A 65240-nucleotide genomic window follows, 5' to 3' on the forward strand; every position below is an offset into this window, starting at 1 on the left:
TTAATCCATGTCACCTCTAGTTTTAGCACCTTGTTTCTGCAGGGCCATACTACCTGCAGGTATGAACAGATTTAGATACATTGAGATCTAATTTGCCAAAGCCTGACCCTAGCTTTCATACTCCCCAAGAAGCAATCTCCCTTTATAAGAGCAAATGTACTCATTAGAAATATTTCTTTGCCTCAACATGTTTGGTTTTACTGTTTCTTTTGTTTATTGCAAGCTCTCTCATTCAAATACAGATACCTAAGCCTGTGCTGCATATTTTCAATCACTCTTGGAGTCTCAGTCTCTCTGCTGACATGACCAATGTAAGGTGCTGTGGGAACAAGTTTTTCTCCAAAGTGTCTGGTTTTCAGCTACAACTTCTGGTGGGCTGTGTGAGACCGCCTCCTTTTTTCCAGTGCCAAGAAAAATTGAATAATATCTGGGTTTGTTCAACAGCCTCACCTCTGAAACCGCTGCTTGAGCCTTTCCTCCATTGCCTTTCAGGTTACTGGCAGTAGCCAGCCACCTGTGGTTTAAATTAGCTTGTTTTCTGCTGCACTGAAGCAGAACAAAGAGAAGCTCACAGGCCTGGTTTAACCAAAGGGCACTAACAGTCGAGCTCCAGGTGGAGGCACGGCAATTTCTGTGTACATGGAGGTGTAACCTCAGGTTTTTCACTTATTCAGGGGGAGGGAGAAGGAATTTAAGAAAAAGGACCATTTACTGGTCATCAGATAAGGGCTTACACTATGACTCAGACATAAGCTGTGTTTGTATGTTTGTGTATGTGTAGTTATGGAAGCAGTACATGAGAAATAGCCTTGTATGAGAAATAAAGCAAATTTTTTCTTTGGTCTCATCATTTATTAACCAGAAGATTGTAACTGTACTTACATAGTAGTTAGGAATGTTTACTGCCAAACTTACAAAGCATCTTTTTCTCTTCTGTTGTTGTTTTAGAGTTACTCAGACGTAAGAATTTTTAGAAAAACAGCTTCTCAGGCAGAAAGGCCTGACAGCTAGCAAATACTGCCCTGCTCTTTGTGGCATTGTTCGTTTATTCATTTTCTAATCCAGAGCGTGATGCTAACTAACCCGTGTGGTCTTTAAATGGCGCTTCAGTACGTCTTTCTCTGCTGCTACTAGCTCAGTTCAGAGCCAGGAAATGTACGCTCATTAAACTGAGGCTGGATAAAGCTCAACAGTGTTCTTATATCAACACGTGCTCAACAGCACTCCTGTGACAGTGACAACGTTTGTCGTATTTGAGCAACTTCCTCCTTCAACTGCTTTCCATATACAGTCAGCTTCTCTCTACTGATAGATTCTCAGTGGCATTTGGCTACAGTATTTGGCCACCTAAAAAAATACACATTAAAGCTATTTCTATGTGAAAAACTCTTCCTAAAACCAAAACACTCAAAGCAACTTCCAGGGACATAGTCACTGTTCCAAGTACAGAAAATAGTTTCAGGTGGAAAATAAGCCTTGGATAAAAAAGCAATTTGTTTCTTTTTCCACATACTTCATGTTTTTCTTACTTCACATCACTGTTGCCATAAAGAAAAAACATCCTTAAAAGCATACACTGCTATGTGTCATTAGGAAAATGATTTGAGTCATTTTAAAAATATGTTTCAAATGGCCAGTATTCTCCAGCCAGTGAAAGTTTTCATGTCTTGTTGCTTTGTTTTGGTTTTATTGCAACCAGCTTGCCTCCTCTGGAAACACTGGAATGCTATACATTTCCAGATGCCTAAATTGAAACTTCTGATAACTGGTTACTACCAGTTAACATGTAACTACTGGACTGAAATTTCAGATTTTAAAATTGTGACTCTTCTAAATGTTCTTATGGCTATTTTTGACATGGAATGTTTAAGCAATTGCAAACACATCGTTGAACTGTATCCTTTCACATTACTCTGATATATTTTCAGCAAAAAGGTATTGGTGTTTGGTGACACTGAAAATGGCATGCTGAAATAAAGTTTAATAAGAGTTGTTCTGTAATTTCTCAATACATTTTGTCAAAAAATAGCTCTTCCTAGTCAGTGGGAATTAAATCACATCCACGTAAATTTTCTGTCTATGAAATCATATATGAAACTACTAAATCTGAGCACAGCACTTTCTACAAAGTAGATATGGGAACTACACAAAAAGATCATTCTTTTAAGACAAATTCGGATGACAGAGAATCTTGGAAACAAAACTTCATCTCAGTATATGAAAACTAGGTTTATTGTAATAAATCAAAATTAATAATAGTAACAGAGAAACATCATAAAGGGGGCTGACGAAAGACAGAGGAATTAGGATACCGGATTATCCTGCTCTTGTTGTCCTTCTAACCCTACAGCAGAACTGCATATGAGTAAATAATTTTCAATGATATGTACTGCTTTTTTTTTCATGAAGAACCAACAAATGACAAGAATCTGTAGTAGCAATGTCTCATCAGACCAGCTTCTGTAAGCATGCTGGCTTGTGACAGTAAGCCTCAGCAAATTCCCTGAGACAGTGAAATGGAGGAACGGAGGCACAGAGAAGAATCTTGTTTCACTGCAGTAAATTCTATGTATGGAGAACAAAATAATATTCCTCACAAATAATTATTATAATCCTAGAAATATATTTACCAAAATTCCTTCCTCTGCTTGTCAATGACACACTTTGCTTATGAAGTACTCTGCCACCTATCTGGATGAATGGCAGGACATAATGAATATTATTGTTCCTCCAAGAAATGTCAGATCATAAGAGCATATCATATCCAGGCTATGCCTGAAAACCATTTTCTGAATCACTGAAAAGTATCAGACTGGAAAAATTTCATTTTGTTTAACTGGCTAGCAGTGACTTAATTCATACTCACCAGGAGTCCAATTTGTCTTGACGCAACATCTATTTCCAGTAAAGAGACCATCAGAATTGCTTTTGCCAAAAAATGAAGATAAATTTGCACTGTGTTGCACAGATTGTTCTTCAGTTTACATTGTACTAACTCATTAAGTATATGCTGAATTTTATTTACAGTAGTTATATCTAATTTAAAACTACACAAATAAATATGTAATAATAAAAATAATAATAATAAATTAATAAAGAAATTAAAATATGCAATTTAAAAGCTATATGTAAATAAAATTTACATTTTAAAATATAAAAATTCTAATTTACATTTCTATGGGCCAAATTCACTATTTCAAGCCCATTCTTCAACCAACATCGGTAAAGCAAACCTGCCTTAAAGCCACTCAATTTAACTAATGAGTTAAGACATCTTTGTGAGTGTTTTCCACATGTGAGTGTTTTCCATAGAATCATAAAAAGTAGTAAAAGCATATGAGCATCAGCATCAGAATTTGCCTACATTCAGGGTCAGTTCCAAAGGCAAGACAATCCTGTGTCTGTGCATTACAAGTTCATATGAAAAGCACACAAAAAGGTAGAAAAAGGGAGCTCATTGGGAGCTCATTCTAATATAAAATTTACTAGATTTTTTTTTTTTTTTTTTCCTGTGAAATTATTACCATTCTGAAGCCCCTGGGAAAAATAATCATTAAAACAGGATGGTACTTTGGCTTATATGTTTTCACATTGGTCAGTAGATGCCTGATTTGGAATGACATTACTTATAATACAAACATATCTTTCTTTCAAACAGAAGACAAGAAAAAGTCAAGTTTACTATGGTGGAATATTAAGAGCATTTGAATCTTTTTCCCCACTTTCAACAGGCCTGTAGCACTATGCAGTAAGATTGGAACGGCTCTTTTCTAAATAATTCTGTGACATATGCTCATAGAAAGTGACAAGGGATCTCCAGATTGTGCAGAAGAGAACTTTGTGAGACACAGAGAATATTTTACTCACTGGATGAAAGCTTTTCCTTTAAAAAAGTTTCTGTTAATCTTAGTAGCAATAGCAAATACTACAGATTATAGCACTGGATAAGATTCAAAATGAAACTTATTCTAACATTTTGATTGAATCTACAAGTTAAGTGGAAGTAAAAGTGAAGTCTGGATTTTATAAAGAAAGTTTTGAGATCAAATGGGTCTTAGAAATTTCAAGAGAAGCCAGAATAGTCATCTGTTTGTGACATCTTTTTCTTGTACAAATATGGAAAGGAAATTCATTGCATTTCCTTACTGGTAAAATTCACTGTGAAGAAAAAGCACTTATCATTTGAAGGATTTGCAAGGAATGTTTTTAATATTTGCAGATAGTGTGAGGAGTCCCTTACATGGAAGATTCTGATGTATTTTGAGACTCATAACTTCTTGTTTCAACTGTTCAGTTTAGGTTTTAATTCTGCTCAACTTCACATTCTCCTGCTTCATCTGTTGAAAAGTGGTAAAAATTATTAAGAAAACCTAAATCTGCATTGTATAAATTATCTTGAGCAGATGTTTTTTCAACACTTCTGATCAGGCAATGACTCTAACAAATGTTTTTCAAACTGTTATTGAACTATTCATAATCATGTTCAGGTTTTCCACTCTTTGTATCTCAACATGTGAGACACTGTTCGTATTGCCTGGAATGTTCTCCACAGATGTGACTTCAGTATTGCACCTAACTTTCAGCCCAAGACTTTTGTCATTCACAGAAAATGCATCCTAATATTTGAATTCTGAAAGCAATGGGGAACTAAAAATGTATCCAAAGTATTGCTCTGTGAAGCAGAAGAAAACATACAGTATTGTTGAACTGCATGAAGAGTGTGAACAAAGACATTAATTTAAAACAAAGGGTATCTCTCATTCTCTCTATAGCACAGGTAAGATGCAATATGCATTATATAGGGATATAATATCTTTGGCAGTCTATGTGAGCTACAAGGAGCTAGCTCAGCCCCTCTGGGTGTTTTCTGACATGCTTTGTAGAAACGAACATGTGGCAACAGCATGAAAGAGAGTGTGAATTCCAGAGATGCTGTAAAACCACTGATGCACTTGGGTAGTTTGGAAGCCAGACAATACAGATGGGCTCCAAAGCAACAAATTTTCATTTAATTAATTAGAGCTTTTCCCCTGAAACTAGTTATTAAAGTCTATTTTCTTTATAGGTAGTGAATTGATGACATTAATGAGATGGAGTATCTCATCAATATAACCAACAAAATGGAAAAAATAACCTGAGCTAGTATAATATTGAAACCAGTAAGATTTTTATCTGAGCATGCAACAAAGGGAAAATTATATTGGAAATCAAAGAATTAATTTTACAACTAAGTGAGTCATCCTGTATATATACATTGGGTTGAGAAAAGTTATTTGTAATCCCAAAGATGCAAGTAAATAGTCTTTGGAATTCTAACTCACTTCTGTAAAAATACTGCATAGTGTTCAATTAGCAGTGGCTACCAAAGTCTCTCCTACCCACCTAATTTCAAACAGAATTTACTGCTGATTTTTTTTTTCATCTGAACAGTTCCATGTTGCTCTGTCATATAGAAGATGAAAGAGAAGGGGCAGTGCTGAGTGAACATCAAATAAATATGAAGATATAGCTGCAATTGCATGCATTTAATCATCATCTCTAACCAAAGATATAACCAATATATCATCTTAATAGGTCTGTGCCTGTGAAAGCACTAAGTACAACTTCTTTTCTATTTCCCACTCTAATCCACCAACACATCTCCCCCTGTGCTGAGTTAAACCTGGCTGGTTGCCACGGCTGCCACCACGCTGCTCTCTCACTCCCCCTCAATTAAAAATGGAGGAGAAAATAGGTTTATGGAGTAAGACAAGGACAGGAAGATCACTCACCAATTACCATCACAGGCAAACCAGTCTCTGTGTTGGGAGATTAATGAAATGTAGTGCCAACGAGGAACAGACTAGAGTAGTGAGAACTAAAATCAAACTAAAAACAGCTTCTCCCCATCCACCCTCTCTCTTATTCATGTTTCCTGTTGGTATTCTCCCTCTACTATGCACTTTTAAAAAGATTAATTCTAAATACTGGTTGAGCCTTAAAAGTTCTCTGCTTTTGTGTTTCTGTCTCTCAGTGCTGAAACCTCATGGAAAATTTGTTTGTCAGGTAATTTACATTAATCACAAATTATATTATTACATTTATTAAACAGGAACAAACTACTCTGCAATAATAGAGTAGTAAAAGAATAATGTTGTTGCCAAGAGAATTTTGCTTTGGGGATTGAATGCTAAATAAATTATCCTATGGGACAGCTTATAACCACATCGAAGTATCCAAAAAGATGGAAACTACCCACAGTTCAAAGTAATAAATTAAACAATTATTTCTGATCTTTTTAGTCATTGGAAGGGTAGGTTGAAATGGTTTAAGGTATGCAAACTGCCATTCTGCTTGATCTATCTCTATTTGCTTTCAGTGCTAGCAATCCTTTGAATCAACAGAATTTTTGTTTATATTTACGTAATATGAAAAACACTTTTTACTCTTATATAATTAGCTAACGTATTCCAGATTTCTCAATACGGTTGAATGGAAACAAACATAGTAACATGAACAAAAATGCAGAATATTTAGTAGAACATAAGATGAGATTGGGAGTCCAATAGGACTATGGTGCATTCATTGCATCTGCTACCTCTGCTTGCTTTCTTGGTAATGTTAGAAGTAAATAGAAGGCTTTGATGATTGCGGAAGTTTTTGGTGTATTTTTTACTTGTAATTGGCTCAGCTCATGGCTGTTGTAATGATTTAAATTTCAGCTTAACCGTGCGTTAATTATGTGGAAAACTGTAGAAGTTATTTAAAATCTTCCAATCTGTAGCATGCATCAAAAATAATAATCCTATAGAAAAGTAGCATATTCTCTACGTGTTGGCTTTCTGATATACTGATCGGTGATTTGGGGATTTATTCTTATTTTTATTTCATTTTCATGTTAATCTGTTGTGTTTTGGGTTTTGTCTTCTGCTTTGTTTTGTTTATGATGAAGCATTTCAAGTCTAGCAGAGAGTTGTAAGTACAAAACCAGTCCTTGTTTTGGTTTTGAATTGTCAGCCCATGGGAAGTAATGAAAGAGAAGAATAGTAATTACAGCAGCAAAAATATAAAACAATTTAATCTTCCTGGGGGTTGCTGACTTATTTGAATTCAAAAGTTAAATTATCATTTATTTTTAACTTTCCACACTTTCCATAAATGTTGGAGTCTTTTTGAGTACTTCAGCCTTTTAAATAAAAAGTCTTTTAGGTTTATTGACAAAGAACAAAAACTGAAGACATTTCAGAAATAATGGGCTGGACATTTGTGTCGAACTCTACCCAGGATCAAATTCAAAATCCTTGATGTTTAGAAAAGTATCTGGCTTATGGTGCCTAACCTCAATAAATTATGTTTTGCTATGTTATTCTAGTAAAGTGGAGTTTCAATACATTCTTTTCTGAGGAATATATGACAAGTAGACCTGTGTATCCTAGTCCTCAAACATAAGCTTGAAAAAGCTTACAGTACAAAGTTTTAAGGAATAATCAAATATCAAAGGGGAAAAAAATATTTCCATATTATAACTGGCAGTCATTCTGGAAAAACTCTTTTTCAAGCATCAAGCATATACAAATGGCTGTCACTAAAAGCTGTCAAAAAGGAGCTCTTATGTATTTAAAGGCAGGAACTGGTTCAAGGCATACTTGCAAATGTGACCTACAATATATGAAAACAGATTCTTGAAAGAATTATAGGCAGATCTCCTTTTTTGTTTTGCTTTTAAAAAGAAAAAATATTTCCACCTACAAACTTGAAGTTAATCAGCTGTCTCCCTGCTGAGCATCATAAATGAAAGTGTTTTCATAATGGGAAAACAGATCAAAACATGTTTCACATCTGGCGAGTGCAAATACAAAGAAAGCAGTCATTACAGCTAACAGTAATCTTCTGAGTAGGAAATTTCTTGATGAGTGTGTGTAAGCTTGAAATGCTTTCAGAACTGAAGTGGGTAAAAGAAGTGAGAAGAGAATGGAACACTGCAATATCCTCTTCTGAGGTTGCTGAGCACATGGTACTGACTCCTGTCTAGGGGTGATCTAGCAGCTGTTACAGCACAAACAGCAGTCCTTTGCCTTTCTTCACCTAACTTGAAGTTGTTCAGCAGCCAAACCAACCCACTCACAACGTAGAGGCAACCTGGAGGATGTTCTGGCTTAGGAACAAGAAAACATATGCAACACACCTCGTTTCCATTCTTCTTTTTCTCACTGGCATTTCTCCTCCCCACCTCACATCACTGGTATCAACATGTTTCATGTACAGGAAAAAATTTAAGGGCAGCTCTGCAATGTGAGGATCTGTTATTTTTAGAGAATCTTTCTGTACTCACAAAAAGTTACTAGCATACTGCTTTGCAGTCTCACAAACTGGACACACACAGGTATCTCTGTTGAACTCTGGAGTATCCATGCTCATGGATAGTTTTGTTGTTTCTCCCTGGCAATGTCAACTGAACTCTAGGATTTTCTAGTTTCTCACCCAAGAAATCAGAATAAATGCTGGGTTTATCTCTTATTATAATATCTTCATATTTCCATAAGTACTTAGGCTAATTTTCATCTGTCAGTGGGTTGAGCCTGGATACTTTCAGCTGCTGGCTAAAGATCGACAGTGCATGCTTATTTTCTTCTCAGCCCTGCTCTCTGCTCAGGTTAATTTCAAGCTGATTGAAAGAAAGTCACTGTCCTGCCAGTGGTAATTTAAATTTGAGGTTGTTCAGAATTTAAATTCATACCTATATCCAAATTTCATGAATAGTTTCCATCTTTTTAATTTGTTAAATCATAACCTTGGATCCAAAAACCCACAACAGTTTTGGATTATACCAAAGCAGACTTATTTTAACAGTAGTAAAAATAGCTCTTGGTATATTTTTGGCAAAGAGAATAAAGAGCAAGTTCAACAAGTGAATAATTTGTTGTGGGATAGAGAAAGCAGGATGCTGGCAGAGAGTTTCTTCAGAAATCCTTAATCTAAAATAATATTTCTATTGCAACAGGTGTGTGGGGGTGGAAAATTGGGTCAGACAAATTTTTCTACTGAATGCAATCCTTGCTGACAGGCATACATCTCCCAGCAGACCAAGGGAGCCAGATATTTCTCAGTTATAGATCTGAGTCTCAGGACTGCTACAAATTAAGCTATTGCCTGGACACTTCTAGGTCACAGTTCATTTTCAGATGTTGTTTAGATGATGGAAAATAATGATAACAAGATAAGGACCTATAAGAAAAGAAGGTAGCAGGTATATATTGGGTTATCAGCTCTACTATTGCGCTTGTACCAAACATCTGTATTCTCTATTTCTGTTGCAATTCTACCTCTGTGTTTATTATTATTTTATAAGCTAAAAAATTCCTATAAATACTAGGAAAAATAACAGAGAAACAGGGCACAAATAAAGCAGTTGATAAGTGATGCTATGATGAGTGATTACTTGGCCTTCTAGAAACCTTTTTCTCTTAGCTGTAAGGAAATACTTCATTTTCTAAGCCTGAGCTAAATGGTTCTACATAGACAGTGGGGAGATAGAGCTATTCAAGGTGAAGAGTAGTTTGAGTAAGCATCAGAACAGTCCTCCGCTGCTGGGATTTCAAACAGAAAATCCTTCTTTTCAGGTTAGGTGCCTGACAGCATGAGGGGAAAGGGGGATAGGAAGATGCTTCTTGACTCTGCAGCTAGCTCAGTGCACCTTCAATATACTGTGGATGGTGCTACATAAGGAGTAACTGACCTGCCTACCAGAAGATCTGAAGTCCATGTACCTTGACAAACTTGAAGCCAAGCAAACTGAAACTTCATAAAGTTCAAAAATAAGGAGCATCACGTTCTGCACCTTAGGCAGAAAAATCCCACGCATCAATCAGTTCAGCTGGGGAGCAGCCCTACTGGGGCATACTTTTAATGAATGTAAATTGGAACTGGTCCAAAAGCGTACTTTTGAGACCAATAAGACAAACTGCACAGCATTAGAATATCATGGTCAGACCATGAGAATTTATACTTATCCTTTACAGTGCTTGGCATATATTCAATTTTGTGTCACTCCCACCACGTAGCAATCCTCTGCTTCCCCTCTGCCCCCCTCGTACTTTAAGAGAGTTGTGAAGAAAGTGGATAGGATCTGGCAAAGAGCTATCAAGATGAAGTTATGGCTGACAATCCATTGTTGCCAACTGCCTTGCTCTGCATGGAAGATTGTACCTCATGGCCACCACTGGTCTCTTCCACCCAAAATTTTTTGGGTGACTATTTGCCCATCATACCAATGTCCTAGGCCTTTGCTGACCTCAGAGTACTTGAGCACGATGCTGTTGTTTTATATTGGACTGGGTTGGAGGTTTTTTTTTTGTTGTTGTTGTTTGCTTGCTTTAGTTTTGTCTATTTGTTTGTTTTTGTTTTCAAGGAAGTACTGTTAACTACTCTCCAAAAATCCCATTTGGTCTTGGTCACCATGTAACTCCATTCAAGGAACAGAGATCCAGAAGAAGAATAGAAAATATAAAGAGAGTGATGAAAAGGCACCAAAGATGAACCCAGTGCTGTGTTTAACTTTCTACAATCACAAGATAAAATGCAAATAGAGAACCTGGAACAGGAATCTAAGCCAGCTGATGCCCTGTCTCATTGTAGTTTGGACTGTGCTTTAAAGTGAGCAATATTACTCAACTCCTGACACTTTAATGACTAAACTCCATTACAACCAAAATTTAAGGAGTATGAAAATATCTCCAAGTTACTTCTAAGTGGGAGAAAAGCTACAGATGTAGGTTAGGAGATGACCTGATAGAAAGCAGCTCTGTGCAGAAGGCCTGGGTGTCCTGGTGGACAACAGGTTGGCCATGAGCCAACACTGTGCCCTTGTGGCCAAGAATGCCAATAGTATCCTGGACTGCATTAGAAAGGGTGTGGCCAGCAGGTTGAGGAAGGAAATCCTCTCTCTCTACTCTGCCCTGGAAGTACTGTGTCCAGTTCTGGGCTTCCCAGTTCAAGAAAGACAGGAAACTACTAGAGAGAGTCCAGTGAAGGACCACAAAGATGATGAGCGGTTTGGAGGATCTCCCTTATGAAGAAAGGCTGAGAGATTTGGGACTGTTCAGCCTGGAAAAGAGAAGACCAAGAGGGGATCTTAGCAATTCCTACAAATATGTAAGGGGCAGATGTGGACGGGCAACATGAGAAAGAATTTCTTTACTTTTAGGGTGACAGAGCATTGGAAAAGTCTGCTTGGAGAGGTTCTGGAGTCTCCTTCTCTGGAGACAGTCAAAACTACTGGATGAATTCTTGTGTAACCTATGAGGGGAACATGCCTAGCAGGGGGGCACTGGACTCAATGATGTTCAGAGGTTCCTTCCAACTCTAGGATTCTGTGATTCTGAGACATTCTGTGTAAAAGGGAGTGAAAAACCTTAACGGCTGGTGATAGACATATAATCAGTGGACAGGATGGAATTCTGTAGTTAGAGGGCAAGATGCAATTTTTACCTTTTTATTTGTAAAAACAGTGGAAATTATAAAGTGGTGGGACTTGGAGTTTGCTTTTTTTTTTTTTTTTTTTTGCTTTTTTTTTTTTGTTACAGAGGAAAAAAATTAATGATCAGAGAAAGCTGGACAGAAAAAGGCAAGAACAGATTGCTAAAACTGAATAAACATTAAGAAGGGGAAAAAAACATAAACAAGCAAACAAAAACAAACAAACAACAACAACAAAAAACAACCCCAGCAATTTAGTGTGATTAACAAGGAAAGTAGATGCATTGGTTTCAAGAGACAGTATTAGCACAAGTATGTTTTGACTGTTGCTGAGTGATGGGAGTAGGCCTGGGGCCAGGCTGGGTTGCTCAGCTGTTAACTGGTGTTACTCATCACCAGTATGGCATTGCAGCAGGGGGCAGGGCAGAGCCAGGACAGACACCTGAATTAGACAAGGGGCTATCCCATGCCATGTGATATCGTGTGGAAGGCCATAACGCTGTGGACAGTGGGCCAGGGCTGTGGGCTGCTGCTCAGGGATTGATTGTCTGGGAGTTGGTTGGTGGGTGATGAAACACTGTGTTGCAGTTGGGGCACTATCTGGAAAGCAGTTGTACTGTTAGCAGGACATTGATCTGTGGGTGGGAAGTAATTGCATTGTGGATATATATATATATAGTCATCATCTCATTTTTATTTCCGATTTCCTTTTCTGTCTTAGTAAATAGTTTTTATCTCAATCCATGAGTTCTATTTTCTTTCCAGTTCCTCATCCAGCTGAGGGAGGGAGGGAAGGAACATCTGTATGGTGCTGAGCAGTCTGACAGATTAAACCACAACAGTAGCAAGAAAAGTGGAGAGGTTCCTTTGGATCTGAATAGATTCTTTGAAAGAGTACTGTATGTTATTTGCAGAAACAGAAAAGATATATCCAGAGTACTTTCTATAAGGGAGTCTAAAACAATGAAGTGTAAATGTCCCTAGATGTCTTTCTGCCAAGGAACAATGCTTGACCAAAGAATGGTACAATAAAGAGAACGGTTAGATTTCTCTAATTCTACAGTGATCATGAGATTTTTTCTAAAGGTGTGCAGCAACACAAGAATAGAAGCAGAGAGAGAAACTGTTTGAAGAAGAGCCAGCAATGAAGATTAGTGAAACAGACAGTGTAAGGGCAGAGATGGACAGGAAGACCTAAAGTCATGCCAAAGTAGAGCAAAAAAAAAAAAAAAAAATCCCTGAAACATCTTGACAGTGAAATTAGTGAAGGAAAGAACAAGGAGCAGAAGACAGAGGATTTAAATCCTGGAGAGTACTCAGAAGCTGCCTGAGCATTATTCCAGGCCAGTGACCTGAAGGTGGGTTCATTTCCTTGCTCAGTCTTCCACTGTTTTCACTAAATCTACCAGGACAGAGATCTGCTTTAACTGAGGTACTGGGATAGAAATGAAGACGTACACAAATAGAAGGTAGTCTTCTGAAACTACTTCTCCATGATAGAAATCACTGAAAACAGTCTGTATATGAAAGGATGATTTAAAATCTGTCTGAAAATCAAACATGACAGCAACCAGAGTGTACTGCAAGCTTTCCACAGATATTTATTGATTATCCAACTCTGTAATTGCAAGTTTAGCTCCAGTCTTTTTAAAAAACTATTAAACTTGGATCTAATAGTTAAGCAAAGTCACTACATAAGAATAAAGCTTAGTATCATAGTAGTTTGCTTATGCTGCCAACTCATTAGAGAAATTTCAATTGTGCCTCTGCTATATAAATATTGTTATGTGATAACGAGCAGCTGTAGAGGAAACATATTCAGTGCTATGCAATTTATCCAATGATGCATGCTGTAAAATCATGAATTTAAAATTAATAAAAGAAGAAAGGAGTCACAGCAATGTTAAAGGATCTTCTTTATTTTCCCATTATATTAATTTTAATTTAATCAGTGTGCATAAAAGCAAAGCTTTTGAACCTAACAAAAAAAAAAATGTTTCTCAAAGTGCAGAGCCAACTTTCCAGAGCCAACACATTGCGCATATTCATCTCACCACATTCCACCCAAAAGTGGACCCGTCACTTTACCAAAAATCTTAATTTCAAGTGAAATATATGTCTAATTTTAAATATTAAGTTTTAACTGTTCACAACCACAAATACCCAGATGGTGCACAGTTGGGAATAGAAAAGGGAAAACTTGCAAGGCATGGAAAATATGCTCTCTGGCAGAGCTAAAAAAAAAAAAAAAAAGCCTAGGAACTGGCTTGTCTTTTCTATGCTTCTTCCAAGATGTAAAAGAAGCCAATGAATGGCTACTTGCCATTGGTCATAATCAATTTCAAATACATCTCATTACTTTAATTTTCATCTACCTTCTTTATTTATCTATTTATTCTTATCTCCAGTAAAAAAAAATAAATATATTTCTTCTAAAGAACTGTTATCCCAGAAATATTTTCCAGAGTTTAATATGTCATTAAAATACTATGAGCTTGGACCTAGTTCAGGGTTCTGTCACATTAGTGCAGCTCATGCTGACACAAAAACGGCAGGGTTTAGCCCTTTGATTCAAAGGACGTAAGCACCCTGAACTGTGTTATAGATACTGTCAGTGTCAGATCATTAAGAATCAGCTCTCTAGCATTAGTCTTCAAAATTAGATTCAATTTTTTGTAATCCAAAATTCTGAGATAGCAGACTTAGAAAAGTTTTGCTAAATGTTCTATTTTTATTTTTCTTAGAAATGATCTATCCACATGCCTTCAACGGGAAGTCTAGAGCCATTCCAGATATTATAAAGGATCTCTCCCATCCTCCAGAAGTATTTCCACAAAAGGCACAAGCCTCTTCTGGCTCCAATATTATATCTGCCAGGCCCTTTTAGTATCTCTGGTATCCTAAGGAATCACAGCTGACAAATACATTTCTGTTTAGGTAACTGAACTGAGCCCTGATAACAGATCTCCACTGAGTTTTGAAATCTAGTCATTTAATCAGACACTGGTGTTTTACCATCCATTTACAAAGTCACCATAACTACCTATAAAAAAACAAGTTATAATAAAATCTTACCTCCAACTCCCATGTTTTGAATATATAATATAATTTTGCAGGAACGTAGTGGTTGGCTGGTTGAGATTTTTATAAGTCTAATCTGTATCCTTTTTTTTCTCCATATTCCTCCAGGAAAGATCAATTTCTGAGCTCCTGAAAAGTAAAATTCTCTTGTTATAATGGTAGTCAAACTAGTTAAACTTATGTTAACCTTGCATAAATAACATCTGGATTGATGTGCTAGAATCTACAGTTTAGATCTCCAAAGATGGTCTGTGCAAGAGACTTCACAAAATGATGTACAGGAAGTTTTTAATAAGTACAATATTACATGGAAACATTTAAACTCCATTCCAGTCCCTCTAAGAAACTGATTGAATTCTGCATATACCACTGAACAAACAGGATAAAGCTTCCTTTTCTCACCCGATAGGGCAAAGGATATTGGATCTCAAGGCCATATTATCTCTGTGCATAGAAAACTTATTACTAGGCCTGGGCCTGGGCCTAACATATATATTTTAGGGAAATCATTCATTTGTAGAGAAAAGAAGGAAAGATATCCCTCTCAGACTGAGGTTGTAGGTTCTGTTGTGTTGGTTGTTTTTTTTTTTTTTTTCTTTTAATGAATAGCAGCTGCTCAAAAGTGCTCGAGAAGGTGTAATAAGCTCCAGTGCATGGGAGTATTGGGTAAGGATTTGAGTACAATGTCAAAGGGGAATTATAAACAAATATTTAGATAACATCACTGAATCAGTATCAATAAAGGATGCTTCTCAAGATTTTTAAATATCAGTAAAGCTTTATTTAGGTATCTAGATATGAATTAGGGCTCAAATTAAGCTGTATAGCTGTGGAAAAGGTATTAGAGCTGTGTTAATCCGATATCTCGCCTGTACTGTTGACTCCTGATGATAATAATTTTGACTGCATGACACTTCCTATAGATACAGCTTTCATTTTAGAAAGGAAAAATGCTGTTGTACAAATATTAGTGGTATTGTGATCATGTGTTTCCAAGGCTCCCTTGTTTTCTGAAAATCCATCTAAAAAATATTGGTGTATCCAAATGCAACCAACATCCAGTGTCAATGCTGCTACTCTAAACTACATGTCACAACCTCCCTGAAAATTAGAATTCATTTTGTTCATCAAGATCTTTTCTGTATAAGAGAATAGAATGCACACTGGCTAAAGATATTAATTCTTATTACATTAACAACAGTATTTCCTCAATAGTTTTAACCCAAACTTCTACCATGAAACAAAAGTGACCCAAGGGAGGTTCAGGTAGAATATTAGGAAAAATTTCTTCTCAGAGAGAGTGGCTAGGTATTGGAACAAGCTGCTCAGGGAGGTGTGGGAGTCACCGTCCCTGGGGGTGTGAAGAAAAAGGTGGATGCTGCTCTTTGTGACATGGTTTAGTGGGCATTGTGGTGATTTGAACTGTTGGTTGGACTAAATGATATGTTTTCCAATCTCTTAGTGGTCTGCTCCAACCTTAATGATTTAGTGATTCTATGAATCTCATGTAGCCATCTTTGTAGCTATTTGCTGACTTCTGCATACATGCACTAGTACCCTCTACTGGTCAGAAATGTACTCAAGTGCTCAAATAGTCTCAAATTGTTTGCTGAGACATTAATAGGCATCCAAATTATGAATGCTTTTTTTTTTTTTTTTTTTTTTTTTTTTTTCCTTTTACCTTTTTTTCTGTTTTGGTCAAAAGCTTTTCATCTCTATTCCAGTTATACTCATGAACCGCTTGGTAATGTGAGGTGGTTTCTGTCTACTGCAGCTCATTAAAAGCGAACATAAAAGCATGGATAGTGGAATCAACAGTAGCCAGAACTGCTGGAAAATACATACAATACTGAACAGCTAATCATAGGGAAAATTATTTTGGCATATATAACAGCTTTTTTTGTCTTTACAGTCTTTCTGTCACCTGTTGTGCTATTTTCAGGAATGTCAGATGTGAATTGATTGACAGCATCTTTCACTGAGGGAAGCAAAGCTGTATTTAAAACCTACGATTCTTAAAATTCTATACCAACATTAATGGTGCCTCAGCAACAGTAATTTCAATTTCAGCAGAATTTCAGTTGAAGTATAAGGTAATAGAAGCAAAATCAATTCAGAAAGAAAATAAGGCTGAAGGGAGCACAGTGGACAAGGTGGCAAAGAACGGTTGACCATACAACGAATTTAATTTGCTATTTAGAAAAGTTTGTCAAAGTCATAGCAAATTGTATAAGCACTGGATGCCAACAAACAAACAAACAAACAAAACAAAAGAAACAAAAAACTAAAACCAATGCTCTCAATACACAGAATGATATTTTTGATCTTAAATATTCCTTATTTGAAAGAGAACATAGTTGTTGTGATTTCTTAAGATTACCAGGTCACTTTACTAATATTTAATACAGTATGAAGCCAAACACAATCTACTGCTCCACATGACTGAGAACCTACCTCTATAATGCATTCCATTTTAGCAATGGAACAGAGAGATGAACTTTTGAACCAAGAGGTTGATACATCTCTTCAATGTGAAGAGGATTCTTAGAGTTCATACACAGGTTGTGCCACCAGAACTGATGCCATCAGGTTCATCTGAGCCTAGTGAAGCTTGAGCAATAAGAACTTCTTTAAGTTGGAGGGAGAGCTAGGCTGGCCTGTTGTTTTATTTGTGGGTTGTTGTGTTGTTTTGGGTTTTTTTTTATTTTTTTTTTAACTTATTTGTTTGGTAACACTATGTGTTACTTTGCATGAAAAAAAATGCATTCAGATACTTTTCTGGTTTGGATTATTTTTATTGACAAAATTGTGATAATAAACCAAAGCCCTTGGAGAGTTTTTCTCTGTTATGCCTAAGCTTGATTAAATACCCATGAACTTTCTCTCCCTTTGTATTCATATTTGGCCTTGTTACAAAGGATCACAAATTTTACACACGAAGGAAACCTTTGAACTGAAACAGTAAATTAAGAGACCAGAAAACATACTCTGAATGTTTTATTTTCCAATTGCAAAATGGGACAGATGATCTTCCCCTAAGTAGAGAAAATTCTTGAAAAAGGATAAATTATTTCTAGCTTTTTTTTATTATCCAACTCCAAATTTAAATGACTGTAACTGGCTTCTTGAACCTAATTTTCTAAGAAAGTAAGACTTAAATAATCCCCATCTGCATGTCCATGATTGTACCTTTTCTTTCCCCCTCTACCCTTATCCCATAACCTATGAAATCCTTAAGCAGTTTCCTAGAGAGGGGTGCAAAACCCAAAATATGCTATATACTTATATGTTACATGAGAATAAACTGGTGGGAAGTTTAGAGATCACTATCCATGGGCCCTGTTAGGTAAAAGAAGAGATCTTGCCTTTGGCCTACTATGAAATGATGTTTGCTGACAGGCCAGTCACAACATGTTTTTCTGAAGTACTGACTTAGCATGCTGCCTCTTCCTCAACTAGAGAGATGGAAGAAGTTGTTTAGGAGTTACAGTATGAACTGAAAGTATTGCTGGGATGGCTGCTGGGATCAAGTGAAGCAGCTGTGCATTGTGTTTCAAGCTCTAGAAGCAGGGGAGAGTGCTAGTGAGAGGCGACGATAGTCCCAAAGAGAACCAGATATCCTTAATTCTGCTACTTACATAGGCATTGGAGGATATTTTAGTTTTATTTCTTTAATGAGCTTGACTTGATCATGTTTATTTCCAAGAATTAATAACAGATTATAAATAATCCTTCTTATCTTTAATTTCCACTTTTTTCTGATTGGACTCCCCCTTAGCTTAGTGGGTAGGGTATGCTATAAGGGCCAACCATTTCATGTAAGAGGAACATCATTTTCTTTCTTTCTGTACGGAGATAACCAGATTCAGAAATGAATAAGCTACTCTTTTTCAATATAATTAGTGGTCATAAATGTTGGTTTATTCAAACAATTTCACTTTAGCTTGGCAAAGCAACACGGACATTGTGCATAAGAATCTAATGCATAGGTATGGCTTCTGAGATGATAGCACCCAGCTCTTCCAGCTTTTCTTAGATGAAACAGAAGGAATAGTCTTTCAGAAGAAAGGAAAGGATTTTGGGAAGGCATTTCATTCAATCTACATTCCAAATCTAAGTCTAACACACTTAAATTATTGTTTAAAAAATAGATTTGATGAAGATGTCTCAAAATCTTTTGATGATAGGTATCTCATTCCATGTCCTGAAGCAATTTATCCTGCTATATATTTTATTTTATTCAGAGGGTAGGAACTGTATCTTCTTCGTTGTCTTCTCATTTAGGATATTTAATTCTTCAATTCTTCTACTAGACAAAAAATAAAAACAGAACCAAGATAGTCAGACAGATGACAGATATTTTACTTCAGTTAAAAGCACAATATAGCAGATAAAAGGGCAGAAGGAGGTAAAGAAGTAATTTCAGGAACATATCTGTAAAGTGCTTCAAATTCTGAGAAGTGTTATCACTGTGGGAATTTTCACGCCTAAATTATCTATCTACAACTGTGTAGTTCACAAACACATAAAGAAATGTAATCTTAATTAGATCAGGAGAGCAGAATGATAATCAGGTTGCAACTGTGAATGCCGGGAAGCACTTTGAGATACAGATCAGAGTTCTGGGGTGATTTATTTGGCAAGTTACCTAATCTAAGTAAATATTGCTATGTTGTGAAAGACATTTTAAAGAAAAAAAAGGCTTGTTAGTTATACTCACCTTAGGGAAAATATATGAGAGATATTGCCCTACACTCATACTCACTCTGTCTTCGTGAAAATGTTTGCATTGCCTGTTTTGCAGCCTTGTTTCACATGGTATATTCTTAATGCATTCACAGATTTGACACAATGTTTGAAACATAAAGTTCTGTATAAAAACTTATAAATGGATTTGTACAAATATATATACAGATATAAATGAGTACAGAGAGAGAAAGGAAGAACAAGAGAGAATGTGTGTTACTAAAGCAAAGATAATAATCTTTTCTGACTTACGCAATGGAAACTGTAGAAAGATGTTATACTCTAAGCAATATCATCTTTCAGTTATTAATACCTTAACTGTCTGTTTTTTGTGAACCAGACAGAACCATAGGAAATTCAAGCAGCTACTATAAACCATCATATATAAAAATAGTTCAGATTACACGTGGGTGGAAGATTCCACTTGAGTTCTATGCCATTTTTAATGCTCATCTTAAAGAACCCATTTTACATGATTTGATGATTTTCAAGTGCATATACTTATTTTACTCACTATCACTTTGCCGTTTCTCCATGAAAGCCATTTCCCTTCATTTTCAGTTACTGCTCTAAATTAATGCAAGTAGATACACAGTAGTTAAGATTTTAACACACAGTATTACTGATTTGCATATAATAGTGGTTTCTTCCTCACCAGTGATATACTGAGATAAATTCTCTGTTAATGAATCAATAAATCATTAAGGAGGAAATCCAGAAATTACTTTTTATAGAATTTTACCACCTTAGAAACACTTCAGTGGATGAATTTAGCCATGTATATGTAAGTAACATGATGGAACTGCAAGTGACATATGATACTGTGGTGATCTGAGAGACAGAATTCTTTTACTCGATATTCAAATTTTAATGTTTCTTTTCAGTCTCTAATTTAAAATGATTTTTTTTTTTAATATAAATTTCAAACTGAATCATCCAGCATTTTTTAGGAGCTGGACCAATAAAGGTCCCTTTCAGCACGGTAGATGGAGTACATTTGTACGTGAACAGTATGCATCACCAGTCTAATATTCTTTTACTAGGTTCATTTCATTTATGCCAGTTCTGGATAGTCCAAAAGGATCTTCTGTGAATTATGAATAGACAAAAAATTTTGTGTTATATTTTTCATTTTAGAGGCCCTATTTTGGGGACCTTATGGTATATTTATTTTGCAGTTAAAATTCTGTTTACAAATTACTCTTCAGTTATTTCCTTTCCAAAGCACAATAATTTTCAGGGCAAGTTTATGATTATTTTACAATATTGTAAATAAAGAATCAAAAAAATTTAGTACAGTGACTTCCAAGTTTGCACGCATTTGCATCATTTAAAATGTCACAAAATCTTTTACAGGACATGAACATTAACTTCATTTAATTAAGTCATAATATTTGTACAATCATCATGCCAAAGAATCTCAGACTTCTGTTCTGTGTGGGGCCCACGGTCCCTTTCCTTTTAGCTGAGTAAAAAAGCTATAGGCTGTCCCGGCAATGTATCCTCTTGCCTGATGAAAACTACCCCAGAGGGAATTGTGGTCACAGCTTAGATAGAAGTCTGAGGAAGGAAAGGGGAAAATAGCACTCTTAGACCTCTGCTGCGCTCAGAGAACCATGGAATCACAAAATCACAGGATGGCTGAGGCAGGCAGGACCCTCTGAGTCCCTCAGGCCCAGCTCCTGCTTCAGCAGGGCCACCCAGAGCAGGGTGCCCAGGGACACATCCAGGCGGCTGCTGGAGCTCCCCAAGGAGGAGACCCCACAGCCTCTGGGCAGCCTGTGCTGCTGCTCCATCACCCGTATACACAGGAATGTTGCCTGACATTCAGAGGAAGCTGCTGTGTGCCAGTTTGTGCCCATGGCCTCCTGTCCTGGCACTGGGCACCACTGACAAGAGCCTGGCTCTGACTTAGATCATAGTGAAGGTTGATGTACCTCTCCAAGGCAAAGTAATCTTGCTCGAGGAAATCCCCGCAGCATAAAGGGTGATTTATATCACCAGGGCCATCCTCAGGATTATGTGCCCAAACTGCCCTTTCTTTAATGTGATTGCAAAAAACTGGAAACTGTAGCTGTGTTTGCATAGTCACAGGCATGAGCTAACATGTACACTATCTTTTATATCTGTGCTGTTTGCATTTGGCTGTCCTAGGGCATGGATAAAGCAGATAAAAACTTCCTCCAACTGATCATGTACGTATTCCGTATGTGAACAAATGCATTTGAGTGAAAAGGACAGAATGAATGGAACCATACTTTTTGCAGCATGACTGTAGACAATTAGTTAAGATTAAGAGACCCCTGTTTCAAAATATCTACCTAGCCAGGCCATAAGTCTGGCCAGTATAAATTTGAACACCAGATTAAGTACAGAAGCTGAAAGGGAGCCAGTGTTGCCACAGACACAAACTCCAGGAAAGTGATGCCACTGAAACATGCTTCTCATTAAAACTACACAATATTGCATGCTGCCTGCTTCTACCATTCTTAGCCAAATAGATTAATATTTTCAAAACATTTCTATCTTTCCTACTTTTCCAAAAAAAATCCTGGTCTAGATAGTTTAATGTTTCGTCTGGATGCACCCATTCCAGTCTTTCATCTCAGTTTCATTCCCCCTTATAGAAATAAATTTGGCAAAATTCATCACTGTATGCTTAATATAACTGAGTGAGAAGAAATGAGTTCTTTCTGTTTTTAATTCTGTTTTCTCATCTTGCTTTTGGCAGTGCCTAACTTTGCAGAAAATTGCTATCACTGTTTTGCGGTGCTCTGTGTTTCTGTATGTTAACTAGTAAAGACATGCTACTGGCTAAACTGAAAAGTAAACTTCAAAGTCTACAAATTGAAAAAGGGAAGGGAAGGGAAGGGAAGGGAAGGGAAGGGAAGGGAAGGGAAGGGAAGGGAAGGGAAGGGAAGGGAAGGGAAGGGAAGGGAAGGGAAGGGAAGGGAAGGGAAGGGAAGGGAAGGGAAGGGAAGGGAAGAGGGAAGAGGGAAGAGGGAAGAGGGAAGAGGGAAGAGGGAAGAGGGAAGAGGGAAGAGGGAAGAGGGAAGAGGGAAGAGGGAAGAGGGAAGAGGGAAGGGGGAAGGGAGAGGGGGAAGGGGGAAGGGGGAGGGGGGAGGGGGGAGGGGAAGGGGGAAGGAGGAAGGGGGAAGGGGAAAGGGGGAGGGGGGAGGGGGGAGGGGGGAGGGGAAGGGGGGAAAGGGGAAGGGGGAAGAAGAAGGGGAAGGGGGGAAGGAGAAAGGGAATGTAAAAGGGAAGGTGGAAGGGGAAGGGGAAGGGGAAAGGGGAAGGGGGAGGGGGATGGGGATATATTTTTTGCATATAAAGTAGATACTTGCCACAACTAGTATCCCACTGGAATGGGATTCAAACACTTTATCTACATGTCTAGATAACTTTAAGGATAGCTATCCTAAGATCTGGAATTCATCTACTTCCAAATACTCGTCTAGATGATAGCCCACTGGAGTGGGGCATCAGAGCATCCAGATTGTGCATAGAAAGATGCAGCCCTTGATAATTTGTTAGTGCAGTGCACCACTGTATGGCTTACCTTTCCCAAATCTGGTGTACTTGAGACATGAGAATAAGAGATCGATCCAGTACTCAGAGTGCCAAATAGACAGTAGGCTACCTCTTTCCTATCTCTACCTCTGGTCAGTAGTGCATTGTGCACTGTAGCAGGAGAGTGAACATGTTCTTGTGTGAAAAAAATCACAGGGAAGGTAAGTCTAGATTGGAAAAGGCATTTCCAAGCATTATCCGAGTGCTGACAGAAGTGGAAGCCATGGAAGCAAAAATGGAAAATTCCAGTGTCATATCATCTAGCAGGAAACTGTCACAAAGCAACTCCTTTATACACGCCAAAATCTAATCCAGTTATTCCACTGAATAAATAAATAAATATACAGTGACATCCTTAAGCTCCATGATTCAGGATACTCGACTTTATTAAATGTATTCCTGTGCTGCCACTCCTTTAACAAAAGGCATAAAATGCTTAAAAATTCACAGCTGCACATTCTGTCGTCTTTTTCCTGCATATGTGTTTGAAAGCAGCTTCCTCCCCTATGCTTCCCCATCACCCAATTTCCTCTCAAATAACATATAGTTCCTAAAAATATGAATCTGACCCCAACTAAGAGAGAAAAGTTAAAAGGAGCTGGCAGGACTGGATCCATCTGGTCAATCATATATTATGGATCTGTATTAAATGCTGAATTTAATCACTGAGGACGTTACATATATGAGAACATCAAAAAAATAGGAAAGAACCGTAGGGAGATCATTGAACTGACATATCACAAAGATGGTGCCGTTGACAAGATTTACCTTTCCAATTAGATATGAACCATGTCACTTTTTTGAAAGAAGAAAACGTAACAAAATCACAAGCTGGAAACTATTCTGTCATAAAAGCCACAAACTCCAACTGAAGACAAGGAGAACCTGAATGTAGTGAAGTCCTAATTATTTTTTTTATTTATTTATTTTTACTTTAATAGGGACAAGATTTCACCAGCAAATAGTCAGAAATCTTTAGGGGTTCATAAATAAACAATCAAACAAATAAAAGGAAAATCAAGCTTCTTATACTCTGAATAGTAAATAAGAGTAAGCTGTGATGCTTATTAGCTTTGTCTTTCTAAAATGCAGAGTCTGTTAGAATAGAAAAAAGTTTTTATGATGCTCTTAATTGCTTGTGCTGTGGTTTTATTTGGGCTTTTCTTTCAAGACAGTTCAGCAGCAGTAACAGTAGGTGCAGACATCTCTCTCACAGGGTGAGGACCTTGAAATGGGAAAGGAAAAAGTGATCTTCTCTATTATTCTGGGTTTTTAAAATGTGATAAAGCATGACTTTTTAGTTCTTTAGATATTTTTTAAAATTCATTCTTAAAATTTTTTAATTTTTAGATTTTTTTTTTATTCATTTGCCAGCATTAAATTTGTTCTCTTAATCTGAAAATTCTTGTCCTATTTAAGAATAGCCAACCAAAAGGGACTTGATATGAGAAGTTGAATTTTATGCTGCTGTAACCTGAAATCATTGGTTTTGCAACAGTCCAACTATATATGTTAAACAAAATAAAACAAAGCAAACAAACAAAACAAGCAAACAACCCCACTCCAAAACAAACAAACAAACAAATGAAAAAAAAGGTACTTGACGCACCATGGAATTCTAAGCTGAAGAAAAATACTGAGGTTTTTTCCCTTTCAGTTCCCACTTATAGTAGCCAAAAGCTTTATAATCCAGCTGGGCTGCTATAGACCTGGGGATCCCTGGGGCTCTAATTGCTCTGAGAAGCTCCAGAATCAAAAAGCTTGGCACATTATCAAGTGATCTGCAAGAAGCCAAGAAAAATGGGGAGATCATGCCTCTCAAAGCTTCCATGTTCTTGGCTAAGACTTATCCCTCCAGGTGGTCTGTTGACAATCCTGAAGCTCAGAGAGGGGTTCTGCTTAGTAGCCAGGGAAGGACATTTTTATCCATTATATATGTCTAGATTCCTGCATATAGTTTAAGTAAATCAGCATTTTCTAGTAAAGCAATATTCCATGTAGAAGTCTGAAGTCATTTGAATGCTGCCTTCCTAATAGAAAACAGAAGGATATGGACACTCACTATCCTGCATCCCTACACTTATTTTTCCTGCCCTCCTATGCTCTTTTTACAATGCTGAGTTTCAATACATAACAAAACATACTCAGATCTTATATTCTACTTATTCTGTGTTTTTAATTCTACAATATTTCCTTTAATGATCCCTCTAATTCAGTGTTTTGTCTAAATAAGTCCTTTAAACTTGGAATTTTGGTCAGGTTTGGTAAGGTAATCAGTTTGAGCATCTGTAGTACACTACTTCCTTTCTGGATTTACTTTATACTCACTGTATGTTATTAAAGTATCTACTGTATTAAGTAGTCTAATGAATGTCGAACTGAGACAGAATTCAAGAGCTTTTCATTGTATTACTTATCATACACCTTGAACATTGGGCATCTGTAAAATGGAAATACCAGGAACTTTATAAAGAGTGTTAATATTTATGATGAAAATTAGTTTATAATCCATATTTATGGATGAAAAGTTTTTTTTGTTTTTTTTTTGTTTTTTTTTTTTGTAATAACTGCAGTATTAATTTTCATCCCGTTCTTCATTAATAATAAGGAGATATCTAATTTACTCAAATGAAAGCTATTTACAAATAATAAATCTATTGCTGGTGGCAGAACCTCCATAAAAGCACTGAAGAATTCAAAAGAGGAGTGGTTTAAAAACTCTGAAAAGGAGAAGGAACAATAACATGTTAATTAGTTCATGGTCTGTTTCATTCAGAAAATCTCAAATAGTTTACAAACTTAGAGAAGATAGTTTAATATCCACATCTTAGAAACTGCTTTCCTGTTAGAATCAAAAATATTCCGGTGCCTAAAATTCGATAAAATCACTTAAAAAATAAAACAACATTTTCAAATCTTGATGGGCCATTTAAGCCACACAAATTGGACGGCAGTGCTAACTGTCCCCACCTCATCCCAAGCAAGAAACTTTGTTATCAAGTCAATTCTTTATCAATTCTTCTTTAAAGATGGCATTAATTATGAAGAAGTGGTTCATTAGATAACAGGAACCTGCTTAGCAACAAGGACTTTTATAACTGACTGCTATATCTGATAACCATAGTACATGAAGTCATGCTACTTCACAGCCAGAACTTTGCCAACAGGCAAACCATGGAGATGGCTCCTTTCTGTCATAGATCACAATGGGAAGTAGAAATTTTCAAACAAAAATGAAATAGGGCAATGAATGCTGAACAAACATGCACATTTGTTGCAATTAGTCTGGATTTGGTGATTTGGGGAACATAGGGAACCTAAAAAATTGAAGACACAGTCATTTGCACCGACTTTTTGTAAATAAAGGTACTGCAAAGTCATTAGTGTGGTTCTGTGTGACATTTACGTTACTCCGATGTCCAAAATCCTTTCAGTACCCACCAGAACATTTTTTTTCTGCAGAATAAAAAGAATTTAAACCTTTTATCTTTTACTGCTATTATAAAGTGTGTATTTTCTGATGTAATCACAGAAGTTTGAGTTTATTCTTCTTTGTTGTTGCTTTTTCCACATGGATAAACTTGAACTCCCTTATGCATCTTCCCAGGCATTGCCTTTAGCTGTACTGTCTTTTTGGGTGAATGTTGAGCTATTCTAACATTAAGAATGATGCTTTTTATTGAATGACACTCTCAACTGTTTCACCTAATAGTTGTGACCAGGCTAAAGGCAAATTCAAATCCCAGAAAACCTTTGAAACCTTAGGCCTCAGGAAGATTATTTAAAAGCATTTTTTATTATTATTATGTCAGTTGCTGTAGGTGATGAAATGCAACAACATCAGACAATTCATTCTTTGCTCCAGGTGCAACTTAATATATGCCAGGAAGAAGTAATTCAGCATGTCAAGGGGGCTTCACCACCTGCCTGACCCAACTTACTGAAGTACTACCATAAATAGGAGTGACTGATTAAGCAGATGTGCCTTCATTGTGTGTGTGGCTAATTCTAGACCCTTGTCATGCAATGCCTCTGGGATGCTTAAGCTCTACAATAGATAAAAGATTTCAGTCAGAGTTTTTGACAAAATTGTCACGTTCCTCAGATGCCAAGGAAGTTGCTCTTCCATGCAGACTTCAAACTAACACAAGTAAAGACTTCGGGGATTGGTTCAGTTTATCTGTGGTGAGTCCAAAGTGGCAGAAACCCATATATCTAGAATGGGCAGTTCAAATCTGATTAACTGTTTGAAGCATAGTCAGTATGTTAGAGGAAGCTAGATCCTTTTACCTTTCTTAGTGAAAAGCATATTCCCTTGAGCATGGCGAGGATGTAATTTACCCTTTGTGCAAGTCTGTTATGAAGTAACTACAGTCATTATTTAGTAAAAAACTCAAGTAAGCATTTAGGGTTTTTATGGTATTTTTATCTAAAGACAATGCTTTCATTCCACATTATAGTGTGGTGACTTCTATTTGCAATTTAAAGTTACTTTAAATCTTCAAAAATCTGAAAGCATGGATAATACTCTTTAAACACATCTGTAACTTCAAAAAGCCACACTGAAGTCAAACTAGCAATAAAGGTTCCCTGACAGATCTCTTAGATTCTAAATTATATCTGGAAGCATTTTTTATAACCAAAATCTGAACTCTGAAATAGGGGTTTGTAGCAAACAGTTACAAAGGCAAAGCCAAATCCCTGCATCTGGATTCAATGGGAGTGTCGTAAGGCACGTTCTACATCTGAGTCTATATGAATAAATGGTAAAACCTACAGTGATGTAAACATCTACAGAAGTATGCCATCTTTTTCTCATGAAGAAAACAGTGAGGATGTAGCAATAAACAAGAAATATTTTCATGATTTATCTACCTTATTATCTTTTATTTTTCAAAGTATTGTTTCTAAATACATTGATGTAGTACTTGCTACTGAACTCTATATCTGTGCTGATAGATTTAAGTCCTCTTCTATATACAATCTGTAAACATTGTTTGGTATATATCATAGGAGAAAGACAGGAGTTTTGCTATATCTGCAAATTAGAACAGCCACATATTTTCTTCTCTAGTCCCACCAGGAAGATAAATCAAATGCAGTCACTCTCCTAGAAGGATCCTGAAGTAGCGTACTGCATGGGATTACTATGCAATGGGATCTGCAGGTTACTTGAACTCAGAATGCTCTTAGGACTGCAGCACCTTACAGCTAGATATGGATAAGTAAAATGAAGTCAGGTAGAAAACGGGCCACTTACTTGCCCTTTGTCCCATGCTCACAGAAATAAGTTGCTTTCAGTTTGGTACTGCTGAATATGTGTTTCTGATGTGTACTAAAAAAAATACAAAAATCACATACTGTATAGAAACTCCAATGTTCTGGTACACTGGATTTCATTTAGTCATTCATACCATGCAGATTTGTCCAATGTTGGACTACTATAAACTTCTTTAAACTTCTTCTATGTACATCAAAACATAATCTAAAGCTGCCTGTATCTGCCCTGACATCCTGAGCTTGAGAAAAAATAACAGTCTTTTCTCTTTGTTCACATTCTGTTACACTATTTACACAGCTCACAACTGAAATGATTACAACTGTTCATTCTGTAAGACTACATGTAAGTGAATGAAAAAAGCTAATCATTGTTAAAATCCTCTAACCTCTAAAACTAAACATGGTTTCTGCCTTCTTCTCAGTTCTCAGAGAGGGCATTACAAGGATGGTATCCAATAGTCATCTTTAGAGTTAAACAAACACACTTCATGATTTCTCAGAGTCAGTCTTCCAGGGTTAGTGATCAACAGTCTTATTTATGACCTGGCACAAACTATTCAAAAACTACTCAGTACAGCTACCCTTAGTGCTACAATAAACAAACTCAGTACCTTGCTTTGGGCCTTCCCATTCGAGGTTTTAGACTTGCCTTCAGGAATGTAAAATGCAATGACTGTAAAGTGATTCTTTGCTAACCTTAGATGCAGAGTCATGTGTGAGAATACCAAAAGGGGTAGGATAGGCTCTTGCTTAAATAAAAAGTAGAAAAGTAGGGAAAACCAGAAGCAAAAAGTGCAAGTTAAAAAATGGTTTCTAACTGGGTATGCTAAAGGTGTTCAGTGAAAGCAAGAGGCAGTAGAACTCTGAATAGTTTTCCAAACGACACTATTAAATTTAAGAAAAAGGCTATGCATCAGGATAGTCCGTGTTAATAGGAGGCTAAGGTCATTGGCATAACAGTCATATGTGCTGATTAGTGAGGTAATGTGACATGACTGCAGACTGCAGTGTGTTTCAAGCATACATCAGAAAGGGTGTCAGCAGGGCGCATCTTGAAGGGAGACCTACTGCTGAGAGGTGAGTATTTGGGTCTGTGTTTCATTGGCAGAGAAATCGTGCACAGCTGAGTAGAGGATTGGCAGCAGAATGACAAAATAAGATTTTGTTCTTCAATTTGAAATGTTATTCTTCAATATAAAATGAACATCAGGGGCTGAGAAGGTTAAAATTAAGGAAGTGGATAGATTTTTCACAATTTGCAATAGCAAATAATAAGAGTGCAGCTTATGATCACCTCAGTAAAGGGAAGGAAAATCATGTGGGGAATGTTTACAGCACACTGCAATAGGGCCTTCCTGCATTTTTTTCCTTAGATGCCCTAATGAACTTGAATTCTTGGCTAAGGAAGGAAAGCAAAGGAAGTAAATTTCTCATCACCTCTTTTATTTCAGCCTTTATTTTGAAAAGAGAGAATTCTTTATTTTTCATTCATCAGTTTTTTAGTTGGCAACATAAAGAAGGAATTGTAGCACTGTTATACTTTGTTTTGTAAGTGTGGAAACAACATAGAAAATGCCAGACAACAGTTTCCATGTTATTACTCTCGTGGAGTTAACAGTCTGACAGAAGCATCCTTTGCTGTTAAAAGAAGTTTCCTCTTCTCACCATTCCGCTGTGAGAAAAGGAATAGAAGGAGAGGAACAGAGTAAACCACATTCAGTAAGAGGACACTAAATCTAGTACCTCAAATGTATCTCTCAGTATAGATTGCAGAAGATACCTTCATTCATCGTCCTGTCACGGTGTGTCTTCCAGTACCTCCACTTGTTAGCACTTTCAGGGGCACATCTTTCACTGCCCCTTTTTTTGTTGCTTAGAGAATAAAGGCAAAGCAGTGCTTTGTCTCTGGAGGTAACAAGAGGAATGGACTTGCTCTTCAGGTTTTCATCTGGATCACCTTTCAGATAAGCCAAATAGTAAAGTTCTGGTTTGGGAAAAGCCAGAGAGCTCAGTGCAACTGCGAGAGGGTGGATGAATGCTTGTCTGGCCTTGCTCAGAGGCTGCCGGATGCGCGTCAGCCCAGAGGTGCGTGATATGCCACAGTGTTAGCGCAGCACTGTGCTCAAGCAAACAAGCTCTGCAGAAAGGCAGACATGGGATCAAGCTCTCCCAACGACACAACTCATGTCTGGAGTTGGTCTGCATCCACAGCCCATGGGCTCCAGTCAGGCGGCAGCCACCCGCCAGACGTACCCAAAGGCTCAGGAAGCACGGACAGTCATGTGACATCTTTGTTTGCACTGGCTAAAGAAATGGCTCTAGTTGGCCTGTGCCAGCTGACTGCCCACCAAGGCCGAGGTGGGCCAGTAACGTGATCTGTTATTAACTCCCTTCCTTTCGCTGCCTGTGCTTTTTGCATACCTCAGTGAGTCACAGCCCATATTATTGCCCGGCCTCCCATACTGCTGACCCTCATTTTTCTTTATTTTATTAATCATCACTTACTCCAATTAGTTTGTGATATAAGTTGCCAGGCACCACAGTACAAACATGCGAAATGTCAAAAGCAAATAAAGGAAGCCCTGGCACCAGCAATAAGGTTAGCATGCTCTCCCAATACAAACATGCAGGGCCTGAAGACAAGCAGAGAACAAGTCACAACAGCACATGGTTATTATTTCTGTAGGTTAACAGCTTGTTTTTCTGCATTATAAAATTGAAAGCACTCCATCAACTTTTCTAGAACTCCTCATTTTTCTGCTGGAAGTTAAACAAGGTCCTAATTCATCCAGAGAAATTTGTTCCCAATTTTCTGCCAAGTAGTAAAAGCAAGAGTTAATCCACTACCAGCTCCAACTTAAGGTATTTTAAAACAGCTGCTTTTCCACATATGTACCATGACTGGATTTTAGTCTTCTGGGCTCCATAATTCTGTTCTTCAGGAGACAGCTGGGAAAGCCAAATTGTCCATCAGGTATATCCATCAGTGAGATTGTGATGGCCAGCTCCTCTCTTTTCTGATTGGCAGCAAATGAAAGTCTTCAGCTTCAGAAAGTCTATCCTGTTCAATAAATGTTGCTCAGTGATTTCTCCTTCCTTCCTTCTTCCATGAGGCCACGTAAGGAAGGAAGTTGAGGCAGAAACCCTGCTCATCCCCCTGGGAGTGACAGCACTGAACACTACCAGCAGAGGAAGAAGCCGCATACTATGTGGGCACAGGGCAGTACACCAAGTAGAAGCTTGGGCAAGAAAAAGCAGCAGTGTGATAGCAAAACAACCCCGAACAGGAAGACCTGAAGGCAAGGAAGAGATGCCTGAGGGAGGGCGTAGGAGGATCTCACCGAGCAGTGAGGTACTGGCACTGCAGCCGCAAGGACACAGCTGTAGCAATCCCTGTCCTAGAAGGTTAAGAGAACAAAGTGATCTGTCCAGTGAAAGAGATACAAACTTTCCTATGTAAGCATAAGCACAAAAAATCTAGGAAGCCATCTCCTCTCTGATACTCTCACTCCACTTTCATCACCACAAGGCACTCAGCCTTGATGTCTGCTTTTCACCATTGCCCCATGGCATAAAAGTGCTTCCTACAAATTACTATTGTTTAGGTTCTGAACTTGATAAACTTTGTTACAGTCCTTGATTCGGTTTCCTTGGTCAAACTTGTCAAAAACACTTGGGTAGGAAAACTGGTGACAATCCTAGAAAAACCAAAACTTTATTCCTGACAGGGCAGCAGTGCTATGATAGCTTGCCAAAGCCAAAACATTTCAGAGTTAGTGGGAAAAAGGCAGTGAAAATAAGAATGATAGCTCTATTAATACCCCTTCTCAAGCTGTTACGCATGTTTTTCACTTCACTGCCTTCAGTCTTGTACAAAAGAATGACATTAGTTTGCTGTCATCACTCTCCTACAACACGAGTTCTCATTCATGTGAATAGCCTTTTATCTTCAGGCTATCTTTCAGAAATAGTTTTCTGAGGAATTCAAAGAGAGAGTTGCTCCATAGTTCTGCTCTGTTTCCCTTGCTACTACTAGCATTTTCCTTGTTAAGTGTATGGTAAGCAGCAGGTGCCACAGCTGAAATAGTGCATCACAGTGACATAGACATTTATCTCCACCATTTATTTGCTTCACAAATCCTTTCGCACTGTGTAAAAACTTTAACCAGTGTAACTGGAGGTATATTTATTGGAACAGCTACCTGACACCCTGACATCACTTTGACTAACAACTGACATATACTGTTTGCCAGTCTAGATACTAGTACGTGTCTCTTGTTGAAATATCCCTGAAACTTCAACCTACAAAAAATAATAATGAGAACACAGTGCTGCCCAGGCCTGTTCACACCTTACCTATGACTACTTACCTATCATGGATGATCCTTTGCTGATAACTCCCTAATTGTATCTGCTACATAAAAATAAAATTAATCTGTCCTTAATAATTTCCTGTAATTTTCTAACTGGATTCAGCTGGATTCCATAAGAAATGAAAAATCTTGAAATAAGATAAATATATAATAGAGCTGGATGTTCTTTTTATTTTGTCAAAAAAGTTGTGTTTTAGCTCATGAACTGTTGATGTGATTTACTGTTACTGTACTGTTGCATGATACAAGCTATGGGTTGATACTGACATTGGCTTGTCTGACAAATCATTTGTGTTAAAAACAGTGAGCATTTCATCAATGATTTAAATGCTGTTATTGATTAATGTCACTCTAATATTTGAATTATTTACTTATTTATTTATTAAAAAATACTCTTAAAGCTTAACACAATTTTTTTGAATGAAATTCCTCTCAAATTTCAAACTCAAAGTAACAAAGTATTTGCTACACAATCCTGGCAATCTGGATTTCTGTACCATGTTTTTTTTTTTCCAGCTTTAGCTGCACAGATTTCTACATCTGCTTGGACCTACTATGTGATTTACTTTAATTTCACTCATTTTCAGAATGAACATGCTATTGAATGAACATTAGGTGTAAAAGGCTATCACAGCTAAGTCGACTGCAACTTCCTCTATGTATGACTGGAGTATCTGAATAGCTCCCCTTCCAGAAACAGAAACTGTGTGCATAATAGTAGCTTTAAGCTATAAGCTGTGAGAAGGAGAGACTAGAGCAAGCAGGTGTCTACCCAATGGTAGAAGGGTCAAAATAGAAGTAATGATAATGCCATTATTTTAAACATAAAGTCTGGAAAGTAACACTTCAGGGGCTGTTTAAATAATTTCATCAGTGACACTAAAAGTAATAGCAATAGCAATTGGTAATAATATAACTCCATACACTACTTCTGGCTTGATAATATATGATTGAAGACTTGTTAGATTGAATGAAACAAAAAGTATGTTTTCCCCATTTTCCAACATTTGTAGTGTTGTAACAGACCATCTGACAAAGCTTTTCAAGATTTGCTGTGACATTAGTTCAAAAAATGACATATTAAGGCAAAATAATTCCTTTCCACTCTCATTATGGGTTATCAGATTATGCATGGGTTGTGTGGTTGCCTTCAAACAGACATGAGCATAAGACCTCTGACCACTGCTGTCTTCAGTCAGACCTTAGTGAACTCAGCTTTCTCTTGGCTGCTTTCAAACTGGCTCTACACACTGTAATTTGACTGGAATAAGTGAGGGGGATTCAATGATCTACTGGTGGAGACAAAATGTTGCGAGTTGAGTATAGACATACAGTGGAAACACTCTCTGTGGTGCAAAGAACTCAAAGCATTTTACTCCTTGGGCTCATTTTTCAAAACAGTCTTTGTCCAACTGAAAATATTTTTATTCCTAAGAAGTTCCACAGCTAAAAATACAGACACAAGCTTTTTCCCAAAACTGATTTTTTATTAGTGCATTTGGAAGATATGACTTGCCCAGTTTCAGACAACAGTCTGTTACAAGGGATTGTTGTCAACAGTTGAACTGTGCTTTTTTGCCTCCATTTTCTGAAAGCCACACCTTTCACAGGTTTCAGAGCTAATGGTTCATGAATAGTTAGCTCATATTTTCATTTTATTTATTAAATTAATGATGATCTACTTCACACAGCTTAACAGACTAGAACATAATGTTGTCCACCATGTTCTCACCTTAAAGGTAGAATTCACAAAGTCACAGAATCGCAGGGTTGGTAGAGACTTTGAGAGATCATCGAGTACAACCCCTCTGCTAAAGCAGAAACTCTACAACAGATCACACAGGTAGGAATCCAGACAGGTCTTGAATATCTCTATAGAAGACTCTGCAACTTCTCTGGGCAGCCTGCTTCAATGCTCCATCAGCCTTACTGTACTGAAGTTCTTCTTCATGTTTATATGGAACTTCTTATGTTCAGGTTTTAGGCCATTGCTCCTTGTCCTATTGTATGATCAATGGATATCAAGATGTTACAATCACAATATAGTCAAGAGAGCTAGGCAAAGTGGACAATGATAACAAAAGAGAATAAAATGGAAGGCTTACCCTTCAGCTGAGCTCACCACAAAACACCAATAGAGGCAATCTCCAGAAGAGATCCTTCCCCACTGGTAGCCAGCTCTTAAATAGGTCTAGGAGGGGTGGAGCCTGACTCCACCCCTTCCGGCAGCACAGGTGAATTGCCTTCACCTGTGCTCCTCTGGCTGACTCATGGCTCACCTCAGGTGATTAATCAGAGGTTCAGGCCGTGACTCAGTAGTTCCCATACACCTATCACTACGCATCACTGAGAAGAGCCTGGCCTCTTCCATTTATCTCCCACTTCCCTTTAGATATTTATAGACAGTTATCAGATCCCCTTCAGTCTTTTCCCCGGGCCAAACAGACCCAGTTTGCTCAGCCATTTTCTCGTAGGGGAGATGCTCCAGGCTCTTTATCATCTTGTGGCCCTCTGCTGGACTGCTTCTATGAGAAGCAGTCTTCTTTTTTGAAGCGGGGAGACCAGATATGGACACAGTATTCTAAATGTGGCCTCATCAGGGCAGAGTAGAGGGGCAGAATCACTTCCCTTGACCTGCTGGCCATACTGTTTTTAATGCAACCCAGAAATTCAAATTCAAAAGCTCCACACCAAAACTCAGAGCTTATGAGAGATCTGTGCTGAGTCAACCCCTGGAAGATAGAATTCTTTATTGTTCAAGTACAGGTGGGGGTAATTGGTACACTGGGTACTTAGAGCATGGAAAATTGAGTTTAGCTAAAAAACATGCAGTGTAACAAGACAGATGGTGATAATCAAAACAGTCCTTTGTGGTATACCTGGGTGATGCCTATTTTGCTGGACCAGAAATAAACTTCTATGTACTAAAGTAAATACTAATACAGTATGGAAATTGAGGATATCAATCAGGTTGGATATCAGAAAAAATTCTTCTTAGAAAGAGTGGTGATGCAGTGGCACAGCCTGCCCAGGGAAGTGGGGCACCGTCCCTGGAGGTGTTGAAGAAATATGTGGATGTGTCACTGAGAGACACAATTAGTGGGCATGGTGGGGTTGGGCTGATAATTGGACAAGGTGATCTTGTTGATCTTTTCCAACTTTAATAATTCTATGATCTTATAAAATCAAAATCACAGAATCTTAGAATCATAGAATCATGGCATGGCTTAGGTTGGAATGGATCTTAAAGCTCATTGAGCTTCAGCCCTCTGCCATGAGCAGGGTTGCCAATGGAGTTCATGAAAATAGAAGTCCATGATTTAGTGATTGCACTTTTTCCCTGGCAAAACCAAAGTCCACTTCTCAGGTGGATTTTATAGGTAAAAAGCACTTCACAGCTGAATCTACATTCATTTTGTTCATTTGATTCATCTTACTAGCGGTGCTGCCTTTTCCTCATTGCCTCTCTATTCCTCTCATTGCCTCCCTATTCCAGTTTTGGGATTTATCTGTTTGCCCACATGTAACTGTGTCTTTCCTCAAGTCTGACACAGGAGATGAAACTCCCCCATACAGACCGGCTGCAGGTTTCAGCGACAGTGTTGTGACAGAGCATCCAGAGAACGACGGTGGGGGGCTGCTTGTATACCACTACGAGAGGAACAAGAAGTCCAGCCTGGCACGTCCTGTTTCAGAATCACATACGGGACAGGGAGCTTGGCAAACTTAGTCAACGTGTGTGCTTGCGTGTACGGGCGCTCCGAGCGCGCTGGACCTCTCCCGCTCCACACCGCAACCTTCCTCGAGCTCCAGCTCCCACCCCGGCCGAGGCGCGCCCCCTTCTCCGCAGCTCCCGCGCCCCCCCCCCCCCGCAGCTCCGGCTGCCCCTCCGCCCCCCGCCCCCTGGCGCGGTCCCGCCCGCGCTCCCCCGCCGAGGGGCCGCCCACCCCGCAAGAAGAGCCGCTCCGCCGCGCCCTGCCCTGCACAGAGCCCGGCGCAAGGAGGCGGCCGGAGTGACGGAGCGCGGCGCCGGGCACCCCACGCCCCTCGTCCCCATGCGGCCGCGGGCGGAGGGAGGTTGCCGCCGCGGGAGCTGCGCGCCCGGACCGCCAGGACAGCGGTGGGGAGCCGCCGTCACCCGCCCCCGGAGGGACGGGCTCGGCTCCCGCCGGCGCTGAGGACCACGCGCCTCGCGGGGACGGGCGACTTGCGGCAAGGCAAAGGAGGGAGCAGCGGCACTATTCCCCAGCGCCGCCTTGCCCAGCTTATGCTCATCGGGGGACTCCAGGAACGGCGGCGGGTTCTGCAAAATGACGGGCGATGACGAGCCCTAAGGCGGCGTCGAGACGTGCCGCCGCGGGCTGCGATGTGCCCCGGCGAGCCGCTGCCGGAGGGCCCGCGGGCAGCCCGCTAGGTGCCGGCCCGCCGCTTCGCTCCGCGCCGCCGCCCGCCCGCAGCGCCCCGGGGGCATGGGAGCGGCGGGCGGCGCCCGCTGAGAGCGCCGCGCTGGCCCGCAGGTAAGGAGCTCGGGCTGCGGCGAGCAGGGGGCGGCGGCGGGGCGCCCTGCGGGCGGAGCCCTGCGGGGAAATTCTTCCCTAATGGGAAGCATCTGCCCGCGGTGACGGGCCCGAGGTGTAGGCGTCGATGGAGACGCGCGGGGCGCCCTCCGGCGGCGGAAAGAGGCGGTGCGGCCGCGCCCGGACCCGCGAGGTTCTGCTGAGGGCTGACGCGCGGCGTTGGGTCTCCGCGCAAAGCGGCTCTGGCAGTTCTATGAGGTGCCCCCTCCCAGGAGTGGGTGGGATGCTTTTGAAAAGGAGTTTCCGCTGAAGAGAGATTTAAGGAAAACGGCACCTGAATAGTCTCAGAGCAAATTATAAGCTGGTTTTGGGGTTGGTTTTCTTTGGTGTTTTTTTTTTTTTTTTTTTTTTTTTTTCAAAGAATGGTAAGTGTCTCATTAACTTAACCACAGATATTTGAAAAACGTCTTCATCTCGATGAGCCTCTCCTTTGAACTTAATGGTTTGCACATGATGCAAAAAATGATGAAAAAAATCTCTCACTAGCTGGCAGATCTGAGAAAAGCTTACTTTTATACTAAAAGTAGTGACTAATGGAACTAATAATCTCCAGCAGAACTGTCTTTCCCTCTTTGTCACACTGTTATACAAGAGCAGGAATGCTAAATTTCTGAGGCTAATAGTAGTTTGCCTCCTTGTATGGCTTTAATCTGAACAGCTCAAAGTCTTTTGATGGTGGAGATAAGAACAGGGAGGCAAACTTTCTTCAAAGCTAGGCAGTTTCATCTGTAATGATACATCTGTACAAATTATTTGATACTCAGACGTGGCCAGTGCTCAAGTTGCTCATCATCAGTTGCATTTATTTGCCAGATCTAGCATAGTGTGCCTCTTCAAATGCCTCTCCATGAACCCAGCCATTGGTCTTCACCTGCGCTGCTCTGAGAATTTGAACCTCAGTGCTGATGGACACGGTGCTGTTATGGATACTTCTAATCTTGCGCTTGTGCTTCCTCTGAGGGCTGTGCTTGTATTTCTAAATCTAAATCTAGTTAGCAGCCTAGGGACTTCAGGAGGTAGATTTGTACCATTTATACCATAATTGATGGGATAAATATCTAGTATTGCCTTGTGATGAAAATGACTTTCTTTCATCGACTGTAGAGGGAGCCATGGCAACTTGCTTGAACTAGATGCTTCCTTTGAAATTCTGATTTTTAGATGAGATGAGCACTAGCCTTAGTGTGTAGAGCAAGCCTACGAAGTGTATTACCTTAAGGAGACAGAATAACTTTAGTAGAATAGGTACTGAAATGTGTTACAAGAAAAAAAGTTGACTTTGAAGTAGCAAGAGACCTCGATGAAATAAAAACTCCTTCCACTTGAACTTTGCCTTAATTGCCTACAGAACTTCTGCGAGGTTGCAGAGCATCAGAAAGTACATAAAGCGTTTTCAAGGGATTGAAAAATCATCGTTTCTTCTCTCTGCCCCCTCTCCCCGTTCCCCCTTTTTTTTTTTTTGTTCCCTTGGACAACCCAGGAGGAGCGAGGCGAGGCGAGCCGACACGATGCGGGAGAGGGCCGCGGTGGGGGCACTCTCCGTGGTGCTGATCCTGGCGCTGGGGCTCCCACTAGGAGCCCTGGCCTGCCCCCACCCTTGCGCCTGCTACGTCCCCACCGAAGTCCACTGCACGTTTCGATCCTTAGCAGCCGTGCCGGCAAGGATTTCTAAACATGTGGAAAGAATCAATTTTGGGTTTGTATTGCAGTTTATAGCAAACATTTTTACGTTCTTGGTGTGGAATCCTGGAATGCTTCGAACACGTGCAGCATTCCAGGATCTTTGTGTGCACTTTTTAAGTAGAATTGCAGATTGCTGTTACTTCCAGACAATATATTTCAAACATTGCAACTACTGGCATGAAGGGAATTTTAGTGTAAGTTCCATGTTTCAAAAAAAAGTTCCTTTTTTAAAAAATAAGCATTTTTATGGTGCTGTCAGTTTTTATGCTGTCACTTGTTATTGACAAATAGTACATGCATTTACAGTGTTTGAAAACTGTATTGATTAAATCTACTATGGGATATTTACTAAATGTTGATTGTTATACCTGATACACAAAAAGGTAGTAGAAGTAAAATTCTCTAACTAGGTAGCATTTTGGACCACAATGAGATAGCGTATCCTAAAGCAGTACAGTAAAGAGAAGTTACTCCCATAGGATTTGGAGTTGTTTGTTTGTTTTTCCCAAGGAAATTAACTTTGTTTGTTTTTCCCAAGGAAATTAACTGTGGTAGAAGCAGACATCACTGCTTTGGGGGGAGAGAATTCAGGCTCCAAGTCACCTTTCTCTGAGTACTGCCAATTCACATCTGTCTATCAGACTATGAGATAAGAAGGCAGAGTCGAAAAGATGCACGAGCCAGCAGTGTGCAAAGGCTGAAAGCCCAGTGTCCTGGGAGAGAGAGTCAAGAGAGAGTGCCAGCAGGGAGAGGGAGGTGATTGTTCCCTTACCTCTGCCCTTGTGAGGTCCCATCTTAAGTGCTGTGTCCAGCCAGGCTTGGTACTCCCAACACAAGAAAAATGTGGAGGTGTTTGAATGGTTCTGAAGGAGAACCACAAGGATTTATCAAAGGGCAGGAGCACCTTTCCTGTGAAGAAAAGCTGAGGGAGCTGGGCTTGTTCAACCTGGGAGAAGGCTCAGAAAAGACCTCATTGCAGCCTTCCAGTGCTTGAAGGGAGCTTATTAACAGGAGGAGACTGACTTTGTAAAAAGTTTAACAGTGTTAGGACAAAGGGGAATGGATTTAAACTAAAAGAGGGGAGATTTAGGAAATTACTCACAGAGTGGCATGGTAGTGAAACTCATTTCCCAGAAGAGTTCTGAATGTTACGTACCTGGAGGTGCTCAAGGCCAGGTTGTATGGGTCTCTGGGCAGGCTGATCTGGTGCATGGCAGCCCTGCCTATGGCAGGAGATTGGAACCAGATGATCTTGAAGGTCCCTTCCAGCCCAAGCCATTCTATGATTCTGTGACTGCTGACAGGCTGTGTATCCCAAAAGTGCTGTATAGGGCCATTGCATGACATAGCATGGTAAGAAGTTGTAGTCCTCTTCTTCTTGATATCAGAATTACGTCACTGGCTGGCATGAACTCCTTCCACCATTCCAAGGCCTGTAACCTGTGTCTGATGATGCTGAGCGATAGTAGGGATCTTGATTTATTTTGTCCTCTGTAATTAGATTGTCTATCCTCCAGTAATTTATCCATCTAAAGTCTGATTTTATTCTCATATTCCCAGGTACTCGTAAATTTGTATTGCAGAAATCAATTTTTTTTTAATTTTCATTCAATTTTTCAGTCATCCCAGAGTCAAATTAGTGGAATTAGTATTGGAGTTAATCACAAATGTCTAATTTTTGCAATTACAAATTGAATTGAATGAATGTCCAATTGGGTAAATCTTAAAACATTTTGTGATGTGAAGGATGTGGGTTTTTTGTTTGTTTGTTTGTTTTTTAGCATGTCTCAGCCTATTTGTTCATGGTCCCTTCTGAGAAAATAAAATTTCATACACAATGACTACTAATTTTGTCTTGACTTGATGAACTTAACGCATGATTCCAAAGAGAGTCATTGAAGCAGATTCATTAAAGGGTGCTTTCCAAAGAAGCTGTAGTGCAGACTGGCCAAATTCTATACACCAGAACATGTCTCCAAGCGGCCTTATATGCCTCTTTGACTGTGCAATGAAAGTATTTTGGAGCCTGATGAGTAATCCATGTCCTTGTTTCCCTGGCTCATTACTCTTCTTTGAAGCCTACCTAATGTTACATTTCTTCAAAAATCCTGTTACTGTAGAGTGCATCAAGCTGCCCTCCCCTTTCTTGTCCCACATTGAAAACTATACATCTTCAGTCACCTCTTCTCTATACATTAACATTCTACAGCAAATTCTTTTCCTAAATTGGTTCAGAAAATCTTAAAAATCTTTTTCTAAGCTTCTAAATTATGTAGGCATTTTGGAAGTTTTATTCTGTTTTGTTTGTTTGTTTTGTCTTTTAATAAAAGTACATTATTTGATGCTGCTACGGTAAAAGTCCTTTTCCATTTTTTGTATTTTCATTGCTGCAGATCACGTTTTCTGAAACCGTCTTCCCTACCTGTTGCATTTCTTTCATTTTTGAGAGGACTTTGTAGAATATTTCCATTTTAAGGTGTTATGTATTTGGAATGTAAAAATGATTCGTTTCCTAACTAGAAATAATTTAGGAAAATTTAAATGGTAATATTTAAAGACGGTTGGTTTTTAGTGGGCTTTTTTTTTCTTTTTTCTTTCTTTCTTTCTTTTTTTTTTTTTGTTTTTTCCCCAGAAGGACTGATTTAAGATAAAGGAGTTTTAGTACGATGGCTGCAGTATAAATTTAAGTGGTCTGTGGTAGGACTAAAAATACCAAAATATTAGTCCGAATTTTTTGTAAATTCAGAATCTTCAGATAGGTAAGATGATGAGAATCTAGAAGTATTCCCTCATCAAAATATTTACATTTCTCTGTGTCTCTTCCCTTCATGCCTAGAAAGAAACTTTTAAAAATAGGAAAAAATCTTTAAAATTGGATGCTTAATTTGGAGCTTTCATGCCCAGATTAGCTTGTATGTCTGATTTTTGTGTCTACATTTGGAAAACTCAAATGCAGAACTAGGCAGCCAAACTTAAGACTTAGGCACTGGCAAATAAAATCTGACTTGTTAGCACAAAGTGAAATCAAATAGTTTTCAAAAGGTAGATTTTCAGTATTACTTCTTACAAAAAGGTTCCTGGGCTCAAATTATATGATTGGAAACTCAGTTCCTAGATCTTATGTAATTAATTGATGCAGCCAGTTAATTGTTGCAGCAGTTAAGCACGATGTGACTTCCTGCTTCTCTTGTTGTTTGGGAGATATCCATTTTTAATGTCCTTTTTCCAAGTCTTTATTCATTGATTATTAGATGCTGTTTTGGCAACACTGCAGGCCAGTTTGCCAAGCTCCATAGCATCATGGATTGGATACAAGCCATTAATTTATTACCATTCCATAAACTGAACTGCATGGAAAAACATACTGACAACTATTAGAACTTAAACGCCTATTTGTTACTCCCAGTTTTAAATTAAGACTAAAGTGCCATGAATTGATTTGAAAGAAATCTTAATGTAAACATGAGCTAAGTATACTTGGCCTTATAAAAATGTTTCAGTTACTTCTGGCTCTTTGACAGTGTGCTAAGATCCATCCAATTTTTGCTGAGAGTTAGGTTATACTAATTTTACATTTGCAGTCCATGATCATTGAATCATTCCAGTTGGAAGGGATCTTAAAAGGTCATCTGTGTAAAATGTAATTGCATTGTGATTTTTTTTCCAGGTTTAACAGTATACAGTCTATATATGAAAACTCCTTTGCAGGACTCACTAAACTGGAATTGCTTATGATTCATGGAAATGACATTCAGAATATACCTAATGGTGCTCTGAAAGATCTCATGTCCCTGCAGGTAATGCTCAGGTCTTCCTAGATTTCCTAAATTCTGACTTATATGAATAACTGAGGACAAAAATAAGCTTTTTCTTTAAAATATCTTTCTTAGAATAAAGGTAACATTCCCCCTGCCCTAAAATATTGGACTCCTGTTAACTTTGCCAATGTCATGCTTATTAATGCCAAATAATAGTCAGTTTATTTTCCAGCTTTTGTCCAGCAAATCATTTTTTTAGTGGTGCAAAGGGTATTTGAGTATGTGAGGAAAACTTTGGAATGCTTGTTTGGATTTAGATACAAAAACAAAACTAATCTATTTTTTTTTTTTTTCCTTTTTTTTTTTTTTTTTTTTCCTTTTTTTAAGGTTTTCAAAATTAGTTACAATAAATTGAAAGTTATAACTGGCCAAACTCTCCATGGACTTTCAAGTTTAATGAGGCTGCATGTAGACCACAACAGAATCGAGTTTATTCATCCAAATGCTTTTAATGGATTAACTTCTCTGAGACTGGTCCACTTGGAAGGAAATTTACTCCAGCAGCTTCATCCACACACCTTTTCAACATTTATGGTCCTTAATTATTTTAAACTGTCAACAGTAAGACATCTCTACCTATCTGAAAATGCTATTAGCATGTTGCCTGCAGGGATGTTTCAAGGTATGCCACTGCTGGAGAATCTTTACCTTCATGGGAATCCGTGGGCCTGTGACTGCAGCTTACAGTGGCTCCTTGATTGGAATGAAAATTCTGGAGGTAAGAACAAGATTAGAAATGCATTTTCAAGTCATAATATTTAAAAAGTTTTGCGTATGAATAGCTTTGTTATTTCTTGGGTGGCATTTCTTACACGATGCCTATGTGCACTATGTTGTTGGGCAAAGGAAGGAATGCGGGAATCAAGTTTCCAGATTCCTCTGTGAGTCCTTTAACTTTGAGCTATTAACTTTAATGCTGTTATTCATTGGCATTTCTCCATAGACCACAACTTACTTTTCTGAGGGAGGCAGTTTACACCTACAATCCTGCCGCTTTTTCAGAGGAATGTCATTTAGGCTTAGATGTGAGAGAAGTACCAGGCTAGAACAATTACAGACATATGCAGAAGCAAAATAACAAAAGCAAAAACAAAACAAAACAGTTGCATAATACCTGTAGGTCAGGTACCCATTAAATGTGGGCTTCTTTGAATGCTTGTTTTTCAGTTCAGGTATCTGAGTGCCCCATCTCAGGTTACTAAGTGCTTACTGTGTAGTAGGCCAGAGTGACTAGTGTTACACCACAGCTGTTAAAGATGGAATCATCATTTAATTGCAACTGGAGAGGTTTCAGAAGAGTTCTGGAGTGATTTATATAACCGTTTAAAGCATTTGATGATGATGGATTTTGTCATCTTAGAATATGTTCATTGCAATTTTGCACTTAGCTGTACTATTAGGAAAATTAGTAGTATTAGCAGTACTTAGCTTAACTTTTAGAAGTGTATGATACTTTAATACATAGTGTAAGAGTCACTGATGGAGCCATAATTGAGGCGTCTGACTGTTACTGTATGTATGTAATAATGTTCTCATATATTCTCCCTTATCAAATAAGTGAGTATATTAAGTGTACTTAAGATGCACTCCAAGTAGTAATGATGAAATATTAGATGGTCTTCTATTCCCTACACAGTGATGACTTGCTACCATTTTTATTCAAGTTGATTATTTTTCTACAATAAACCAACCAGTGATTTTAGGAAAGAGAAGATAATTATTCCATGCCATTTTCATGTGTGACAATTCTTGTATTTTTGTACAACTGTAGCACTAACTTCTGTGGGAATTCTGACAGGAAAACAGCAGTGCTGTTTCAGTGCTCACTTTAAGTATTTCAAATCAGTGTAGCAACTGCTAATAAGGTGACTGTGTGCTAGCCCTGTCATGAAATATGCTTACTTCATCTTTGAAACATATATGAATGTGCAAGTAATAGACAGCTTCACTTAATTATTACATTTGTAAGAATTTCTCAATAAACCTTATCTTTCAGACTAGCAAAGTATACGTATAAAGTATATTTTCTGTTAAAAAATAGGTAATGACATTTTTTATATTCTTTTCGCCTTCTAGTATTTTACATTGTAACTCATTCATTCATCCTTTGTTCCTCAGAAGTATTCAACGTGACACTTATTCCTAGAAAAACTGGAATACAGCATGTGTCCAAATCAGTTATGTAAGGCAACATTTGAAGCTATAGTAAAGTTAAACATAAATACACGACTGTTGTTTTCCAGACAAGAGTCTTATTGGCACTGATAGAAGGACTCAAGGCTATCATTTCCTGTTCTAATACTCCTCTGTTTAATCTTCATTTTGTCATTACAGTTTTGTTCTTTGTTTGCAGTTATTTCAGAGATCAGGGAAGAGGTGACATTTTCATTTTTTTCTGCTGTCAAAAGATTGCAAGTGCAGGAACTAAGCAGTATAGTAAATTGAATAGCTATAGGGGAATTTTTTTTTTTTTTTTTTTTTTTTGTGTTGCCAGTGTAGTACTGTATAGTTCTCCTGTAGCTACTAAAGGTTAAAAACTTCTATATTTTTTTTTTTTAATGAAAAAAATCTGGCATTTCTCAGGCAAATGGTGCATTTTTGAAAGGTGGGATGACCTAGTCTTCAGACGTCCAAAAGATAGATAAACAGGTTGTTGTTGTATACATGCAGGCTTTTTTACACAGCATAAATATTTGCAGGCTTCTAAAATGTTGCTCTGGACACGTCGATTTCTAGTCACTTGATTCAGAAGGAACAAATCTAATTTCCAGAACAACAGAGTAACCTGTCATTACAGTCAGAAGAATTTGTGGTTGGTAGGAGAATCAGGCTCATTCAACTGTGAAAACAAAGAGGTAGCATTTAAAAAAAAAAACACTGGCTTCTATATGCCACATGTCCATGTGTCATACCATGCTTCCCATGACATCTTACGATCTTGGAAATTCTTTAACTCTGGGACACAATTCTACAGCTTACCCTTGTTTTCTTTTACTTTTTTAGTTTTTTCTTTGCTTACAGGTGTTCTAAAATGCAAAAAGGACAAAGCCTATGAAGGGGGACAGCTCTGTCCTAGGTGCAACAGCCCAAAACAGCTGCAAAAAGAAGATATCCAAAACTTGAAAGAGATTTCCTGTAGGAAACCTATCATTCAGTCCTCACTGAGGCACAATAGCAGCACTCAAGACGAAGAAGATGGTGAGAATTATGAACTCCCTCTGGAAGTGTTTCAGTCTTCTCCATGGAACATTACACTGAATATGACTGATGAGCATGGCAATGTAGTCCATTTGAACTGTGAAATCAAGAAACCAACAGGCTCTACCAAGATTCAGTGGAATCAAATCCAGACTCAGGAGATTGATATAAATGCTACAATATCATTGGATTTTGAATGCCCAATGAATCGAGAGAACTATGAAAAACTGTGGAAGCTGATTGCTTATTATAGTGAAGTGCCTGTCAAATTAGAAAGGGAACTTATGCTCAGCAAGGAGCCCAAAGTAAGCTACCGGTACAAGCAAGGCTCAGACTATGATGCTCTTTATTACACAGGTGTAAAAGCTCAAATACTGGCTGAGCCTTCCTGGGTGATGCAACCTCTTATAAATATCCAATTAAACAGGCGCCAGAGTACAGGGAAAAAAGTGGTGCTATCTTTTTTTACTGTGTTTTCTCAGGCAATTCATACCAAAGACATGAGGCAGCAGAGAAGCTGGGTAATGATAGAACAAAATCAAAGCATGAGGAAAGCACAGAGTGTGGTAGAAGGGTCAGAATGTCAGCTGAACTGCAACGTGAAAGCCTCTGAGCGTCCTTTCATTCAGTGGCTCTTTCCAGATGGGACAAAACTGCAGGCACCGTTTAATCAAAAGGACAGCAGATTTTCCATTCTCACTAGTGGTCAACTAGTCATCAAACCAGTGAGTTACACTGATGCTGGCTTGTATCACTGCATTGCCCAAGTGAGAGATGATGTGGATATTATGGCTTACAGGCTTCTAGTGCAGCCTCCTGCTATTCAAGTAGCTGACTCAGATATAGTGAGAGTTGAAAAAAATGTTGGAGATCCCATAGTTTTGCCTTGCAGTGCAATTGCCAGCCCAGAGGCACAGTTGAGCTGGATTCTTCCAAACAGCCAGGTACTTAATGTTTTGTCAAACTCTTCAAAAGGATATGTGATGGACAATGGTACTTTGTTTATTCCAAAAAGCCACGTCAGTGACAGTGGCCATTACAGATGTGTGGCTGTCAATCAGCAGGGATCAGATCAGTTTACTGTAAGAGTGACAGTAAATAAAATGGTGTCTGACAGGTCATTTAAAAGGATAAAACTGAAAAAACGCACAGGCTCGAAAAGCTCATCAAAAACAAGAGGGCGGGTCATAGATGATGGAGAAGGATCAGGCACAGGAGGGGTTGATGAATTCCCACGAAGAAAGAACCACCTGAAGGACAGGGAGATATCCTTTAAACAAAAAAGTGACCAGATGCTAGAGGCTCAAATTAAAAAGGGGAAGAAAGGCAGAAGGAAAATGAAAATTTGGAAAGGTACTGATAGAACCCAAGACAGCAATGTTGCGGAAGGCCGAAGGGCATTTGAATCTCGAAGGAGAATTAATATGGCAAGCAAACAGATTAATCCACAGCACTGGGCTGACATTTTGGCAAAGGTCCGTGGGAAGAACCTTCCTAGAACTACAACAGCTACAGCCATTTTGTTAACAACTGCACTGCCATCAGATGTGCAGAAAACTACTCCTGTCCCTCGTCCAGTAGCCATCCCTCTGCCTTCAGAGACAACAGCTGACGTAATTGATTCTTCTGCTGATGCATCACCACTGGGAGAAAATGAGCCGTTCTCAGTCACTGTTTCCCACAGCAGTAAAACATTTTCAACTTGGTCCACAATAATAGGGCTAGAAACCGAGCACTTCTATGACCAAAGAATTTTAAAAACACCTGCAAGTGTACACTCTGTTGAAATCCCTGTATCGAGTCCTGTCCTTGCAACAGTGCAACCCCAAGGCCAGCAGCATCAGGATGGCAGGGCTGATTCTTCAGTTGTAGTCACAGAAAACACTCATGCTGTCACTGAAGAATCTTTGACCAAAGAAACAGTGACCAACTATCTTAATATTCAGAGTAATTCATTCACAGTGGAACGTGTAGATGCAACTGTATCTTCTAAGTCAGAGGAAAATTCTGCTTTTGCTGAGCTACCACTTGATGCTTCTGTCCTAGCTGAATCTCAGACTGTAGATCTTTATAATGTCTTGGAGAGAAATGAGAGATTAAATGAAGTGGATCAAAGGAGTGTTGGCAGTACAAGTTTAGCACCTTCTCAGCTATATGACATCCCTGCAGATTCTGTAGGTTCCACTATCATTTCTTCATCTGTTACAGTAAAAAGCAATGACTTCATACATGTACACAGAGATGGATCCACTGGTCAGACAAAAATAGCAGATGTAAGTACAACTTCTCCAGCTGTTATATCCATCAAAGTCCAGAGCAAGGAAGAATCAGAGACCCACAGAAGTACAGTGACTCAAGAAAGCATGTCCAGCACTTACACAGAAAGTATTCAGGGAAGAGAACAGAGAAACCTGTCTACTCCAAAAACAGATCCCACATTTGTTTCACCAAGCACCAAGAATGTTTCTTACAAAAAAACAGAGGAGATAACTGCTGCTTCCATCAGCAAATTGACTGCTGCCACAACATCAACACCCTATAGGAAAACAACACCTTCACTAGTTACTCAGCATGCTAGGAAAAGGCCTTATGGGAGAAGGAGGCTGAGACCAAATAGAATCCGCCAAAGAACAAAACATTTCCCCCGTGTTGTTTTAACTACAGAGGCAATGCCTAACATTCCAAGAACGTCTAAAGTTGAAGCTGTGACCCAGGCTTCCTCTACAGTACTTGAAAGTCCTGATCTTAAAAGCAGTGTCAAAATACAGGCTAAGGAAGAGGAGCATAGGGAAATCACTCCTTCACTAGTAACTGATCCTGATGTATTAGGGAAAATGACCAAAACCAAAGAGGTGGTCACAGCTTCTTTCTTTAGGCCTACTACTTCTCAACCTGAAAGAAAATACGTGACACATTCTACTCCTGAAACCTTGGTACTTCCAGTGACTGAACCCATCACAATTTTGTCATCATATGTTGCACATAACACAGTTCCCACAAAAGAGTCAAGTGCACCTCAGAAACCAGAGCAAAATATAGTGCCAACATTTGACTCATTAGAGAATGTATCTGAAGAGAGGAGCCTTAAAGCAGATCCTGAAGCTCCAGATAGTGAGGCAGAACCATCAAGTACAACTACCTCTGAGTATAGGAGCAGCTTGGTATCATCTACGAAATCCAGTTACCCGGAATCTCAGGAAGAGACCATCACTTTTCACTCAGATGTTGTGGCTAATGAAGCTACTGCTGGAACATTCCAGCCGATGTATCCTACTGTGACAGATTTAAGTACTCCTTCTGACACACTGGAAGTTCTTGAAGATGTCTCAGATTCAGAGGAGTTATGGAAGCCCACAGTAGTTTTAAAAACACCAGCAATAACGGAGACACCCCCGCAACAAGAAATGATGTCCTCCTCCTTCAGCACAGTGGAAACTCAAACTTTTCCACATACAGAAACAGAAATGTCTATTGTGTCTCATGCTGGGGCAAAATCATCTTCCATGGATAAGGAGGAAACAGTATCAAATGTATTTCATCACGATCCCACTTTGCAGACATCTGAAAAACCTCAGACTACACACTATGTCCTTATTCCATTTACAAAACCTCCTACTCTTCCTCCCCCCATCTCAAGCACTTTACGTCATTCTCTTCATTATACTTCCAAAGCCAGTAATGCCTTCAATCAGGAAAGGTTGCCAGCAGTAAAACAAGTTGAAGCAGAAAGTGAAAGAACGGTGGTGAGCTCAAGACTGAATGTACGCCCTACTCCCTTCTCTAGTCAAAACAGGATTAGCATACAGTCTAAAGAGGAGCAGTTCAAAGAGATGTACAGTAGCAGGTCAAATAACAGTATATTGCTAAATCCAAACCTTCCCCATCCACCCGCTGGAATGATACCAAGCCTAAATCAAAGACTGCCAGTTGTGCCTCCAAGACACGTTCCAGTAAGAGGCACAGTGAAGCCTCCATATGTTGTAACACAAGGTTCATTTCGTTATTTTATGACACATCAGCCTCTTCACTACACAAACAAACCAGAGATAACAGCATATGCAGCAAACACCATCCAGGACAAAAAATCTTTTGCCTCTGAGAGAGAGACAACTACCCCAACACAGGCTACTCCATTTTACAGAACAAATATATTCCCTACAAGCAAGTTTAGTAATCATGGTCAGAATAGATACAATATTAATTCAAGATTTTTTGGTAGCAACTATGTTCCAGATAACAGAGGCACAGCAGGGAGACTACCAAATCAAGAGATACCCTACTATCCCAGTTCCAGAGTGCCGTTCCTGTTCAACAGAACAAGGATTTTACCTCACTTGGGTATACATCCTAAACCTGTGGTCCCTGGTCAACCAGTCCCAAAAGACACAAATGAGAAGAAGGTTGCCCAGGTCTCCCCTCCTCGGATTACAGTGCAGAAAGTTACAGCTGTTCCAATGCCTTCATATACCACAACCACCACATCACCACCAGCAGTGATTTTGAAGATAACCCCTCCATCCTTTTTCTCTCAGAGCAGAAGACCCCAGATATCCACTACAGTTCAGCCTCTTCAGCCTCTTAAAAATGCCCACTATCACCAAAAAGTTCCATCTGTGCCTTATGTGGGAGGCATTACATCACACAATTTATCTATAATTCAATCTTCAAGCAATTTCAGGACACCTGGAGAAAGACCTAAAATTATCACGAAAGGATCTCAGAGCATATCTGTCCTTGCTGAAACAGATGCTCTTATCCCTTGTGATGCAGTGGGGGAACCAAAGCCTTTTATTACTTGGACAAAAGTCTCTACAGGTGAGACAGATGAAAAAGTTTTCTTCTACACAGTTTTAACAGTACTAATACTTGGGATTTTACATAGAAATGCAACGTAATTACAGGGATAGTCCAAAACAAAGAACAAACACTGAATATTTTGTCTGTATCAGTACTGATAAAATGTGATTAATTGCAAGCAATAGTTACAGATAAAAATAAGTTAGCAGTACCTCTTGTAGTAAAATAAAAGCTCTAGTGTTTAATTAATTTATTTTTTGAAGGAGGAATAGCAACCAAAAGATTATTCACAGCAGTTGAACTTACTAGAAAGCTTGTGAATAACTGTTAGCTTTGCCACCTTAAATAAGTATGTATTGTCTCCATAAGCAAAAGAGAAATTTTCTGAAGTTCTAAAGTAAAGCACAGAGCATGTGAAGGTTCCCATACTGCATGTACTTGCAAGCTAGTGTGGTTAGATTTGAACTAGAAACAGACTGTGGACAGTATCAGAAGATGTCATGTGATCCATATGAAGTTGTAGTTGGTGTTAAGTAGTTCTGTTGTCTTCCATAAGGCTTCTTTAGTGCGGGAAAGCATGTCTAAAAAACCAACCCTTTGCCTTTCTATTTCTTTCCTCTTAATTTCTTAGGAGCTCTAATGACAGCCAACACCAGGTTACAAAGGTTTGAAGTCTTGAAAAACGGTACCTTCCTTATCCGAAATGCTCAGCTTCAGGATCGTGGACAGTATTTGTGCACAGCTCAGAACCTGCACGGCGTAGATAAAATGATTTCTGTGCTCACGGTTGTAGCCCATCAGCCCAAAATTTTACTTTCCCGCTACCAAGATGTCACTGTCTATTTTGGAGATACCATAGCAATGGAATGTCAGGCTAGTGGGACTCCAAGTCCACACATTTCATGGATTTTCCCAGACAGGAAGATTTTGCAGACAGTCACTACTACAGAAAGCAGGATAATGCTTCATGAAAATCGAACCTTATCTATCAAGCAAGCAACATTTTCAGACCGGGGAGTGTACAAATGCATAGCTAGCAATGCTGCAGGAGCTGACAGCATAGCAGTGAGGCTCCACATTGCAGCCTTACCCCCCATCATTCAACAGGATAAGCAAGAGAACATTTCTTTGCCCCTTGGTAGCAGTATTAATATCCACTGCACTGCCAAAGCAGCACCTTCGCCCAGCATCCGTTGGGTGCTCTTCGATGGCACACAAATTCGACCTTCCCAGTTTGTCAATGGGAATTTATTTGTTTTTCCCAATGGAACTCTTTATATTCGCAATGTCTCCCCCAAGGACAGTGGGGTCTACGAGTGTATTGCCGCCAACATGGTGGGAGCTGCCAGGAGAATAATACAACTTCATGTGAAGAAACAAGCATCTAATGCTAAGATCACTGGGAGCTCTCCTCAGAGGACAGATGTAACGTATGGCAGTATCCTGCATTTGGACTGTAGTGCTTCTGGTGACCCGTGGCCTCGGATACTATGGAGGTTACCTTCCAAAAGGATGATTGATTCCCTACACAGGTAAATTACTATTTCAGGTGTTGAAACTAAATTAGAATTGAACAAAAATTAAGAGAACTCATATCTGCTGAAGCTTCACTCTTGCCTTCTGTGAGTTTTGAATTAGAGCTAAAACCATTAAGGAAGAATTTGAAATTATATCAAAAGATGGTCAAGTTGTAATGTAATAGCATAACTTTCCTGAAAACAGCAGTACTCTTGAAAAGAAGGCTTCAGGTGTTGAGAATAATTTGCCACTATTTGTGTCTGTAAATGTAGCAAGAAGTCCAGCGCCAAAAAGTCTTGTTTCAGTGAGTATGATAGTATATTTAGAGTTTGCATAGATCCATACTTCCCCTAGAAGAACTGGGATTACTATTTTTCACTTCTACTTGTATTTATCATTATACACTATAAAAATGGGACAAAGAAATTAAGTAATCATGAACATTTTAACATTAGATAAATTAATGTTACCTTACTTAGATGTTACCATGCTTAAAATAATACCTTCTCTAACATTCATTATATCAAGTAAAATATTGATTCTCCAAAACAAGAAAACTGTCCTCAGATTTCGCTGAAAACACAGTTTCTACTCTATAAATTCTCTTTGAGCACTGTATACAAGAAATATACTGAAATTTAAATGCACAGTTACCAATAGCTTTCTTAATAGTGGAATGTAGTCAGCATATTTTCATTGGGCAAACAGTGTATTTGAGTAATCTACAAATAGTACAAAATCCAGAATTATTGGTTTCTTTTCTCTTCTATGATCTTCAGTTTATATAGTACATCTCCACATTGGGGAGAAAAGTGTGAATCTACTGAGGAAATTATTTCTGGACACAATGCACCAATTCCATAGTGCACTGGAAAGTAATAACAGCCTTTTAGCACATGTAATTTTTTTTGCCATGTTTTGACGTTTAGATCATTAACAAAATTAACACTGTAGAAGCTACCTACTCTGTATTATTGAGTCTGAACATTTTGCCTATCTGAGATTTTCTGAGGGTTAAAAACATTGAACCTAAGGCCAGAGGAAGTAGCTCATCTTGATTTGTTTTTAACTGAGTACTGAAGTATCAGACTCCATAGTTACATTCCATATAGGTTTGGATGGAGTATATCGTTCAGACACGACGTGTTAGAGAATTCAGCGTATGTAGTCAGAGGATTCAAAATAAAGGAATAATATTAAAGTCACTACACAAAGCAGGGTATAATTATTTGGTTATGAGTCAGTGGAATTATTTTTTTCCATTTTCTTTTTCATGTGACTGTCTTGGATATTTCAGATCACCTAATTGTCTTAACAACAGCTTTGCTCCTATGTTTCCATATTGTTGGATTGTTGTTTTTCCCCAGGTTACACTCAGTAATTACTAAAATGTGATTTTGCAACTCATATCCTCTTTTCTTTCCTTACAGTAACTTGGAGACTAGAATCAAAGTATTCAGCAATGGGACTTTGGTTGTCCATTCAGTTACAGATAAAGATGCAGGAGATTATTTGTGTGTGGCTCGCAATAAGATTGGGGATGACTATGTGGTCCTCAAAGTGAATGTGATGATGAAACCTGCAAAAATAGAGCACAAGAATGAGAATAACCACAAGGTCAAGTATGGAGGTGACCTAAAAGTTGACTGTGTAGCTACTGGTCTACCAAATCCTGAGATCTCCTGGGGTCTGCCAGATGGCAGCATGATCAATACCTTCATGCAGTCAGATGACAGTGGCAGCCGGACAAAGCGATATGTGGTCTTCAATAATGGAACCTTGTATTTCAATGATGTTGGACTGAGAGAGGAAGGGGACTACACCTGCTATGCTGAGAACCAAATTGGGAAGGATGAGATGAAAGTAAGGGTCAAAGTAGTGGCTGAACCTGCAACTATCCGGAACAAAACCTATGTCATTATTAATGTACCCTATGGTGATGTTGTCACAGTAGCATGTGAAGCCAAAGGAGAACCTACACCCAAAGTAACTTGGCTTTCCCCAACCAACAGGCCCATTCCTACTCTATCTGAAAAATACCAGGTATATAGGGATGGCACTCTTCTCATCCAAAAGGCGCAAAGATCTGACAGTGGTAACTATACTTGTGTAGTGCGGAACAGTGCTGGAGAAGATCGGAAAGTAGTGTGGATCCATGTCAATGTTCAACCTCCCAGAATCAACGGGCATCTCAATGCAATAACATCTGTAAGGGAGACAGCCGTCAGGGACAGCAGGAAGCTTATTGACTGCAAAGCTGAAGGCATTCCAGCTCCACGGGTCCTGTGGGCTTTTCCAGAAGGAGTAATCCTGCCAGCCCCCTACTATGGAAACAGGATCACTGTGCATCGCAATGGTACTTTGGACATCAGAGGGGTGAGGCAGACAGATGCAGTGCAGCTTGTATGCATTGGGCGGAATGAAGGAGGTGAAGCGAGACTGATTGTGCAGCTCGTCATCACAGACCATTTGGAGAAACCTTCCTTCAGGGACCCTGTCAATGAAAGGATCACTGCCATTGCTGGGCACAGCATCAATCTGAACTGCTCAGTCCAGGGGTACCCTGAGCCCACCACAAGCTGGATCCTTCCAAATGGCACGGAAGTGCTGAGTGGCAACCGTCTGCACAGATTTTACCATAAGCGGGATGGAATCTTACACATCAGTGGTCTTTCCACAGGGGATGCTGGGACCTACCGCTGTACAGCTAGAAACCCAGGTGGTTACGTGGAACGGATAGTCTTCCTGAAGGTGGGACTCAGGCCAGAAATCAGCAATCAGTATAACAACCTGGTGAGCATCATCAATGGAGAAACTCTGCAGCTCCACTGCATCACCCAGCCAAACCAGCGGGCGCAGATCTCCTGGACACTGCCCAATGGGATGGTCCTGGATGCTCCCCAGGCTGTGGGTCGCTTCTCCCTCCTGGAGAATGGCTCACTGACAGTGCGTGAAGCTTCTGTTTTTGACAGGGGCACTTACCTGTGCAAGGTGTCCAGTGACTACGGCACTTCTATTATGAACGTGCCTGTCATTGTGATAGCCTATCCCCCTCGGATTACTAGTGAGCCAGCACCTGTGATCTATGCCAGGCCTGGAAATTCAGTAAAACTGAACTGTATGGCCATTGGGATTCCTAAAGCAGAAATAACATGGGAGCTTCCAGACAAATCTCATCTGACAACAGGAGCTCAATCCCGTCTGTATGGAAACAAATTCCTCCACCCTCAGGGGTCATTAGTCATCCAGCAGTCTTCTCAAAGGGATGCAGGCTTCTATAAATGCACTGCTAAAAATATACTAGGCAGTGATTCGAAAACAACTTACATACACATATTCTAACACTAAAACAAATGCCTTTGGCTCAGTGCTAGAGTTCGTCACTGCCAGCAAGGAAAGTACTGTTTGCAACAAAGCCAGAAAGGCTGATGGCAGAAAAAAAAAAATAAAATTCTGTTTTCATGCAAAGTGCATTGCTTTTGTACTCAACATAATAGTACTTCCCTGCAATAGAAGAAGGCAGTAGATGTATCTAAATTAACACATTGGAAAAGGTCTTTAAATTGTTAAGACAATGTGATGTGTTTTTTCATGCTACCCAGTAGCATTTGAGACCTGAAGTATTCTGTTTTTGTCAATAGTCCAAAGCTATTCTGTGTTTTAACAAGCACCTTAAAAGCACCAAAGAAGTATTAACTGCTAATAAATGAGCTGCAGTGATAGAAGTGTTTTAGTATTTTGGAAAAACAGACTTTTCCCCTGCAGCGCTTTTACATAATCTAGTCTTATAGAATATGATTACTAACTTTTCTGTTCGTTCTCCTATCAGCTCTTCAAAATCAAAAACTAATTTAGCAAATAAGAGTGATCTATTTTAATAAAATTACATGCAGACATTAATTACCATAACGTACAAACAAACCTTTTCCAGCTACTATGGATGCTCCAGTCAAATCATCCATATATATATTTTATATATATTTTTAAATCAGACTATGAGACTAGAAAGAGTAACAATGAATTTGGTCTCATTTTATAAATTATTGGTCTTTACAAGACTCTGATACATTACAGTGTTTTATAATGTTTAGGTCAATATACTGTACATTTTATAATAAAAAATATTTTCCAAAAATTGTATTCATTGGTTTTTGTTTGTTTATTTTTTGAGGAAATAGTGATCTCCAGACAGTGAGAATATGAAATTAAATCAGAAAAACAGAATTCATACATTGTTATACATATTCTTCTTCTTTGTAAACATGATGTCCTTACAAAAATGCGAAACTTCTGTTATATATAATTCAGAATGCATTTACATATAAGTACTTAAATACTTTTCTTCCAATCAAGGATGGTTATTTGGGTAATTACATAATTTTAATAAGATTCATCTATTTTGCTGTTGAAATAATTGCTACAAGTAGCTGAATATGCCCTTGTTTCCACTCAGAATTTTGAATAAGTTTAAAACATATGGATTCTCTGAGGTGTTCCTGAAGTCTTAAACTTCTGATTGATCGTAAGATTTTTGCTCATATTTTAAAGCAATGTTGAGGGAAAAAAAAGCTTTCTTTTTCTGTTGATTACAACATGTTGTTAGTAATGTATTCAAATATTTACATTTTCTAAAAATGTAAACTTAATGATTATCACATAACAAGAAAATATTAGATAGAATTTACTTTTAAGTTGGTGCAGGGTAAAACGGGTTTTATAGGATGATGTACTGAAGTTGCACCTATGTTAGTCAAATAAATAGCACTTAATTATATCTTTTTTTTTTTTTCTATGATTTAAATGCTTGGTCACTAAATTAGCAAATCACAAGTTGAGGAATATGTCTAAAAAATTGGCAGGGAAGTTGCTGCGCAGTGGAGCTAATGAAGAAACGGACAAGTGTTCAACAACTTCAGCAAGATCATTGACATGGTCTTTTCTAATCTTGCCAATTTCATTGAGCGTGTCACAGATTAGGTGTGCCTTTAGTTACTCTACTTAATTTTTAAACTTTATTTTATAGTAGTTCTTGTAAAATGGCAATATAATTTTTGATGATAATATATCTTTTAGAGGCACTGAAGTTCTCATGGTAACATTTGATCAAAATCAGGCACTTGCATTTATAAAAAAAAAAAAAAAAAACCACCCTAAAATCAAATGTTTCATCAGTTGGGATGAAATGAAGCATCTGATAATGTGCGATTCACGAATCCAGAGTTTGCTGCCAGTGGAAGCTTTGCAGGCATAAAAAATTGAAAGATTTGGCTTTAGAATTCTTTTTTCAGGTCAAGACCTGCATGCTTGCAAAATTCCCTCAGAATTGGATGTCACATTTTTTAATGTGTTATGATTTCCATTATGTTTACCTTTAACCTTTCATGAATGCATATTACCAGTGAGAGGCCTACAAAACACAATTCTCTTCCAAAAGAAATATCACTACAGCTTAACAAATATCAGATGAATATGTTTCACATTCACACACAGGCAGTGTATGTCTGTATATTCTGCTGCTTTTAGGCCTAAGTCTGGATGTCATTCCGTATGTTAAAATATTCATTAAATGAAGGTAGTCATAAGACTATGAATATAAATCATAATTTCTTCTGATATTTCCATAATTATATGAAGACATTAAATAAATCAATGAAAAATTCACATTACTTTGAGAACATTACGCTTCACTAATTTTTTATTCAGAATCCCTCAGTCATCTTTCAGAACAAGCAGGAGCCATGCATTCAAGCCCAGTGAAGATCATTTCTTTTCCGTTTTGAGAGGTGATGGGAAATTGAGTTGTTGCTCTTGATTTGAGAAGGTTTTCACAATTTTTACTTGATTAATCAAAGTAAGTCCTGCATAGTTTCCTTGGGGGAAGGGGGTGGGGAATAAAAAAAATCCTTTTTTTGATTTGAAAATGGATTAAAAAAAGATTTACTTGACATCTTCTTTGGAGAAACAGAGTAACAAGATGTTTCATTACAGCTGTGTTGATTATAAATTGTAATCGGAGTTTTATATACAATTTGTTGCTTTGACCATCACAAAAAGAGGTTTATTTTGACCACATCCCTAGTACTACTTACAAGCAATATAAGCCAAGGTGGGAACATAGGCCAGAAAAGCAGAAAAATTAAAAAAAAGAAAAGAAAAGAAAAAAAGGAATTAAATACAGTGTTCATTGTTCATACCATCAAGATCTGATAAGATCCCTAAAACACTAGCCAGTTCACTTACATATTTTAGTGATTATCTTCAAAAGCTCATGAAGGCCAAGTGAGGCACAAGAGAACTGAAAAAAATACTAATGCCGTAGTTGAGAAAACATAAAACAGCTGAACTCTGGTATCAGGAGAAGTATTTTGTTTAATTCATTACTAAACAATCTAAGAGCATCTGTAGAATAACTCCGTGATAGGAAGCAGCTGTTCTGCAAGTTTGCACCACAACTTATGTCAAAGCAAACTAGTTACCTTTTCATAAAAGTAATTATCTCAGAGAATGGGAAGAGAGGATTGAAATATTAAACAAAATGTTTGACAGTCAGACAGGATGCTCTCATCTCTAAACTAAGGAAATATGATTTATCTGTTATTAAGTGAGAGAACAGATATTTTCAAAACATTTAAAGAGGAGTCATGAATAATGGGTTGTGAGTTATGAGAACATGTCAACTGAGTCCAGACCAGGTTGTTTTTTTATGGACCAGTAGAGTTCCAAATTTTCATTTAAAAATCTCAGGTATAGAGAATACATTCTGAAAATAGGTGGGTAACATAAAACTTAAAGAATTTATAGCACGGAAAACAGGATTATGATTCAGAATGATATTTTAGATAAGTGAAATGACTGGAAATTGATTAATTTAATTCAAAAATTACAAATTCAAGAATTTTATTCAGTAGACCGAAATTGAATAAACAAATAGCAAACAATCAGTGAGGAAGACACAGGAGTGGTCCAAATGATGATACTATTTCAAACAAAACATCCCATCAAAAGGAAGGTTTTGTGAAAGAATACAACAGAGATAATGGAGGTAATTATTCCCTTTTCAGCCAGGCTCAAATATAAAAAAAAAAAATAATAATTAAAAAAAAAAAATTGAAAGGAATCCAAGAAAGTGTTCTAGGTAAGTTAACATATAAGGATAAGTCATGTAGTGTAGAGGCAGTATCCCTCTGTTCTTCAAATAGTTTAGTTAATAAAGCGTTCTAGCATCAGGCAACTCACAGAGCTGCACAGAGCATAAACAACTGCCAGGCCTTTAGGTTTTTATTTTGCCCAACTTGTATTTTATTTATCAATAAACAGAAAATGAATTTTCAAATGAGCATTCACCTTATCTCAATATAAAATTTCCCCAAACCTATGCGCATCTGGCTTGTACCTTCATTGTTAGTCATGTGATATAATAGAGAGTATTCCCTCTCTCTTGTTTGCCACTTGACCATAGTGCATTGCAAGTGATGAAATACAGTTTAAGGTCTTTCAGAAAGCAATTAACAGTCCATTAATCATCCCCAGAAGAAATTGCTCCCTTGAAAATATAAACAGTAAGACAGAATCCATTGCAAACAGTGAGGAAACACATGAAGGAAACATTGAGAATTATCATGTTATGGTCGAAATAGTGGGTCGAAATAGTGGGTTGTTAGATGTCATTATATTGATGCATAAAGCTGAAGATTGATGTCTGTGTTATAAAGTGTCATGTGATTTTTCAGCTACTCTCAGTTTCTAACAAAATCTATTTTTTCTCTGAAAACCTTTTACTGCTTGTTCATTCCACTAACACTAACACCGAACAATAGAAAAACTGTTAATAACTTTGCTAGAATAGAATATTCTTAGAAGGGATGAAGAGCAACCCAAAATATTAACCTTCTCTGTGAGCACTCTTTCATCATGTTGGGTTTCAGAGGTGATGCAATAGAGAGAAACATGGAATGCAATAGAGGGAGGGGATCATAATTGAGGACATTCCTCTCATGCTTCTCTTCCCACAGGCAAGATCCACTGTCACTCTTGAAATGGTGAGAGTGATGCATCCAACACCTGGGGTAATGTGATGAAGAAGATGCTATGACATTGGACTGCAGCTGTGTACCACCTACTAAGCACTTGTTTGAATGGGCCTCCATAAAAGGAAATGTATCTGTTGGCAGCAGTACTGAACTATGACTTCTTTCTCCTCCATGACTCCATTTGTTAAGCAGAGCTGGCCACAGTATCAAAGTATTTATGCATTTTTGGTGTCTAGTGGGCCAGATCACCAAGTGGGAACTTCTGGTGGCTGGAGATGGGATGCAACAATATGAGTTTTCAGAGATGTAGGGGTGGAATGACATGAGATGGATAGTCAGATTATAAAATTCAGAGAATAAGTGGTGCTGTCAGATGCAGTTGCCTCGTATGGGGCTTTGTATCACGCAAAAAGCACCTGGCATCACATGTATATTGAATAGCTCTTGAAGTAACAACACTTTAGGAGGCTCACAGTCAACTTTACTCCCATTGTTATAAATCATTAAAGCTCTGGCTTAAAAGTAGGTGTTTTTCTTGGTTTTATCATAAATGCTCAATAGATTGAGCACTAGAAAACTGTAAGAGGCATGTTAACATTCTGTAACATTAACCCGTGTCATTAAAATAATTCATACATATCATCTTTGGATCTCCTGTCTGTCACGCAACATGTTGTTTGTGTGGGCAAGAAGATTACTTACAAGGCAGCCAGGCAAGGTCGGGTGGCCTGATTTAATGGGTTGCAACTACCAAATAATGCACTGTTGTACTTTCTCTGTTCCAACAGAAATTTTCCACTAGATTGCTTACAGCATCTATTTTGTTTAATGCAGGAAGGGAGGGGGGGAGGGAAGAGCAAGATCTGTAATTGTGTAACTTTATGCCTGATAAGCAGAGCTGAACTGGCTCATCTAGGAATGGTAACTATTAAAAAGTCTATGAGCAAAAAAGAAAGTACAAAGCAATCTGGAATGTAATCAGAAGCACCTCTTCCAACAGTAGTGATAAGTTAAGCTTACCTTAACATTCCATCAGACTTTGTCCTGTGAGTAATTGGGAAACAAAAAAAATAAATAAAAAATCTCCCAGAATATAATGAGATTTTTGTGTTATATCAAAGCTGTTCGATGTACATCCTTCTATATAGTCTTGTGAATGCTTTCATGGAGCATACATAAGTATATGTATATATATTACCATATGTAGTGATACTGAGCAGGAAACCATTCTATGTGTAGAAGTTTGTGGTCCACATCATGGTTAACCTAAGCAGGATCAGGCATCTCGTTCTGTGCTATGCTACACCATGCTGTATGTACAGTGTTGTCTTTCTGGCCTGTGTTATGCTGTGCAAATTCCTTGGCTGCAGTTGATTAACTGAAACAGAGGAGCCCACAAGCAGTTCTCAATTTGTTCTGGTGATAGTCTACTACTGTCACAGCCTTACCTTTATGTAACAGAGTATTAAGTGGTTCTTGTATGAACATCCTTTCATTTGACTGTAAAAAATATTGAATAGAGTTGTTTAATTCTAAAACATAACTAGAATGGCCAAAATGGGGTAACCCTTCCTAGGACAGAACCTACACAGCATGCTGCACCCTAATTAGAGACAAAATTAGCACTGAACAACTCAGAGTTTCCAGCATCAGAAGGGAGATAAGGTTACCTATCTTAAAAGGTTACCATCTCTTAATAGTGTTAGTTTTAGCACATGCCATTTTAAGCAATACTTGGCAGAGTGTCTGCCTCACTGGGATGATAATGAACGAGTACCTCCCAGTGCAAAGCACCATTTGTTCAATGCTCTTGATAGCATGAAAGCTGCACCACCTAATGATCATTCTAGTGAAGAAATGTAATAATTACAAAAGCCAAAGATATTATTCAGACAAGTTATCTTTCACAAAAGTTCTCATTGTTTTCCACAAAACACAGCTTAATTTCAGATTCTCTAGACTATAAACAAGGAACTATTTGAGCTGAATTAGTAGCAGCTTTCAAAGGCCAGAGAAATTTATGTAGATTTTTCCTTGTGTTGTGGATGACTTGAAGATTTGCCCTCAATTAGGCTGTATCCCTATCTTTCTCAAACTTGCACCAAAAAAAATTGTTCTATATCCTTGTAATCTCAATACACTGTACACACAACTGCATTTAATAGCAATGCAACTAACAATAATGAGAACAGTGTTCCCCTCATTAGTGGGTATTTTGAGTACCCTGCGAAGCACTGTAAGATACACACTTATAACAAAGGTCTTCCTGGTCCTGGGACGTCATGCTGTATGTCATGCTGCTCCATTAATTATTGTGCTTTGACTCATAAATTATCTGTTCTTATGTTGAGAGAGAGGGTTAAAGGGTTGCAAAGTTAAATAGAGAGGAGACATGAGGTGAGAGTCTGAATATGTGTCGTGAAATAAAAGATTTTGGAGACTAATGAATTTTCTTTGTTGTGAACTTTTTTTTGGTATTTGAGTCTTCATTTTGTGCGTATTTGAGCTATGTGGAGCCAAGCCTTTAAAACAAAATGTATCCTGTTACAGTTTCCTCTAACAGCTTCCAGTTCCATTCTTAAACTATTAGGCAACATTTAAGAGTTTTCAGTTTATCCAGTTCAGCTTTTAAAAAAGAATTATTATTAGAATAAAAATAGTCCAAGTGATTCATACAGAATGCCAGTGAAGCTGAGAGAGATTCCCAGCTCATTTAAAAAAAAATAATAAAAAACAGGCTTTTTTACATAATCAGGCACAGAAACGCCAAGAGGCTTAGGGTTTGCTAGCTAAGAGACCCAAAGATGTATTTTTTAATCTCTCTGATTAACTTCATGTAAAACAAAGCAACACATAAATATACTACCTAAATACAAAATACAGGAAACAAATAACTCGATCATAGGAGACTTGATGAACAAAGATTTGTTTGAGCCCTTCCTGGATGAATATTTCTTCATATTTGTTGACATATCCCATCAGCTAAATTCAATTACTGAAGATTAGAATCGAGCTTTCTGGCACTACATGGATTTTCTCCAAAGTGAAGAAAGCAAAAATTAACACTAATTATAGATGTCAGACCATCCCTTAGAGCAAAATGCATCCCAGAGTGATTTCTCATACTGTGTCACACTGACAATTTCTTGGGTTTAGACACCGTTACTATGTTCTTTCATTAAAAGTAATTAAATTGAAGTTGATAAATCTAAATATACTGCAAGATTTCACTAAATAGAGATTGAAATGTGAAGATCTGGTCCAGAGTAAAGGAAAAACAAAATGACTAAACACTGCCTCCCATTCAACAAGAGGCAAGTGGACTGTGCCATTCCCACTGGCCATTCTGTGAGATGCTGTTGCTTATGTCCAGTTTATAACAGCTTGGGTCATTAGTGATTTATTCTAAAAATAATCTGATTTCATACTGTTCACCACGGCTAACAGTATAATATTCTGTTTTCTGTCTTCATCCAGAACAAATGTCCACATAGATACCTCAGAATTAAGCAGTTATATCAAGTCAATTGTAAATATGGGGCAATATTCTATACTTATGTTCCATTTCTTTAAAAGCGCATATCCTGTGCATTTGTATGGCATACTCTTTTAATTTAGGTATGTGTATGTAATGTTCATGTTTATATATATGCCTTCTCTCTGTGTATACATATGCACAGACATGTACATATATATTTCTTTCATGCACTCCCCTTTAAAGGCTTCAAAGGCAAAGCCTTTCATAGAAAAAGATTATCTTCCAGTATAAATTTGAATAGCCTCTCTTCATTCCTTTCAACTACTCTGGCATTTTTGAAAGCTATGGTCGAGTTGCAGATGCTGCAGTGAAAACAGCGAATATTGCAATGCTTTAATCATCATCTCAGGAAAACTCTCAGCTCTGGAAGACTCTTATGTTCTGCCAGCAAGATTCAGAGAAGATGCTAGAAGTGGCACAAATGATCTGGTGAGAAGCACACTTCAAAGCTTTTGCAAATTTAAAAATATGTATTTTAAAATGGTATCAATATTATAGAATCACTGAATCATAGAATGGTTTGCATTGGAAAGGACCCGTGAGATCGTCTAGCCCAACCCCACTATAGGCAGAGACACCTCCCTCTAGACCAGGTTGCTCAAAGCCCCCCATCCAGCCTGGCCTTGAGTACATCTCTGAGCAGTCTGTTCCACTGTCTCACCATCCTGACAGTAAACAATTTCTTCTTAATATGTAATCTAAATCTACCCTCTTCCAGCTTAAGCCATTTACACTCATCCTGTTGCTACCTGTTGATGTAACAAGTCCCTCTCCAGCATTCCTGTAGGCCCCCTTCAGGTACTGGAAGGCCACTATAACATCTCCCTGGAGCCTTCTCTTCTCTAGGCTGAAGAACCTCAGCTCTCTCAGCCTGACTCCATAGGGAAGCTGCTCCAGCCTTCTGATAGTCTTTCTGATTTGCTCCAACAGCTCCATGTCCTTCTTGTGCTGGGGGCTCCAGAACTCGACACAGTACTACACACGGTTCTCACAAGAGCAGAGTAGAGGAACAGAATCACCTCCCTGACCTGCTGGTCATGCTTCTCTTGATGCAACTCAGGATACAGTTCATCTTCTGGGCTGCAGGTGCACACTGCTGGCTTGTGTTGAGTCTTTCATCAACTGACACATCCAAATCCTTCTCCTCAGGGATGCTCTCAAGTCATTCCCCGCCCAACCTGTATTTGCGATTGGAATTGCTCCTCCCCCAATGCAAGACCTTGCACTTGATATAGTTCCTAGTTAATCATGTTCTTGATCTCACTATATTTATCCTAAAAATGCAAAGCTCCTCAAAAACAGTTTTCAAGACAGCCAAAATCTCTATCTAGCACAGTAAGGGGGAAATACTATCTGCTGAACACAAGAATCCTTGCCTGTTTGTGGATATTTATACAGCACTTCCTATTTAACCTTTCCCTTTGTTTTTGTACTGATCTGCAAGACATGCTGAGAAAGATAACAAGGAAGGCTACATGCTGCAACAGACAAGACATGCAGAAGTCATCAGAAGATATATTGCTGTTGTAAGAAGTGAGTGAATACTTATTTGTTTTAACTTGGTATAATCTTATTGA

General features: G+C 38.5%; 1 protein-coding gene across 1 annotated transcript; it reads left to right on the top strand.

Annotated features, from left to right (window-relative positions):
* Nucleotides 1-36474: 36474 nt before the first annotated feature.
* On the top strand, nt 36475-56235 carry MXRA5 (matrix remodeling associated 5). The gene is made up of 7 exons (XM_048934505.1): nt 36475-37021; nt 38562-38777; nt 42432-42561; nt 42910-43300; nt 45604-50595; nt 51209-52109; nt 53526-56235. The coding sequence occupies exons 1-7, from the start codon at nt 36825-36827 to the stop codon at nt 55435-55437; spliced, it is 8739 nt and encodes a 2912-aa protein (XP_048790462.1). The 5' UTR covers nt 36475-36824; the 3' UTR covers nt 55438-56235.
* The last annotated feature ends 9005 nt before the right edge of the window (nt 56236-65240 follow it).

Source organism: Lagopus muta, chromosome 1 (genome assembly GCF_023343835.1).
Source record: "Lagopus muta isolate bLagMut1 chromosome 1, bLagMut1 primary, whole genome shotgun sequence".
Lineage (NCBI taxonomy): Eukaryota > Metazoa > Chordata > Aves > Galliformes > Phasianidae > Lagopus > Lagopus muta.

What these genes read in the sequence shown, in the direction of transcription:
- MXRA5 (XM_048934505.1), top strand. Translation starts at nt 36,825, where the DNA reads ATGACGAGCCCTAAGGCGGCGTCGAGACGTGCCGCCGCGGGCTGCGAT. An exon ending in GTGGAAAGAATCAATTTTGG is followed by an intron (nt 38,778 to 42,431) that starts GTTTGTATTGCA and finishes TTTTTTTTCCAG; the next exon opens with GTTTAACAGTATACAGTCTA. An exon ending in TTGGAATGAAAATTCTGGAG is followed by an intron (nt 43,301 to 45,603) that starts GTAAGAACAAGA and finishes CTTTGCTTACAG; the next exon opens with GTGTTCTAAAATGCAAAAAG.